We start from the raw sequence: 72,089 nt of genomic DNA on the forward strand, positions 1-72,089 counted from the left end.
AATTAAGTAAAATTTCAAGTTTTGAGTCACTAGAAGAATTACATTTGCCTCTAGGATATTTTTTTTCTTTTTGCTTTAGGATAAATTATCCAAATGGATCAGGCATAACACTGGGACTCCCCAAGGTAAGTATTATATATTAAAAATGAGTTAAATAAAAAAATAGACCCCTTAGCAGTGCAAATGTGAAACCGATGCCTACCCTTTGTCTCGGGACAGTATGAAGCCACCATTAAGGCAGCTGTTGCATTTGGAATCATAAATTGTTTCCTTAAACTGGAGCTGTGTTTAGAAGTGGCTTACTTTTTTTTTTTTTTCACTTGTTCTTATTGAATTCTTGCAGCAGTTGATGATGAGCAGAGAAGCAGAAAACCTTGGGCAGACCTGAAGAGGCTACGGTCCTGGTGTCAAAGTGTAGCACAGAGCTGGAGAGAGGGCCTTCATGTCAACTTTGGACAGAGCCTAGCACCTATCCCAAATAACTGGGGGTGGCATCTTTAGAACTATAGGAGAGAGCACTGGTGGCAGACACACAGGCCGTGTGATAAGGAATATCCTCAATAGTAACCATCAAAAGTTTCCTTTAGCTAGCTTTAAGGAGAGGAAGAACATAATGGATGCCACTGCTTCCACTGTGGCAAGAAGACTGGTTCATGAACACAAGTCCATGTGAGGCTTAGGAGCTCCCAGACACAATGGGGAGCACTTTACAGGCTAGCATGGGATCTGGCAGTTATACTTCTAGAGTCTTAAAATTTGGAGTATTACAATAGACATGACTTGGCATCCTGTTGCAGGAGCATACCTATTACAATCCTGTTTGGAAAACATTAATGATACTTTAAAAATCTCTAGTGGTAGAACACAATGCTGGTACCAATTTTTTATGCTTCTTTATAAGCACACGCTTTGCCGATGTAACTTTGCACTGTCCTCTCTCTAGATCAACCACCAGCCAGCCAACTCTTAGATATAGAGAAGGCTCAGCCAAAATCAGGAAAGTCAACTACTCAATCCCTAATGACCCTGGCACAGGATAAACACTTACTGTTGCATGCCACTGAGATTTAGAGGTTGTATGTTACGCAGCACTATTGTGGCAACTGATAACTTTTGTTCTTTAAAATGAGTAACACTGGCAATATCACATGGTATTTCTGAGTCTTGGTTTGTATTTTTTAATCTATAAAATAGGCATAACAAAACCTTCTGTACCAATGTGTTTTAAATATTAAATGCAGTAACTCAGCATGTAAGATATTATTTCTTAGAAATACTAGAGACTGCATACATAATTTTAAGATCTCATTATAGTATAGACACCTGTGTTTCTGTCCCAAGGATCACGTTCCAATAAATATTTCTGTGTCCAAAGCCTTGTGAAGATGGGTACATGTGGGCTGTCCTACAGTGTGCTCCAAGCTTCAGAGCTCCTTCTGATAGACAGTCTCCTACTGATAGAGAGTCTTTCAAAGGGAATTCTAGAGCAAACCAAGTGTTTGCAGCATTGACTGTGTAGATGGGTCAGGCAAAGAAGCCAGGAGGTAGAACATCATTCCAGGCTATTCAGTTGGATAGGACTTTATGGAAAAGGTGGGAAAGTAGAGGAATGGAAGTGGCATAAGCTTCAGAACTGAGGAGCACTGAGTCAAACCTGAGCTCCTGAATTTGTAGCAATGTGACTTTTGCAAGTAATCTAATCCCAATGAGCCTTGGTTTTCTCTCTGATAAATGGGAATGAAAATAAGCACCTTGTAGAATTGTTGAAAACACTAAAGAAAATACATGCATTTAAGTGTCTGGAACAGAGTAGGTACTCTTGCAACTGGATATCAGAAACTTGACCTTTTTACTGGGTCTTGGGGCCCAAGAACTTGGGGAGCAGGGAGCCACCTGACATCACCGCTGATTTCAGGTGTTGGGTAGTGAGAGGAAATTTGGATAAAGAAAGCAGCAAATGGGGCACCTGGGTGGCTCAGCTGGTTGAGCAACTGCCTTCAGCTCAGGTCATGATCCTGGAGCCCGGGGATTGAGTCCCACATCGGGCTCCTGGCTCGGCAGGGAGTCTGCTTCTCCCTCTGACTCTCCTCCCTTTCATGCTCTCTGTCTCTCATTCTCTCTCTCAAATAAATGAATAAAATCTTTTAAAAAAAAAAGAAAGAAAGCAGCAAAGACGTTCGTCTCTTTTATGCTTCAGTTTCAAAGCACTGGATTTTTTTTTCCTTTGCATTGCATTACACTATATTTAAGTACAAGGTGGCTCAGAACCAAAGCAGAATTTATTTTTAAATGTCCAGAACAATGAGATGATGACCGGTATTCTGTATATCAGCATTACATTGCCAAACACATGAAAACCTTACATTTAGTTATCAGCTTCACACGAACATCTGTCACGATGTTCCAGCCTGACCCTGCTTTAAGTGACTTCGTAGCATTGACTCTAAATTTTAAATATGATACTTTACATCTCCAGAATACTCCATAACTTAGAAAACACTTTCCCAGATATTATTTCATTTTTGAACTTCTCAGTAACCCTGTGGAGTAGCAATTCTTATCCTCAATTTGAAGATGAGGAAACCAGTTTTGAGTGGTTAAATGACATGTCCAAAGTCACAAAATTATTGGATGGGGAGCTAACTTGCAAAGTTGATAATGAAGTGAGGCATTCACTGAGACATTTTATATGCCAGATGCAATGCTAGGCTCTTTGAAGTCAAATTTTCTAATTACCACAAAACCTTCTGTGGTAGTCCAGCTGGGTACCTCCTCAACAGGTGCTAGCCTACCCTCCAGCCTTGCTTATGGAACTTACCTTTTTTTTTTCATATATAAGTTGAGATGTGCTTGAGGAAGGATGGCTCCAGTCCAGGCCCTAAAGGATAACCTATGGGTAGTCTAAACAAGACATGACAACCCCATTCTCCTTTGCAAGTGTGGAGATGGGCATGTGATCTAGTTTGGCCAAGGAGAAGAAAGAGAAGTTTGCTAGAGACTTCCGGAAAAGACCCTTCCTCCACTCTGCCCTAATAAAACGAGAGTGAGAGATGCACAAGGAGAATACCCAACCCCTTCTTTCCTGCTTTAGGTATTGTTATGTGATGTTCTGATGTTAACCACGATGAAAAAGCAAAGCAAAGCAAAACAAAAGACAAACTGACCCCAAACCCCGATATCTTTGAGTGGCTTGATTAACCAACCTGGAAACCCTACTTCTGGATTTAAGTGAAATAATTAAAGGATCGTATTATTGAAGTCAGGTTTAGTCACATGTTCTATCAGTTGCTTTTGAAATCATTCCAGATGATACATCTTCACAAATAGGTATCGTGGTCACTCTTTTGCAGATGACCAAGCTGAAGAATGGAGAGTTTAAGTAGTCCAAGTTCCCAAAGGTAGAAAATTTCAGATTTGGAATTTGAACTTTTGTGTGTCTGATGTGGAAATCTCTGATCTTCTAAGATATGCGACAGTGCTGCCTACCCTCCCCACCCCTCTATACCTCCCACTTCCCAACAGTCTGTACCATGCAAGAGCGGGTAGACAAGGAAGGGTCCAACATGTGTGTCCCTGGAACATTAGTGGATGCTTCCTGCAAAACCTAAAAGACAGTGGGCCAGGAAATAAAATTGCCTGCTTCACACTCTGGCCCATTATGGCCCTCTTTAAGTTGTGCATCTCACTACTGGAAAAAAGCAAACTTGGAGAGTTGAGAAGACAAGAGGGCTAGGAGGTAAAAGTTCTGATTTCAAGTTTTGGCTTTGCCATTTTGTAAGAGCATCACTTTGGGCAAATCCCTTGATCTTTCTGAGACTCCGTTTTTTCATCCATCAAATGAGAATAACAACCTCTGGCCTATTTCCTTCTGGGGTTATGGTGAAGATGACAAGAGAACAGGCAAGTGGAAATCTCTTACCACTGCAGAGGATAAAAAAAATTCTTATTACTAGAGAAGATGTCCTCGGGGCAGACACGGTCTCCTCATGATCTACCGTAGAGACTAAGGATACTAATGGTCCTTAACATGAGCATTACAATAATGTTATTGCTTTTGATGAATTTATAATTTGTAGGTTGTAAATTCAAACATTCTCCCCTCTGAATGCCATCCTGAAGGTTAATGAATGAAATACATGATTTTCAAATCCCAACAGTTGGTGTTAATTGGAAGCAAACACGCACCTTCAGGTTTGATCTCTCATAACAAGACAGTCAGATAACTTAACCTCAAAGTAATTCATTACTGCACCACTCACAGTTCTTGGAAGATGGTAGACATTTCAAAGGCTTTGGATGTGTGTGTATCCTCCCCTCACCCCCGCCTCCTTCTCTTCACAGGAACAGTAAACTAGCAGGAAGAAAGGGAGCAAGGAAAACTTAGGAGAACTTGATGGATGATTTTTAAATAATCTGAAAATAATAAATCCATGGGATTCAACTGGAAACAACCCAAGAGTCTAATGGCTGCTGGTACTTGCTACTTCTCCATGATATAATATTTTGCAACCTTCAAAAAGCAAGACCTGGAAGACTACTTGAAGGTACAGGACACTACCCACAGGGTCAGGGTAAGAGATAATGGTGAGATGGAATGTATAAGTTGCATGATTCCAAAGTAATAAAATGTGTGTCTCACATACGTACACACACACCCAGCTAGAAGGAACTATATAATTTGGCTTCCTGACAGAGAGAGGCCTTGGTTTTTTAACTAAAATGTTGGATTCACCTCCTTTTCCCCCAAAGTTATAGGATAAGGACATAATTTTCAATTTTTAAAATAGTCTCCATTGATTCTGTACAGAGCACTTTATATGTATTTACCCCCATTTAGTGCTTACAACAACCCTGTAAGGAAAGTACTATTATTCCCAGGTTACGGATGGGGAAATTGAGAACTGCAGAGAGAAGAGGGATTATCTTGACATTCCCAGCTGGTAAATGACACAGCCTGGAGTAGAAATGTGGTTAATTCTAGAACTAGTTCTCCAACCGATTAAAATTATGTCTTCTTGGCTAAGAAAATTAAGTAAGCCTCATGGGAGAATGCGGAGCATAAGAGGCTTTTCTTTGCTTTCTGGTTTTCTTATATGAAATGAAACTGAAATAAATGCCACTGGGCCAAGAGCACTTGACCTCCTAGATGTTTTCTAACTCCTGCCTCTTCCTCACTTCCTTGGAGCCACCTCTTTATTTTGAAACTCCCCATCTCTTACCAGATAATTCCTTACTAGTGGGCTCTCTGCTTTCAGCCTAGTCTTCCTTCAATCTCTCCTTCAGAGCGACCTTTGGAATTACACAAATCCCATCACTTCAAGGCTCTGCATGAAGCAGGGCCAGAGCTTGTCCTTCAGGTTGGTGCCTGCACACCCAGCACACAATGCACAACCTCCTTACCCCGCCCCGGCTCCTTCTCTGCCCCTCCTCCTGTTTTTTTCTCTTGCACCAAGGCTTTTCAAATGCAGGTCACAACTTTTACAAAATAATAAATTTAGTAGGTTATGATCAATGTCAAAAAAAAAAACCATGAACAGAAGAGAAACTATGAGAGTGCCTCACAGATAGTAAGGGTAAGCACAGTTTCGTTAAAAATTTGTCTTAATTTTATTTTTACATACAAAATCTGATTCTGGCTGTAACATTTATTTCTTACATAGATTGTTTTTCAAAAGCTTCATCACACTTCCTATAATTCTCCAAACATTCTAAGTTGTGTCTCCCTCTGGGTCTGTCCTTTGTTCTCTCTACCTCTGACTTATCCGTTGAGCTCAAGGGGTATAGTGTCTATGGACCATGATATTTTAGGGGCTAACAAAAATGTCTGAATTAAAAGAAAAAGTAAATTAGAAGAAGAAATGAATATAATTCAGCCTGGGTTATATTTGTCTTCATCCCAATGCAGTCATAAAATGTAATAGTGTGTGTGTGCGCGCATATGTGTGTGTGTGTTTAAATCAGACGAGACCAATGAAAGCAAAAGTGCAACAGTATCCAGGGACCATGAAAGTTATAATCCTACCCTGGCTCTCCCCTCTTCCTGGAAGACCCATGGTCCACATGGGAAGTCCTGCTTGTTCTTAAAAATCTTGCCCAAGCGTCTTCTTTCCTGACAGCCCGTTTCCAGCATTTTAATTAATGTATTTATTCATTTCTGTATCTACTTATCTCTTTCAATGACAGATTCAAACAGAGAGTAAAATAATCCTAGCCAAGAACTAAGAACATTTATTATGTGCCAAATACTGTGGTAAGTGCTTTACCGCACTTGTTCTATTTTAGCCTCACAGTATGGGGTAGACACTGTTATTATCATCATCCTCATTTTATATTTGAGAATAGGGAGACTAAGAGAGATTGAAGTATTCCTGTTTATAAGTGGTAGAGTGAGGACTTAAACCCAGGCCTGATGTCTCTGGAGCCTGGGGTGGCTCTGATGGGGTAAGGTAGAGAAAAGACTTCATGACTCCAGCTGAGGGATGCCAACTGGTGTAACACCTTTGGGATTTTTCATGTCTTACCCCTGCCCCTGGGTAGTGGAATGACCACGTAAGGCCAGCCCAGCCACTCTCCTCATCCTCCTCTTCCTTTTCAATCAACCTGTCCATAGAGAGCATGTTCTCTGGTCTGTCACCTACCATTCGAGAAGCCTGGAAGACTTCAGCACCTCTTTTGTATGTCTATCCTGAGATTCATCAAATTGTGTCTTCAACCTTTGTTCCGTTATAAACCTACCACTTCAGCTGGTCTCTCATTTGGTTCCACACATGGGCACAGTAGAGTGGTGATCATTATTTGGGCCCCTTAAAATATCAACACGCTCCCAAGCATAAGGCACAAAGACAACTCAGAGGAGGGTGTGATGAACGTCTTGAAGTGGACAGAGAAGCCTTTTTGGAGAAGCAGGATTCTGAGCTGAGTTTTTTTTTTTTTTTTTTAAAGATTTTTATTTATTTATTTGACAGAGAGAGACACAACGAGAGAGGGAACACAAGCAGGGGGAGTGGGAGAGGGAGAAGCAGGCTTCTTGCCGAGCAGGGAGCCCAATGCAGGGCTCAATCCCAGGACCCTGGGATCATGACCTGAGCCAAAGGCAGGCGCTTAATGACTGAGCCACCCAGGTGCCCCATGAGCTGAGATTTTTAATACCCATCTCTTTGTAGCAAAAAATAAGCACTTGTTTGGGAGGAAGAGACTTACAGTTCCACAGCCATTTTCAAGGCATCCTGATCTCCAGGTGTACAGTGACTAACTGAATAAAAACCATTCTTGATGGTAGTGAATCTACTCATTTAATGTGGTTACCTGCTAGCTCTTATTCAGTCGGCTACCCTTTTACATGCCTAATTTCGTTTAATCTTCACAGTATGTTTTTGAGGTAGTAAATATTCTTACCTCCTTTTTACAGATGAATAAGCTAAGACTCAGAGCTATGTAGCAGTAAATAATTTTAATGGAATTGAGGATTCAACCAAGTTTGTCAGTCTCCAGGGTCAATAATTTTACATTGTTCATATGGTCCTTTTCCACCTGTGTCTTGTACTTAGCTCCTTTATAGCTCCTTTCTCCAGCTGTTGTGATTATCTGTTTTTTTTTTCTGTCTCCCCGTTAGAATGCAAGCTCCACGAGGGCAGGAACTATGTTCTACTCCTTTTTCGCTTCAGTTTCTAGCATCGTCCATGTATTCAGTCAAATTTTTCTGGAGTTTTGCTACTTGCTAGGCTCAACGTGCAGTGTGGGACATGCTCTGATGACCAAGACAGACATCATCCCTGCCCTCTGGGTCTGGTTTATCAAGGGAAACAAAACTCACAAGTTGGGGGAATCAAGTAATTACAAACTAATGTAAGTGCTGTGAGATAAGGAACAAATAAGGGGATCGGGTGGTAGAGCATGAGCAAGGCAGGCCTAACTGTGGATTCTCAGCTGGGTCTTGAAGAATGACAGAGTCAAGTTCAGGGTCAAGCATTTCAAGAGGAGGGAAAAGAACGAGTGAAGCACTGGATCCTGGGGAGATTCTGGTATGCTCAGAGTTAGGAGATGAACAGGGCAAGTGGCAAATGAGACTTACATAGAACCTTGTGGCGGACTTTGGATTTTAGTTCAAGGGCAGTAGACAAGCACTAAAAAATGATCAACAAAACAATGAGCATGGGGATGAAGAAATGAAGATGGTATCAAAAGTCTTTTGAAAGTGAAATTGACAAAGCTTGCTGATGGTTGATTGAAAAGTAAGAGATGAGTCAAGGTTAACCTGAGAGAGGACTTGTATCTTGAACAGCTGGGTGGGTGGTGGTACCATTTACTGGGATAGGCAAGATGAGGGAGACAGGTTGGGGGAGAGAGTATTGGGGAAGATAGAATTAACTTATATTTGAGATGACTAATAGAAACCCCAGTGGAGATGTAAAAACTTGCCAAATGACCACGTCTTGTTTCTATTTGATTACGTTCTCATCATTTGCTGGTGGCCATGTTATACACATCAATGCAGAATGAAATAAGTGGAAACTTCAAAGTAACAAACATGCCTACCTTGAGCAGTAATAAAAAATCAGTCACATACGAAGTGCAAAAATGTTTTACTAGGGGTGTAATCTTTTTGCACAAGGTTGTTCCAGGCTATCATCACCAATGTGAAAAATTGAATTTTACAAATTCTCAAATTTATGCTCATATACAGTGGTAATTAGCAATTAAACAGGTGAGGAAAGCATGTCTGCCTTCTGCCTAATATGTATATGTATGTTTTTTATAGATAGAAGTGTATTGCCTTGGGATATATCTATTACCTGAATTAAGAATGGAATAATAGCTTTGACACGCCTGTCTGTCATTATTACTTCTTAAGATGTGAAGATCCATAAAGAAATTTAACTGGTTTGCTTTTTTTTTTTTCTTCTAAGCTTTAGTAAAGTAGATTTCCAATAGCACTTAGGGGTATCCCTTCCCTATCCTCCCATGAGCCAGGATATATCCCTATCAAATGTCAACTTGAGGCCATTTTAGGAAGATTTTCCCATACTGAAAAAAAGAAATTATTGCTTAAAATAAGAGCAAATGTCTCGTCCTCCACCCTTGCCCTACATTTATTTCGATTACAGATCTAGAAATCTTGTTAAGAATGGAGCTGAGAGTGAAAGATTAAGACATAAGGTTTGCATCGTCAGGACATTGCCCTTTACTTCCTAACACATACTCAATTTGGACAACAGTAACCAAGCAGCTTGCAAAAGGGCAATGCCACCTTCTAGCTTCTAGCAGGGAAGAAGACATATGCAAATGAACATTTACTCTCATGCTAAGCAAACATGGTCAGTTATTACAATGGGCCAATGGGGGAATAGTAAAAAAAAAAAAAATAACAATATGGAAAATAAACAGAATTTAAATGAGAAAAATACTAATCATAAAACTAAATCCTTGTTCTGGAAATGTCATTTGAGATCATGGAGGGTGACAAATGCCATGATATATTTCCAAATACATTATGACTGTTCCCATTAGAGGTCTGTGAAGGGCACTAAAGATGCTCTGTTGAAAAAAATTTTATAAGGAAAATACCTGCAATTTCTGTTGGTATGATATTGATATGTTTGGCCCAAAAGGTAGATTTATAAGATATATAACATAGCTCAGAGAGAAGTAGACATTTTTAGATCTGATTTTTTCCAAGAAATCTCTATATTACTCTCATAAAATATTGGTAGGAATGAGATAATTATTACCAAAATTAGCTTAGAAATGCTCTAAAGAAAAGAATTGTAAAGCCTTGCAGTCCTGTTCCCCATTCTTTGCTCTCACCTCTACTGAAATCTTGTAGATAAGTAAGGCTCCTGTGTTTCCCAAATGCTCTGATGGGACAGTCCTTAAGGCTATATTCCCAGTGCTCGGATCCTTGTGAGGACTGAAGACCCCTTGTGGCCTCTGTGAAGAAGTCACCATTACCTGAGTGATCTACTTAAACACAATAATCTAACCCTGATATTCCTTTACCTCAACTCCTTTAATTTCTCCCCAGTGCCCCAAGACAGAATTCACACTTCCTAGCAGAGTTTACAGAGCCCATCCACGGCCTTATCTTCTCTCTGCTTGTCCCTTACAATCCAAAGAGTTGTGCCCCTTAGATACTCTGTTGCCTGTCATATCTAGATGTTCCCTCAGTCTAGAATATGATTTCCTTTCAATACCCACACCCGGAAATGTATTCTTCACCTGGCTAACTTCTGCTTATCCTTCCTTCTAGGTTTAATCCAGGCATCACTTCTTCCAGAAAGCCTTTACCATTCCCATGACAGTGGCATGCACCCACAACACCCTACACTTACCCCAATCACTGCACTTCCATCAGGTTATTAAAATGATTTGTTTCCATGCCTGCCTTCATTACTAGACTGCAAGCTCCTTGAAAAAGGAAAGGTGTCTTATTCATCTTTTAGCACCATCAACTAGCATACTCCAGGTACAGAGGAATTCAATATATGTTTTTGTTTTGTTTTTCCATTGAACAAAATAATTCAATACTAATTTCATTCCACTTTGTCCCAAATCTCCTTGCTCATCACTTGCAGAGACATCCCCAACACCTGAAAATAAGATTGTGTCATTTCAGGGGCAAAATCAATAGGCCTCACTTAAGAAATGGGAAGTTGGGAATAAGAAAGGAGGATTGCTTTGATTAAGCACAGGGAACCCTAGAGAGTAAGGAATGCCAGCCAAGGTCTGCCACAAAGTGACAAAACATGTTAATTTCACGTAGGGGGCCTCCCAGAGTTTCTGGTGAGGGAGTGGGCATGGTCAGCTGGGAAAACACAAACATCTTGTAATCCTCCTAAAGTTTCCTGTTTCGATTTTGGCAGAACTGTCATTGACCACCTAGGAGAGATAATGTAAAATCTTTCGAGTGGAAATTCCTGGAAAGCCTAATTCAAATGCAGGGAGTATGAAAGGGACAGGCTTTGTTTGTGCATATATGTGTGCGCACTCTGTTTTCTCGAATAGCATTCTAAATTCTGGCTAATAATGAAAATAATAAGCCATGCTAGTTTATGGGTAAACTCATTAAAGATTTCTGCAGGCAAATTCACCAAAAATGCAGACAGTCTGTGCTTTTAGATCAAACACATTCCTGAGGACTTTGACTATAAAGCTGACCTAGCAAAGATACTTTTTTCTGTGTCTGAGCCACTGCCTTTGTCTTATTTGTTAAAGGAGGGTGTGGAAGTGAAAGCTCCTGGTAGAGAGAGAGCAGAGCCGGTTAAGCGTCACAAGGCAGAGTCCTTGCTTGAGATGCCTTTCATTTCAGGTGGCTTCATGAAACATTTATTGTGCACCTACCATGTGCCAAGGAGAGATCCCGGAGGTTCAAAACTGAGTATGACATTGCCTCAAAGACGTTCATCTTTCACTAAGGGCCTGTGTTCTGTGTAAATTTCTACTGTACTAAAAAGTAACCTTTAAAAGCTATTTTCTCAATGAAAGAAGTCTCTGTTCTGTGTCCCTTTAGCACCCTGTGCATCTGCCACTTATCTGCCCTATCCTGTCACTAAATGTTAGCGATTTTTGTTACAGCGTTTTTCATACTATTCTCATATTGTTGGTTTTTGTTTGTTCCTCCAGACTAGACTGGGAGATTCTTGGGCAAAAAGGAGCAGTTAGGTTAGAAGTGGTTAGGGACAAGAGCTCTGCCTCGGGACAGCGTGGGTTCAAATCCAAAGTCCTCATTTATCAGTGGAGGGACTTTAGGCAAGGCACTTAGAATCTCTGTGCCTCAGTTTCCTCACTTTCAAAATGGGATAACCAACATTACCTGCCTCAAATGGTTGTGATGAGGATACATGAATTGATATACAAAGGCTTAGAATAATACTTGGCAAGGAGTAAGCACTCAGTAATACTAAGTATTAAAATTTGTATGCATAAACACAACCAAAATACCCAGGCTCTGTGTTGTGACTGCCAGTACTCACTTTCAGCTGAAGCTCTGACCTGTGGTTGAGGCTTTATATCAGTAGAGGGTGATACCATTCACTCAGTTGTCTATGAGAGGAACTGGGGAATCACCCTTGAAAATACCCTCTCCCCTACCTCCCACAGCCAATCCAACATCCATCTCCTCCACCTAACACCGTGATATGTCTCTAGTGACGTCCCTTCATCCCCACCGCCCCACTTAGCTTAGGTCATCACTGTTCCTACTGACTATGCAGACATCTCCAAACTGCTCTCCTGCCTTCTACTCTTACACTGTCCCATTTATTTTTAATGCAGTGTTTGGAGCTAAAACATGTCAAATCGTTCTGATGTAAAATTTTTGTTGGGTTCTCCTTAGTGTGCAAACCCAAATCCTTAGTGTGGTGTGATCTTGTCCCTCCTTAGAGACTCCACCTCATCTTGGGTCACCCCTGAGCCTGTCTCCAGTTCCTTGAAAGTGCCAATCTCTCGCTGGGCTCAGGACCTTCCATCTCCTCTTCCCCCACCCTTCACATCTTGCGGGGCTCAGCTTACAAGTCTCTGCCCCAGAGGAGCTTTCCTGAGCACCCCCCCCAATCTAAATGCCACCCCCTGCCAATGTCCCATTCTTCTCTGCACAGCAGCTGGTGCTATTTGTACACACACATTTTTTTGAGCGATTATTTGTTCACTCTTCATCTCCCCAACAGTTTGTGAATTCCACAAGAACAGGCACTCTATTTTATTTATCACTTTATCCTCAAAGCTCAGCAAAGTTCCTGGTGCTCAGGAAATAATTAGCAAACAAATTAATGCCCAATAACTATTTATTTAATAAATGTGTGAATCACAGCAATGAATGAACTAGAAAAATCTGATGAACCCAGTGCTGTAATAAACACTAGGGCTCTGCTATGCTTTACTTATTTTCTTTCTTTCCTTTCCCCCCCCCAATATGATTTTACTGCTGAAGGAGCTTCATTATAAACCATCTAATACAGAGGGAGGGCCATTTTCATTCTGAGGAAATTAAATGTATCTTTAATCTCACTCCCTAGAAGTGCCTACAAAAAAACAACCCCACATCCTTTCTCGTAAAGGAGCTCTTGGCAGTGAGCACTGTACATCATGTCTGGTCTTGTTATGATATGTGTGCATGAATATATGTAGAATCATTTCCAGCCCTCCAGAAACCGTATTTCAAGGAGCTTGTATAAAAACACTCATATAATACTAATTCAGCTGGTAATTATACATGGCAGTGACCTGGGGTGAGAAGGACAAGAAGTGAATTAGATTTGCAGAGATGAGGACATGGAGACCCTGCACAAGACTGGGTGAAAAATGGAATTTACACATACATATGGAATTGAAGACCAATTAGAGACCCAGGGAAGGTTAGAAATGACAGGAATCTTCACAATCATCCAATTGAAAATAGGGTTTAAGAGATATGCTTCAGAATCAAACACCTCTGTTCAAATCATGGCTTTGCCACATGCAGCTTTGAGATCTTGGCCATACTAGGTAACTTTCCTTACTTGCAATTTGCTACCTAAAAGATAATACTTTTCTTTAAGGAATTTTGTATGAGTCTATAACAAGATAGATAGTACAATGTATATAGCACAGTGCTAGGCATATTTTGAGTCCTCAAAAAGGGACTCAACAAAGGTTATAATTATCTTTCATTATCTAAACACATTATTTTATGGATAGAAAATACAGGACTCAAAGAAGGAACAATTTGCCAAAGGCCACGTGGCAAAGTAGAGATAAAGCCAGGAATGTTATATATGACTCCCTGTTTGGTACTCCTACCTGCCCCCTACCCCCTTCCTCCTTCTCCATCCTTCTTTACATGCATACCATAGAAGAGACAGCAACAGGTGTAGGACAATGGAAAAGTCACACAAAGACCTCGCTGGTGTTGGCAATATGTAGAGCAGAAAATCTCATTTGAATCACCTCCTGTTACTAGCACTCCCTGCTAGGGCACCTATGCAACTGAAATAAATATAATAAAAACGCTTTTAATGCTGAAGTGGAGTTCAAAATAAAGAAAGAGAATTCTTCAGTTTCAAGACATGAAGTAGGAAGTGAACGCATAGTCGGAGAGGACTAATGATGTTGCTGCCTGGGGCCAGGACATGAGTAGCAATGGAAATCAGTTTCTATAATATTTTATCACAACTTGGAGACATGAGATGGTATCTTGGCCCTGCATGAGATAGACAGTTTTAATGAAGACTTTTGTATCAGTCTGGATCATCAAAGGATGAAAGACAAAAACAACACTCTTCCCCCGGCAGGGGAGATGACAAAGAGATTATATGCAAGTTCATGTTGGAGCTTGTATCTAAGTATTGGTTGGGGATGGAAAAAAAGAAAAAAAAAATTTTAATCTTGGATCTGTGCTTCATGCGGATTTAAGGTTTAAATTTAATAGAGGAGGCCAACTTTATATCATGAAACTCTGAGCTGAGAAATTCCTATTAGATGGTTCTAGTTTAGTGATACTCCTAAGCATCTGGCAGAAAGAAATGCAAAAACACTTGTGGAGGATGAATCTCAATCACTGAGAACCTTGATAACACGAAAATCTGATAAGCATGGTAATTTAAATAAGTCAGTTAACAAACAGGCAGTTTTGATAAAGAGCTAAGTAGAACTCGTAGACATGAAAAGAACTGTGAAATGGAACATTAGTGAAATAATGGTGGAAACAGAAATTAGACACGGATAAAGAGGGAATTAGTGAACAGAAATATATGGAAGGAAACGACCTGGAATGAAACACTGAGAGAAAAAAAAAAAAAGATGGAAAATAGAAAAGAGGTTAAGTGACATGGAAAATACAATAAGAAGAACCAAAATATGTCTAATAGTAGATTGGAAAGAAAAAAAATAGAATGTGAAAGTGTAGTTGATGTAATATTTGAAGAAATCACTACCAACAACTTGTAAAAATGAATGAAAAACAATCCCTCCAATTTAAAATCACAATGGAGTCAATGCAGAATAAATAAAGTAAACCTAGACATAGGACCATCATAGTAAAATGACAGAATACCAAAACAGAAGATAATTAAAATAGCATGGAGAAAAGACACATTACCTATGAAGAAATTATCCCTGTTCTGACATCAGATTTCTCATTAGCTGCAAAGAAGTCAGAGAACAATGGAATCTTATCTTCAATGCCTTAAAAAAAAAAAAGAAACTATAAAACTACTGTCCTAGAATTCTATATTCAGCTAAAGTATCATTCCAGAGTGAAGACAAAGAAAGATTTTTAGATACATAAAAACTGAAGGAATTTAACAGTTAGGAGACTTGCCTAAAAATACAATGGGATCTATTTCAGGAAGAGGAAAATAAAGTAATAAAGATAATAAAGGAATAAGATAAAAAAATAAATCCAAATAAATCATTAATAGTCACAACAAATATAAATAATCTAAACTTGCCTTCTAGATAGAGATTCATGTAAAACACAAGGACACAAAAAGTGTAAAATAAAGGAATGGAAAAATACATTTTTGGAAAAAAGACTAATCAAATAATGTTGGTATAGATATAATAACACTGAATAAAGTTGACTTCAGGGTAAAATGCATTATTAGGAATAAAAAAGGTCATTATATAATATATCAAAGAATAGTTTTTCAAGGAGCTGTATCAATTTTAAATTTGTATAATTTACCAAAGCGGTCTTAAAATATGAAAAGCAAAAACTGAAAGAAGTACAAAAAGAAACTGACAAGTCCACAGTTATATTTGATAGATTTTAGCATAATCATCTTGGTAATTAATAGATAAAACATTTTTTAAAATTACTAAAACTATGGTAGTGATAAACATTAATAAGTTGATTTAATAAACATACTAGAGAATGTATCTTTTTTTTTTTTGAGCAGGCATGCGATGTTTCAAAAAATCTGATCATGTATTAGGAAATAAAGCAAATCTCAGTACATACCAGTGAACCAATAACATTGAACATATTCTCTTACCACAATGCAAAAAAAAAAAGAAAAAGAAAAAGAAAAAAAGGGTCAAAAGCAAAGGACACTTAGAAAGTTTTGTCTTTGGTTGACAGTTCAAAAACACAATTCTAATTAATTAAAGAGTCAAAAAAGAGAATGGAAATGAGAATATATTTACAAATGGATAATTAAAATAATGCATTTTAAAACTTAAGGCAGATATGGCAGTTTTCAGAGGGAATTTATGGCCTTTACACACTTACATAAGAAATGAAAGACGAAAATTAGCTGAGCATCCAACTTCAGTGATTAGAGGGATGAAAAACAAAAACAAGATAATAAACAGATACAATAGATAGAATAATAAAATATATCAACAAAAATATACAGAACAGGAAAGAAAGAAAGGATTAAAATATTCAATGCTGCTTGGGAAGAGTAACAAAATAAAGAAACACTGATCAAGAAGAGACGATACAAAAAATAGATTAGGAATAAAAGGGAGATAAAATTATGGATGTATTAGAAATTTTAAACCATAAGATAATAAGATAATACTATTTGAAAATGCTTTATGACAATAAATTGGAAAAATTAGACGAAACAATTTCCTAGATAGTAAAACTCAATCAAAAAGTGATAGAAACCAGGGGTGCTTGGGTGGCTCAGTTGGTTAAGCATCTGCCTTCGGTTCAGGTCATGATCCCAGGGTCCTGGGCTCGAGCCCAACATCGGGCTCCCTGCTCCGCGGGGAGCCTGCTTCTCCCTCTCCTCCCTGCCTGTGCTCTCTCTTGCTGTCTTTGTCTCTCTCTCTCTCTCTCTCAAATAAATAAATAAAATCTTAAAAAAAAAGTGATAGAAACCAGACTAGACTAGTAATCATTAAATAAATAAGTAGGTTAAAATATGCAGATTTCCTTCTTTAGTCTCAGTTTGGTCATGCATTCTTCATATAGAGAATTTCAGGAATGCTACCATTCTGATTGTTTTGTCTTCACACACCTACCCATGTCTTTTTTTCCCCATTATATAAACAGAGCTCATCCTGTGCCAGACTCTCTTCTAGGAACATGTGATAAAAAATGAATCAGACATGGTTCCTACCCTGGGGCTCACAGTCTAGTAGAAGTTCAGATAAATGCCAATAACATAAGCAAGTTAAAGACACATAACATAATGGTGTGGGTCATTTTAGATACAGGGTAAGAATGGATATAACCATTCTTGATTTGCCAAAATTCAGCACAGTGTTGGAACACTTTATTTTTTATTCATTTATTTAGGATTTTAAAGTTTTTATTTGGAAATAATTTTCAGCTTACAAAAAAGCTCCAAGAATAGTACAAGAACTCCTGGGAGGATTATATTAAGTCCTAACCCTGTCAGTCTGGAAGCTTGAACCTAATTCTACATAAATGTAGACAATCAGAATTTTGCCCTCTGAATTTGTGGCCCCAGATGTCTTGTGCCAGGGTTGGGGAGGGGAAGGCAAATATTTCCTAATACTGGAAACTTTATAGTCCCATGCTATCTCTTGCATTTATACTTCTCCAGCTCTGGCTATCTAGTTCCTCCTGACTTTGAAAATTTCTTAAGCCCAAGATGTCTCAGAGAGTCTCTAAGAGGGCCCCATTGATTGTGAAGGATCCTTAAATGTAGTGGCACATGCAGTCAAATAAATAGGAAATGACATTTCTCTCATTGCACTGGTTTTTAAATACCTTTTCCAACAGGTCAGCTCTGGAATTAATGTGTTGCAAAAGTCCTACTCTAAGAAACATGTCGTCGGGGAGATTATTTGTTAAAGGAGCTGTGCCATCCCATCTGCATTGGTGCAAGGAGATGGATCAGTCAGAGAAGCACTCTACTGTTTTGTTCTCCCCATTATGGGACAACCCCCACCCCGGGGCCTCAAAATTAGGCAGGTCACCTGTCCTCCATTTTACTTCCACTTCCTTCGTGTATCCATTTTGGCTGTCTGTATTCAATCTTGAGATGGACTATAGAAAACCTCTGTATCTCACATGCTTTTTCTTATTGCAGGCATTCTAGGAGCTAGTAGCTGAAAAGAAATGCTGTTGTGGCAATTGTCGATTGTAGAGATTTTGCTATGAGGAATATTTTAGGATTCAGAGTAGAGAATTTTATATAATACCAGAGTAGAGAAAATATTTAGATTAAAGAAACATCTGGCTGGCTATAGGTCACAGGAATGAGATGAGACTGAATGGAAGCTCATTAGTAGGTTTAAACCCCCAAACTTTTTCCTATTCCTCATTTCCTTAATTACTTTATTCTTGATTTTCTTGATTGGCGATGTTGGGCCATTAGCACTCTATTATATGATTAATCTTCCTAGGAGATTTGGAATTTCTCTCTTCTTTCAAATTTCATGTGTGCAAGCCCCTTCTGCCAATGAAGAAAGGACTGGGCACCAACTCAGCTCTAGATAATAGCTCACAACTTCCTGTATTAATCTTTCTATAATCAACCTGATTCTCTCCTTTAAAATAATCGATATCAATGCTTTCACTGATTAGGAATTTGAAGGGATTTTTGATGTAGGAAATATGTTAGGGTTTGAAGCCGATGGCCAAGAAAGAATTCTTGAGACATCTTTGGTGCAAAAAGGTGATTTTATTAAAGCATGGGGACAGGATCCGTGGGCAGAAAGAGCTGCACCAGGGTCATGAGGAGTGACCCATTATATACTTTCAAGTTGGGAGGGGGTTAGGGATAGCGTAAGTCTCTAAGGAATTTTGGAAGCAAGGTTTCCAGGACCTTGAGGGAGCTAGCTATTGTTGGGAAAAGGTTATTTATTACCGTCTAATAAAACCTTAGTCATGAGACCCTTCAGATGTGTATCAGTGGGCCATATGCTTGGGGGATGATTACCAACACATATCTTGGGGGTTTAGAGATAAAGGAAATTTCCAAAGGAATTTTTACATGTTAAAGTAGACTTACAGGGGCGCCTGGGTGGCTCAGTCGTTAAGCGTCTGCCTTCGGCTCAGGTCATGATCCCAGGGTCCTGGGATCGAGCCCCGCATTGGGCTCCCTGCTCCGCGGGAAGCCTGCTTCTCCCTCTCCCACTCCCCCTGCTTGTGTTCCTGCTCTCGCTATCTCTCTCTCTGTCAAATAAATAAATAAAATCTTAAAAAAAAAAAAAGTAGACTTACAGGATCCTGGGGTGGGGGGAGGGGGCAGGCTAGGATTGCCTTTTGCCCTTAGCAAAGTGTCAACATCAAGGCAGTTGAGTCCTTAGAGGAATGTCACTCTGCCTGTTTCAAGGACTTGTCAATGGGTTGTAGATAGCAAGGAAATTTAATAATTTTTCTTCTGCCTTTGTTTCCCACATCAGTTTTCAACCATGACTACACATGAGGGCCACCCAGGGAGCTTTGAGAAATCCCAATGCCCAGGCCATACCCTAGGGCAATTAAATCAAAATTTCAGGGGTGGAACCAGTTACCAGTAATTCTTAAAACTTCCTGGCAATACTAGAATACCAATGTGCAGCTACAGTAAGTGTTTCACTCAGTGCTTCTTAACCTTGAATGTGCATACAGGTTACTAGGTGTCTTATTAAAATGCAGATTCTGATTCGGGTCATCCGAGGTGGGCCTGAGCTTGTGTAGCTCTACTGAACTCACAGGCGATGTTGACGCTGCTAGTGGACTTTAAGTAGAAAGTGCTTGTGGAAGCTAAGTCAGCCCTTGCCCTCCCCAATTCTCCGGAACAAAAGAAGTGTGCCGCCCATTTGAAGACTGGATCTGTTCAGTAGCTGAACTCTGTTCAGTAGCAGTGACGCCGCTCCACCATCTGGGAGCTTCATGTGACCCTAGGGTCCCAATAGGTCCCATAAACTTCTAGGGTAGAGCTGACAGGGAAAGTGACTTCCTTCATTCCTTAGAGTCTGGACAGGAGCATGCTCACCCTTCTCCATAATTCTCCCAAGATGCAGGATCAGGTCCCTGTAGGAGGAGAAGTTAAGAAAAGGGCATTTTTGACATTTTAGGGCAAGAAGACTAGCACCTTCTATGTTTACTGAAAAAGAAGCCCCGATGAGAGTGGGCCAGACTTGAGGACTCAGTAATTTCTTAAAATCAATGTTTCACAGAAGCAGGCACAGCTTTTTCTGGGGGAGCAACCAGAGAGGCCACGGGGGCAGGTCACATCCGAGCAGAATGAGAAAACTTTGGCTGAAGAGCAAGACCTCGGGTGAACTGGCTCAGCCTGCTCCCTGGGGAAGAGGTTGAGCCTTCCAGCCTCCCTTTCAGTGAACATTCTAATGAATAATAATAAAAATAAAATACTTCTTCACACTATTTACAGAAGTAAGCCGATTCTTTATTTAAAACAAAATGCCTAACAATTCACAAGAGATGGTTTTTATATCCTCGTTTAACCTGCTGCCTCATAGTGGACCTCGGGAAAAACAAATGAAGTTCATCTCTCACTACTTCCTAAATGCTTCCTGAAGTAGTTCATCAGAGGAGATGGCCACACAGCTCAGTAGGATATGCGATAATGAGCCCTGGTTCTAAAGCCAAACCAGATCTGGGTTTGGATTGTGGCTCTGGTCCTCTTTCTTGGTGTGACCTTGAGTGACTTCCTTCAACCTCTTTAATCCTTTGACCTGTCATCTGTAAAATGGGCTCTTGTGAGTATTAAAGATGACCTGTTCAAAATGCCAGGATCTTATCAAGGCTAACTTAGTGGTAGCTATTAGCATTTTAAAATTTTGCCTTGCTTCTTGACACTCTGTTTTTGGATTGCTTGTAATTAGTTCATCCCAGGTGTGAGAGGATAGTAAAGATAAACTAGTGGCTATGAGATTTTTGAAAGGTTCTGGGCTCTCTAAGGCTCAGACTCTTTTGGGATATGAAGTCTAAGAAGCAAAAATCTTTAACATCTAGAGAATGAAAGTCACATGGCCGTTCTTAGTCAATGGCTGTTCCTTCCTGTGTCCTCTTCCTTCCCTTCTGGGTGGGTTTCACACTGTGACCTGGTGCTGAGGCCAGCTTGCAGGCTCTGGCTGAGCATGGGTGGCAAAGGAGGGTCCAAGTAAGGGAGAGTACACAGTGGAGTATCCAAGGAAACCTGGGGCGAGCTAACTCCTTCTCTGTGTTTCCCCAGCACAGCAAGACATTGGTTCCCTCCTCTGCAGGCCCAGCATGCTGTGATAGCTGTTTTTCAAGCTACTCTAGGTTTTCTATAATGGGCTCCTCAGCAGATGAGTAGTACAATGTAATTATGTCCATGCATTTGCCATTTCCTTATTCTCAGGCTGTGTAGTCCATACTGGAGAACTGGTATGAAATGCAGTAGCCTTGGGTTTATCCTTCTTCCAAGGAGGGTGCTTTTGCAGCCTGAAAGTATCACAGTTAAGATTATACGGGTTTTGGTCATTCAACTAAAACTCTGAACAGTGGCTTCTTTTAAACCTGATGTATCATTAGTTTGCAGACTGAACCTAATTATATGTTTAAAAATGCTACTCTCTGAAAAGAAGTTAAAAACATTGTCCTTCACAAAATTTTAGCTTCAGAACTAATGTCTATTTTTATAGGACCTGAATTTAGCTTTAGTCCATCCCTAAAGAAAATTCTGTTTTGCTCAAAAAAGTAAAGGGTCAGAGAAGAAGGATGAGAAAGAGAAATTGGAGAAGGAGTCCTTTGTCTTTTGTGATGTTTAGCCATACACTGGATGACTGGAATTTTCCAGACAGAAAGATATCAGCTTTGATGAGGTATCTACTATGGGCCAGACACAATGAGAGGGAGTTACTTCTTATTTTTTATGTGCCAAGAATTATTCTAGACCATTTTATAATGTTTTCATTTGTTTTCACAATAACTCACTGAAGGTGGTATTGGTTACTCATCCACAGAAACAGAGGAGGGAATTGTCTGTTATGGAGTTTTAAGATATTCCTCAAGATTTACATCTAATAAGTGCTTGAGCTGGAAATCAAACCCAGATATGTCAGTCTGTTTACACTAAATAATACTGTGGTAAAAGATAGCCCCAAAATGTTAGTGCCTCGCACAACAAAAGCCTTTCTCCCTCACTGTCATGCCCACTGCATACTTCACATCCATATCATTCTGTGCCCCAGATTATTGAGGGACAGGCCTTGCTTCTCTTGTAGCAGAGAGAAGACAGGATGGAGCCACGCAATGCTCTACTTCCACACACACTTCTTAGACCAGAGCCAGTCACAGGCCTTAGTCTGCATCACATTGAGGAGTAAGGAGGAGGAGATGCTACTGGGGACAATAGAACAACTCACCACACCGAGTATAGCTCCAAGCACAGTGTTGTTCTTATCTGCCATGTCGTCTAGATGTTTTGTAAACTGGAGAATGTTATACAAAAAGTGTCATTTATATGATTGTTCACACAATTTGTGAAATCTTGTGTTCCAAATTTTGGTTTTGTCTTCAAAGACTATTTATGTCAAAATTTATATACAAAGAAAATTTTATTATGGAGATGAGTAAGTCACAGAGCCTATTTGGACCCTAATTTCAGAAAGCCTATTTATCTAAATATGTCCAAAGATACATTTACCTTTCTTGTGAAAATGATGATTAGTCACAATGACATAAGTTGCTTGGGCCAAAGAATCCCACTAAGTCTGGCCCTTTCCCCCAGTGATTCTAGCCGAAGCAAAGACGTCCACTCTACCCCCCTTACTTGCCCTGTCATCCTTCAAACTCAATAGTGACAATGTTCCAGCTGCCCTCTGACATATGACCTAGAGCTTCATGAAACCATGTGTACAGTATAGTAGAATCTGATTATGCATTTGGTATTCCAACTATATTAATTTATGCATGTAGAGAATGACTTGCTTTGGGGAGAGAAGGAGCAAATGAGGAATTTCCTGTGATAAAAAAAAAATTCAGTAAGTATAATAACATATTGTGCTAATTCAAGGGGATCAAAGCACTTCCAGCCAGAAACTTCTCAGGACAAGATATGGACTTTCTAGCTACATCATCACTACAGTACCACCCAGGAGAGCCCTTCTTCTAAAATATACATGCGTGCATACACACACACATACACACACATGCAAACACACCCTGAGAAAATGTGTTGAGCATCATTTCACTTCCAGTAAAAGGCACAGCTACTCACAGCTGTCTTAGAATAAAGATGGCTCCAGAACAATTTGACAAAAAACTAATGTTTACTGAGCTTTAAAATGTAGCATTTTTCTGGAGGCTTTGTATGTATGCTGAACACTGACTGGTTATTTTATGTTTTCATGCCTCAATTTCCCCACATGTATTAAAAATAATAACAACAATACTAAATTGCTTATCTTTCCTGAGTGGCAAGTTTCCCATCTTTAAAACAAGAATAATAAATAATATATTTTTTAAAAATAACACTAACATTTAATTCAATGGCCATTAAAAGGTGTAAAGATATAAAACGCAAAATGCCTAATGCAGTTCCTAGTACAGAGAAAGCACCTGTAATGGCCAATTTTATGTGACAGTTTGGCTAAGCCCACGTCCCCAGGTATTCAGTTGCATAACTGGGGACTAATCAGGGTGCTGCCATGAAGCTATTTTGTGGATGTGATTAACGTCTATGATCGGTTGATTTTAAGTAAGTTTTACTATCATAGATAATCTGGATGAGACCATTTCAATCAGCTGAAAGACCTTAAGAGCAAAGTTGAGACTTCCCTGCAGAAGAAATTCTGCCTATGGAAAGAGCTTTAGTTCCTACATCAGAGTTCTCAGTCCACCTTTCTTGATGGCTTATCTTACAGATTTGGGACTTGCCTAGCCAGCCCCCACTATTGGGCCAGCAAATTCCTTGCATTACCTCTCTTTCTCTTTTGGTAAATAGATTGAGGTACAGATGAATGAACAAAGGGATAAATAGGTTTCTTCGTGAGCAGTGAGTTCCCTGTCATGGGTGAATGTAAGGGGAGGCCAAATGGCCTGAAAAGACCATAGAGGGCATTCAATGGGCATGCTTGATTTGCTTTGAGGATCTTTAAGTTCCTTTCCAACTGAAGTTCTGGATATCTTTTTCTAACTGTTCCCATTAGCATTCCGGAAGTCGAATGAGGGGGGGGGGGGGTGGGGGGGTTGTCCAATAACTAAGAATAAATAGAAAATCATGGCCAAGAAATGTTAAGATTTTCCTAGAGAATCCAAATGATTTCTTATCTGGGGTATGTGAGGAATGCTAAGTACACACTTCTGTTCCCAGTAGTATGGTAGAGCAGAGACTCTCAAAGGTCCTACTTCAAAACTACAAGATGCTAGATAAAATAGTACATTTAAAGGTACTGCTGGGTTTTCAGGAATTAAAGAGAAAACTCTAAGACTCTACCAACACTTCCCTAAATTGAGGGAATCAAATATAAGGTGTAATTTCATCTGTACTAAAATCGAAATATTGTTTAGGGCCAGTGTCAGGTAGGATAACTACTAGGAACCCTTAAGGGGGATCATAGTTGTCTCAAACAGAAGCAAGTGCAAATCCTTGCTGGAATAAAGGATCCCAATAAAGGCCCCTGGGATTTTCACAGTGTAAGAGCAATCAAATATGGGCTCTCCATCAAAGGTCACCAAACACCTGGAGAAATAATGCCCTGTGAATTCTCTCTCTGCTGGGGAAGGTACCCAGAGTACAGCAGAGATGGGAGAAAATACAGAGAGAGGTAAAGAGATATGTAAGACATAATGAGTATATCTAATGTGTGCAAGTGGAGTTCCAGGAGGAAAGAAAGAAAATGGAGAAGAAACATTTGTAAAGAGGACTATGAATTTTCCAGAACCAATGAAAGATACAAATCCAGAGATACAGGAAGGACAAAATTTATCAAGCTGGAGAAATAAAAAGAAAGCCATACCTGCCATAATGTCAGGAAAACACATACCACCAAAGATCAACAGAAGGTCTCAAAGCAACCAAGGGGCAAAGAGACACGTGACCTGTGGAGAACTGATAGGCAGACTGATAGAAGAAACGATGGAAGCCAGAACAGCATAAATAGCAGCTTTGAAATGCTAGAGGAAATAAATCTCAAGCTAGACATATGTGCTCAGGAAAATGATCTTAGAATGGGGATAAAATAAATACACTTTCAGAGAAACAAAAGCTGAGTTCACTAAAAGCTGAGCAATAGTCCTTCACTAAAGGAATTTCTAAAGTTGAAATTCAGTAGGAAAGAAGATGATCTTACAGGGAAGGTGTGACATGTAAGAAGAAATGGAAACTAATTGGTAAATATGTAGACAAATCAACCAAAATAAGGTCTGTATAAAATAATAGTGAAGTGTTATTTAAGGGGTTATAAAGAACCCTACTAAAATAGTAGGCAATAATAACAAGTAAGATAGGGGCAGGCAATCAAAGTTAAAATATTATGCAGCTCTTGTCTTGCTTGGGGATTACAATATTAAGGTTACACTGCATTAAATTTGCATAATAAAAGGAAACTACTTAAGGAAATCTGCAGTTCCAAAGCAGTGGGGGGTAAAGGAAGTGGTAGAGGCAAGTAAATAAATAAATCAACAAATAAACTCCCTCTATCAAAAAACAAAAAGAAAGGAAAAGGAGATTTGAAAAGCAGGACAAATAGAAAGCAAAAGACATGGTAAAACAAGTTCAATCTCCAATGAACCTGAACAAGGTAAAAGATGGGAGTTACTACATTTCTGGTTATAGGTTGTTTTTAAGGGATAAACATTAAACTTTAGAATGCAAAGATGGCTGAAAATAAAAGGATAAACATACATCTGATGAATATAACCAAGAAAAATATAGGACGAGTGTACTACTTAAGGGAGAAAATATTATCAAGAACGCAGAAGGTTACATAATGGCAGAATATACAACCATCCTAAACTTGCATTCATATAATATATAATGTTTTACATATATCTCAATAAATTTAAATATATAAGGTAAAATTTGGTAGAAACAGATTGAGAAATGGACAATTCCACCATCATTATGAAAGAATTCAATATACCTCTCTCAAAAATTGATAAGTCAAACAGAAACCCTACTAAAAATAGAAAAATTTAGAATACCTAAACAATTTAAAAATTTGATGTAAAAAAACATATATAAATTCCTCTATCAAGTCAATTGGTAAATATACATACCTGTCAGAAACCCATGAAGTATTTACAAACCTGACCATGTACTAATCTATATCAAACAAATCTCATATTAAAAAAAACTGTTATCAAAATCAGTGGCATTCCTATACACCAACAACAAGACAGAAGAAAGAGAAATTAAGGAGTCGATCCCATTTACAATTGCACCCAAAACCATAAGATACCTAGGAATAAATCTAACCAAAGAGACAAAGGATCTGTACTCAGAAAACTATAAAATACTCATGAAAGAAATTGAGGAAGACACAAAGAAATGGAAAAACGTTCCATGTTCATGGACTGGAAGAACAAATATTGTGAAGATGTCAATGCTACCTAGAGCAATCTACACATTCAATGCCATCCCCATCAAAATACCATCCACTTTTTTCAAAGAAATGGAACAAATCATCCTAAAATTTGTATGGAACCAGAAAAGACCCCGCATAGCCAGAGGAATGTTGAAAAAGAAAAGCAAAGCCGGCGGCATCACAATTCCGGACTTCCAGCTCTATTACAAAGCTGTCATCATCAAGACAGCATGGTACTGGCACAAAAACAGACACATAGATCAATGGAACAGAATAGAGAGCCCAGAAATGGACCCTCAACTCTATAGTCAACTAATCTTTGACAAAGCAGGGAAGAATGTCCAATGGAAAAACGACAGTCTCTTCAACAAATGGTGTTGGGAAAATTGGACAGCCACATGCAGAAGAATGAAACTGGACCATTTCCTTACACCACACACAAAAATAGACTCCAAATGGTTGAAAGACCTAAATGTGAGACAGGAGTCCATCAAAATCCTAAAGGAGAACAGAAGTAGCAACCTCTTCGACCTCAGCCGCAGCAATTTCTTCCTAGAAACATCGCCAAAGGCAAGGGAAGCAAGAGCAAAAATGAACTATTGGGACTTCATCAAGATAAAAAACTTTTGCACAGCAAAAGAAACAGTCAACAAAACCAAAAGACAATCGACAGAATGGGAGAAGATATTTGCAAATGACATATCAGAGAAAGAGCTAGTATCCAAAATCTATAAAGAACTCATCAAACTCAACACCCAAAGAACAAAGAATCCAATCAAGAAATGGGCAGAAGACATGAACAGACATTTTTCCAAAGAAGACATCCAAATGGCCAACAGACACATGAAAAAGTGCTCAATATCGCTCGGCATCAGGGAAATCCAAATCAAAACCTCAATGAGGTACCACCTCACACCAGTCAGAATGGCTAAAATTAACAAGTCAGGAAATGACAGATGTTGGCGGGGATGTGGAGAAAGGGGAATCCTCCTATACTGTTGGTGGGAATGCACGCTGGTGCATCCACTCTGGAAAACCGTATGGAGGTTCCTCAAAAAGTTGAAAATAGAGCTACCATATGATCCAGCAATTGCACTACTGTGTATTTACCACAAAGATACAAATGTAGGGATCCGAAGGGGTACATGCACCCCAATGTTTATAGCAGCAATGTCCACAATAGCCAAACTGTGGAAAGAGCCAAGATGTCCATTGACAGATGATTGGATAAAGAAGAGGTGGTATATATATACAATGGAATATTATGCAGCCATCAAAAGGAATGAGATCTTGCCATTTACAACGACGTGGATAGAACTGGAGGGTGTTATGTTGAGCGAAATAAGTCAGTCAGAGAAAGACATGTATCATATGACCTCACTGATACGAGGAATTCTTAATCTCAGGAAACAAACTGAGGGTTGCTGGAGTGGGGGGTGGGGTGGGAGGGATGGGGTGGCTGAGTGATAGACACTGGGGAGGATATGTGCTATGGTGAGCACTGTGAATTGTGCAAGACTGTTGAATCTCAGATCTGTACCTCTGAAACAAATAATGCAATATATGTTAAGAAAAAAAAAAAGAAGATAGCAGGAGGGGAAGAATGAAGGTGGGGAAATCGGAGGGGTAGACGAACCATGAGAGACGATGGACTCTGAAAAACAAACTGAGGGTTCTAGAGGGGAGGGGGTGGGAGGATGGGTTAGCCTGGTGATGGGTATTAAAGAGGGCACGTTCTGCATGGAGCACTGGGTGTTATGCACAAACAATGAATCATGGAACACTACATCAAAAACTAATGATGTAATGTATGGTGATTAACATAACAATAAAAAATTTAAAAAAACACAACTGTTATCATACTATGTTGTCTGATCTCAATACAATTAAATTACCAGTCAATAAGGAAGTATATAAACATAAAATCCCCACACATTGGAAATTAAAAACATAATATTTCTAAAGACTTATTTATTTATTTATTTGAGAGAGAGAACCCATGGCAGGAGCGACAAGGGGTGAGGGAGAGAGAATTTTAAGACCTCTTGCTGAGCACTGAGCCAGACATGGGGCTCAATCCTACAACCCTGAAATCATGACCTGAGATAAAACCAAGAGTTGGTTGCTCAAACTACTGGGCCACCCAGGTGCCCCCAAAATAGAATACTTCTAAATACCTCACAGGACAAAGAAGATACAGTGAAAATTAAATATACATATATATTTATATATGATATATAACATATATATTAAAAGCTAACTAATAATTAAAATCCAACATATAAAATTGTACAGGTTGCAGTTAAAGTTGTACTATAGGGAAAGTTTTAGCCTTAAATATGTATATTAGAAAAGAAGGCTTAAAATGAATAAGCTGGATAATTTAGAAGTTAGAAAAAGTATGACAGAATAACTCAGAACGTAGGACGTTAGAGATAAGAAATGTAAGACCTATGATTACAGAAAGAGAAAATCAGAAACAGTACTTGAAAAGATCAACAAAATAATTGGAATGGTCAGACTTGACCAAGAAAATTAGATAGTAAGCAACACTTCAAATACTATGAATAAAAACTAAGATATTCTTACAGATAAAGCAGTGCAGGGTCCTGACAACTTTATCATAATAGCTATGCTAACTCAGGGAGCAGACCTAGTTATTCCTATTTTGCAAATAAGACAGATAAGGTTAATCACGCACCAGTCACCTTGTGGACTTTGTGACTTGCTCCAGGGCAAACAAAATAATGGGAGAGCTAAGTTCCAAACCCAGTTTTAAATTTCAATATTTTGCCTATAAATAACAATCAACCCCGCCAAACTATCTAGTCAAAACATATAGGACGTAACTAAAAGAAGTTGTAAGGAGGTTTGTGAAATTACTCTTGGAAATATATGAGCTAACCTAGAGCAAGAGAAAGCATGAAAAGACCAAAGAAATGCAAGTGAGATCTGGCTCGCTTCATCTCATTTCAATAACCTGCAGAATTTCAAAGTCAAAAGACCTTTCTAGTTATTCCTTGTTGCGTCCTCAGACACAGTCATCTACAAAACCACTCTCCTAACATTTTCATTCCAGCTTTTTTGCAGCCCACCTGGATGATGTTGGGTATTTGAAGTTCTTTAATTCAACAGCTAGGTAAACAAGGTCTCCTCTGGAGGTGGACGCAGCAGATAACTTAGTAGCATGCTCCATCCATGACTCCGACACATTCCTAGTGGTTACAATGGCAGAAAGTACATTTGTCTTTAGCACTTATGTGAATATGCTGAAGGGAATAATAGAAATGGTTTGGGGGATATTTGATAACCTGGTCCTGGCTGGGAATTAATCATCAAGGGATTCGTGTGAGAGAAGCTGGGCAGATACTGTAGAGAAAGATCTAAACAACATTATAGTCTTTTCTAATGGTCTGGATGGGAATTTCCAGGAGTTCAAGATACGCTGGTGAAGTCAATCCCTGTCCCTCTTGGTTACTTCTTTAAGCATGCTTGCCTTGAATGGTGATGACAAGAGAAGTGAGGAAATGTGTGCTGAGCAGCTCCTCTGTGCAAGCACGTCACACTTGCATATGGTAACAAACGCTATTGAATTGACCCCATTTTATGGTTAGGGAAATGGTAGCTGGTGGTTGAGTACCTTGCTCAAGGACTCCCAGAGAAAAGTCAGAGTCATGATTTGATGCTGTCTTGAAAGGCCCTGCTCAGAAAACTACTGTCCACAACATCACGGAACACATCTAAAATTGATGCTTCACCCCCTCCTCTTTCACATCCATTTCTTCCCCCAAACTCCCAAACTTGACACTGATCAAGGAAACGCCTAAACCTGATCAAATTCCTAGCCATCAAGGGTTTAAACCTCATTTTTTTCTCTATGTTCAGGTCCCAAATTCTTTGTATTCTATCTCCTAAATGTTTTCATACTTTCCATTTCCCTTTCATTGCCACTGTCACAATCCAGAGGAATATAACCTTTATTTGGGATTATACGGGTCCTGTCCCGACAACCTTCCCATTAACTTTAAATATCCTCAGGAAAGTCCTCCTAGAACCATCTTTCCCACTGAAATGGTGATTCTGTGTCATGCTGGGGACAGATGAGAATCACCTTGGATGGACTGTACATGCAGGTGTGGGTGGTGCTGGGGGTGGTGGTGATATACGCTCACAAATTAACTGAGCCTTTCGCTCAACCCACTATTGAGATTCCCTAATGGGGTCCTTCTCCCTCTGCTCTCACTATGACAATTATTGCTGTAAGAAGTGTGTGATGCTGATAGAGCTTATGTTCTTTGGCTGTGTTATATGAATGAGGTTTAGAACTACTGCCCTAAACGATGAACTTCTTGAAGGAACATCTATCTCTGAGGTCTAATGCCTACCAAAGGACTTCATGTTCAATAGACAAGCAATAAGTATTTGCTTAAAAAATGAGCAAACTATTAACTCCTTCAAGGGAGGGACTATCTCTTTTATCAAGTATACTTAGCCCATAGTTGGTGCTAAATACATATTTGCTGAAATGGTAAATAAATGAATGAATTAACAGTATCACTTTTACTAACACATTCAGTTAAGTTTGGCAATGTTTTTGGTTGATTGCTCCTTTCTCTTTTACTGTTTACAAGTGGAATGACTGAACCCTTTACTGTTGACATTCAACCTAGCATTCTAAGATATATAAGAACTTTTAAAGACATTAATGGGACCTATATTCCATTCTACATTCCAAAAAAGCTAACTCATAATACATTTACTCATATTAAGGTTAATTAAAATAACAAATTGCTTTGCTTTCAGCTGGCATATATCAAATTAGTGCATTAGTAAACTTTTGCTGCCACATCATAAATTCTGATTGGCTGATATATATTTCTGATTAATAAAAATAATGACACACATTAGTTTTTGCTAAATAAATGCAGGTTATTTGATACAAGACATCTTTCAAAGCATGGTCTCTGTAGAAAGAAACACATTAAAGGGCATCCGTGCCTCCCCACTCCTCGTAAGGCAGTGCGCAGGACAAACAAGCGAGAGGTCTCTGCTACCTCAAGCAGACTGATAGATATAATCATCCTCACATCTGAAAACTGGCTTTTACTATTTTCCCTTAGATTTTGCAAACAGAATTGTAACATTTCTCATTTAAACCTCTGGGAGACAAGTTTTCTTTACTTCCTCCACCTCTGAGAGCTAATGGTGCCCAGACAGTTTAGGTGACTTTACAGGAGTCACAGACCACAGAGCCAGCCCTGGAATTCCTCCCTCTCAGTCCCAAACCAACCACTTAATTCACCAGGGTATTCTTTCTTTCTCATGTACAGAAGAAGCTAAAGCTAATGTTGCCTATTCAATTATCTATTCAGTAAATGCTTATTGTGCACATACTATGTGCCATTTGGGCTAAGAGAACTCCAGTTGGGAGACAAGCGGGGGGTCTTGAAGATGACCCCAAAGAATCCTGATGGGAGACTTTTACCCACATGCAACTCCCTGGGTCACACCCTTACCCACCTTCCAAAAACTCAATGGCTCTCCATTACATGGTAGAGTTCAAATAGTTCTGGTCTGTTGTTTTAGGCATTCCATGACTGGGCCCATCTGCCCTTTCTTTCACCATTTCTTTGTGCTCCTTCATGCTCTAGTCACAAAGGGCTTGTGACTTTTTCTCAACACACCATCTACACGTTCATCCAGGTCTCTGTTCATGCTGTTCTCCCAGTTAGGCTCAACATTCAACCTCCAACTATTGAAACTTACCCATTTTTAACGTGGTATTTTTTCTGCTTTTAAGTCCGTAAAGCTGTTCATTTTTGTCTTCCCTATACACGAGGCACTTCTGAGCCTGTCTCTCCCACTAGACTAAGTTCCCTGAAGCAGGGGCAAGCCTCACTCATCTGTCTGCCTCCACGAAGTTCCATCTTAACATTGATAACCTCCATAAATGCCCAATGTCGACCCTGACTCTGTGCCAGCCTTGCTACCAAGCACAATAAATACTTTATTTAATCCTAATAGCAGCCCACTGGGCATGTGCTACAGTGCAGAGACCCAGTATATTGTTAGGAGCCCTCCTTCTGGGACTCCAGACTTCAATATGTACCCTCCTCCACAAAGGAAATGGAGAGAAAAGCCTACAGACATGGGGCTGTCCTCCTACATCTAAGTTGTGTTGAAGTCTTACTCATGAGAAGGTAGGAAGGGTGTAGGAGGGTCTTTGATGTGTTGGGAAAGGCAGTCTCCTGCATGAGGTCTTTCAACTCTCACTCAGTGGCATAAGAATGGCTCTTGGGCCTACAACACACCTAACCAAGAGATGAATAGCCTATGCAGCCTGTGCTGGGCTTCTCGTCTTGCGTGGGAATATCTTTCCCTATTTCAAATTCAATGTGTCCTCCTTTGTTTTGCTCACGTGCACATGCATGTGCCCTTGGCCCTCAGACATGCCTCCAGCTTCTGTATTTTGGACCCCATGGGGGCGGAACTGAGGTCCCCTGGAGTAAGCAGTGGAGTGTGTGCAGCCACATGTACGGCGCTGGCTGAGGACCGGATCTGCTGGCCATGGGGCACCGCCACAGTGCAAGAGGTTGGACTTTATGCACTCTTTCTCTCATCTGCTGGAAGTAAACATTGCAGCCTGGTGTGCACGTGTTGCCTGTTCTCAGCGATCTTAACTCTTGCCCTAGTCTTTTTCCTGGGTGCCACTTATCTGACTTTTAACCATGGCTGTGCTAGTTGTTGACCCAGTGGACAGTGAAGCAGGACACTTTCAGGAGAGAGAGAGAAACGGGGCTCAAAAAGAGGTAGAGACTTGGGCAAGACAGCTTCAAAGCAAGATAGCGAATACAAAGGATGGTATGCAAGAACGTGGCCCACACTCAGACAGATGAGCCTTGGGGTTCTCAGAGAAGAATAAAAGGAGGACGGTTATGTTTCCTCCCATCTATTCTCTCTCTGTGATTATGATGGACTCTGAATATGTCTTCGATAGGATAGAATTCTGAGGGTACCTGTGATTGTCAGAGATTACAAGGTGGATTCATGATTTCTGATGGGCTTCTGAATGCATCTGCCTCATTCCCTTCTCCCCATAACCAAAGCATTCCAGGAAGAGAGCCTAGCACTGCTGCAGAGCAGGCGTAGCGAGCATCTTGGAAGAATCCAACAATACCAGGCTTCCCGCAAGGCTGCTGTGTACCTGCTGTGATAGTGGACTGCCATCTTTGAGATGTGACATTATGTCATTGACAGGATGGGAATTATTCATGCCCAATGTCAGATTTGGAAACTGAGGTGCATATTAGAGGACTGATGACTTGCCCCTGGTTACAGCACTCACCACAGGGGGCTGGGGTGCTGTATGCTAGATTTCCCGCTGAATGTCTGGGGCTTTGGGAGCACACTCTCCAAATTCTGGTCATGAACAGAGGAAACATGTTCAGTGTGCACTGCATAGTTCAGGTTTACAGCTAATGAACAAACACTGTTATTTTTCCTCTACTGCGTTTCATTCTGGAGCTAGCACACTACCAATATCTACTTTATTGGTGTAGAGTAAATTATTCAGTTCTTAATTACCATATTATGAATGTTTAATTTTGTCCTGATATTGTCAAAGAGAAAACGTGCCCTCACATCAGTGGGCTCTGTTCCCAAAATGTGGTTCCACTTTCATTTCTGCAGCAAGAGCAACCATTTGCACAGAGGCCCTGAGACACACACAGTCTTCACCTAAGGATTCCCCAAAGCCACACACTTCCCTCCTTATCTAAGAGCTAGTGATTAAAGCAGGCAACTGTTAACTTCTGACCTATAAAGGACAGCACCATTCTTAAAATAATTTCCAGGGAAACAGGAAAACATTTCAAGAAAAAAAGAACTTTGTTTTTTATTTTTTTATTTTTTGGAATATATATAATAGAGTTAAATTTTGTCTTAATTAAGGCGGCAGGGTGAATGGGAGGTTTTTTGCAAAGCAGATAGATCTCTACTATTTATTACCAATGCTCATGTGTATCTGCATCATTTTTATAAATCCTCAGTCCCTGCAGGGCCGCCATCCACCCAATGAGAACTTTTCAGGATCGTTCTCACCCAACTTTTTCTTCACATTTGAACAATGATGAGGTTCTTTTTTTTTTTTTAAGGTTTTATTTATTTATTAGAGAGAGAGAAGCAGACTCCCCACTGGGCAGGGAGCCCAATGCGGGGCTCAATCCCAGGACCCTGAGGTCATGACCTGAACTGAAGGCAGACGGCTTAACCAACTGAGTCACCCAGGTGGCCCATGATGAGGTTCCTTCTAATCCATCTTGGAAAACTCTGGGCTCTGTCTCCTCCTCATCCCCAATGCCACTTCCCTCACTCTTGCTCCCATCACTTACCACCCAGCCTGTTGCATTAGCTTCACAGCTTTTCCATGGAAAAGTCCATAATGATGGAGAAAAAATATACCCCAGGGGCTGGGGTTTAGTCCAAGCTGGGTGCAGGTGCCATGTTTCTTTGTGGTCTCTTATTTTATCTTAAAAATTGTGAAGAATTTTGCATCCCAGTAATTACATGGCTTTTAATATAAAAATCATGTTTTACCACCACCTGCTAAAGTCTTTGAGTAAACTGCCACTCTTGGAAGATGCTCCAAATCTATCCCTGGGCTTTGTGGCCCCTCTGAAAGACCACCTCATAGTCTCACTCTTGGAGGTATATTAGTTTAAAAGTTCTACAAAACTAATCATATGTGATAGAACCTCAAGGTCACAGTGATTTATTGACCCTCTACCAAATGCCTGACACTGAGATCCTTTGCTTAAAGGATCTCATTTGTTGTCTAACCACTCCTGGTTATTCTTATTTTATAGATGAGGGAATTGAGGTTTAAATGGACCATGAACTCTGCACAGAAAAAGGACAGGAGGGAAATACAGCAAATAGCGAACAGTGGTTTTGGGTGATTTTAATTTTTTTAATATATTTTTTCTCTTTCCAACCTTTCCACAATGACCATGAACCATTCTTCCTAACAGAACTAATATAGACTATATGAAAAGGTTAAATGAGATAATCCATCTGAGATTCCTTAGCGCAGTGCTTGGTACATCAATTTTATTTTCATTCTTTATTCATTTTCTTAGCCATCAGAGCATGCAGCACCCACAGTCCTAATAAAGAACCAATAAACCCAGGTTCCAGTCAATTGGATTAACAATACAACTACAGATGATTATAATGTTATTTCTTCCCAATAATAAATAGACAACTATAAATTACATGCACATGGGATAGCTGGGTTATAATATCTCTTATTAAACTGAGTTTAAGACTTTGGTTATCCAGTCAAGGCATAATAATATCTCACATTTATTAAGGTCTTACTATGCAAAAGATCCTATGCTTTGTACTTTAAAGGCACCTCATCTTTTAGTTATATCAACAACTTTATGAGATAGGCAAGACTATTATCCCACAGTCATAGAAAAGGAAATAACACAGCCCAGATAGCTGAACAATATGGGGAAGCACCAAGATTCACAAATGATTGGGTGTGATTCAACATTTCTTCTCTGAAATCCCCATGCTATGCTGTCAGTCTATGCCTTATTGCCATTTCCACACATGCATTTCTTTTTTTTTTTTTTTTTTTTTTTTAAAGATTTTATTTATTTATTTGAGAGAGAGAATGAGAGAGAGAGCACATGAGAGGGGGGAGGGTCAGAAGGAGAAGCAGACTCCCTGCCGAGCAGGGAGCCCGATGCGGGACTCGATCCCGGGACTCCAGGACCCTGACCTGAGCCGAAGGCAGTCGCTTAACCAACTGAGCCACCCAGGCGCCCTCACACATGCATTTCTAATTTTAAACAAGCCCCACACTGTTGAGTGCCTGCTATAGATCAGACACTCCGCTCCATCTTGTTTTATCTATATCATAAAGTTTACCTCCTTGGATCCTTTCACATGTGCAAAAACAGGTTAAACAATTTGTCAAGGAGTCCCACAGCAAGGGGCAGAGTTGGGATTTAAAACCAGGTCTGACCCAAGACACATCTCATTTTGCTGCCTCTGTGTTTGCGCAGGGCCATAAAGTCCACGATGCTCAACACACACACACCAGATTTTTAAGCACACTTGCAACAGAATGCCAGGGCAAGTAGAAGTACCAGACTTGCCGTTAGCAAAATTCAGCTTCGACTCTGCGTGCAGAGGCCTTCGGAGCCTGTGGAAGAAGCGCTGGGCCTGCTCTGAAGCAGTTCATTTGTCTGCCCTCTCTGCAGTTCCTGTCCACTGCGGAGGTTTATGGCCGCCCCGGCCAGCTTGGGGGCCGCTGCCCACCGAGCATGTCTGTTTCACTACAGCAGACAAATGGACTGTGCAGAAGAGAACACGCTGATACTCTGCTCTACTATTGATATGCAACACATCCCTGACCTAGAAAATGGTCCTGAATCCCAGCTAAAATTTATAGACCCCGGTTCCGCTGGGCTGAAAGAGAAGATAAATAGGCCGGCAGGAAGTTATTTGTTGGGGACTTGATCGCTGGATGCGGATGCTCACGGCCCTGTCCAAGCTCATGAGCCCAGGCAGGGGCTGTTCTGCCTCCCAAGAAGCTGGTGGAGCCACGTCAGCGAGGATGCTGGTTGAGGAGATTGGGCGGCAGTTAGAGGGGCGGGACAAGCTTCTAGGTGAGGGACAAGGCTTTTGTCTGCCCGTCCAGTGCCCTTCCTGTAGGGCTCTCCTCAGAGCAGCAGTGGAGACTCACACCCATTCAGTCTTCCTGGGGCCACCTGGGGTGAGGTGGGTGTGGAAGAGTGTGATTTGGGATTTCTCTGCCCTACGCCGGCTGTATGTAGGGCAACCCTGAGTTCACAGAGTTGCAGGTGCCCTCAGTCCTATGACTGGGGTTCTGTTGCATATCCTCGCTTTCACCTTAGCTCTCTTGCTGGGAAGAGCCTACTCTGGGTGCAGGCACACCCCACTTGACTCAGTCAGCACTTTCTTCTGGCAAGGACCCCCAGACAAGTGCTCTGCTCCAAGCCAGAATGACTAGTTAAGAGAGTACCACTCACCTGTCTACAGGTACACTGCTTGTTCAAGCTTCCCAGCACCACATCCTACCCAAAATTCTTAACCCTATGTCAGATCTGGATGTTTTTAATCAAGTCCTGATTTGCTGCGTCCCTTTGGATACTCTGTCATATTGCTAGTAGCCTATCTCTTTAATCTTTTTTTTTTTCCTATTCCCTTTCTGTCTTCCTCTATTTTCCACCACATTTTTCCATGGAGGACTAAGTCTGCCTTGAAGTTGAGCCTACAGAGTGATAAAAATCTCCCAGGTAGACCCTTTAAGACATTATGAGAAGCACATACTTCTGTGACGTTTGGGTTTGGATATGTGTATTCACACTTGCAGCCAACAATTACTGCATGAGCTCCTATTACCTATTTTACTCTGTGTTAGGCAAAATAGAGTTACAAAAGAAATACATAAAATTGATCCTTTTTTCCAGGAAAGAAAAGTACTACTCATGTTGGATCAGTTCCATAGCAATGCTAATAAGTAAAGGTAAGGTATCTATATATCATAGAAAAAATCTTGGGTCAAGAGTAATAAGACTGGAGTTCAAGACCTGATTTCTCCATTATTAGATATATGATTTTCTGCAAATTAGTTATCCTCTATACGCCTCAGTTTCATCATCTATAAATATGAGTGGAATATGCCTTTCTCTCATTGAGTTGTTATGAGGATCAAAGGAGGTAATATTTTTTGTAATTGCAATAATTATTGTAAAAAGGGCTATGCAAACTATGAATTCTATACAAATGTAATTTATGCATATTATCCTTTGCCTAATAGCTGACAACCAAAGTAGAATTCTGAACAATACGTGCCAAAAGTGTTCTTGCAATGAGGAAAACAGAATTAGATAGATTCACTCATTCAGTCAATAAATATTTACAATAAATATTTACTGAATACCTACTAGGCATTCAATGCTAGGTACCAAGTCTCTTCTGTCAAGGAATTTATAATGGAGAAAACAGAATATACCAGTAGGAGATAAATTCTACTGGAGGCAGGCAGGGTAACACCAGTGGGGAGAAGCGGTGGTGGTCATGGGAAGTCTCTTAATTGGATTACATGTAAGCAGAAATAGGAATGATATGTAGGAGCAAGCCATATGGATAATCAGTGAAAGGCCATTTTAGGCTGAGCAAGGAGTAAATCAAAAGTCCTGAGTGAAAGGGAGCTTGCATATTAAGGTACAACACATGGATCAGAACTGTTGGGGAGTGGGAGGAAGTGATCTCAGAAAGGTAGTGTGGAGCTGAGGGACAGAGGGCTGGCTCATGTAAGACCTCGCACGTGACACTAAGCACTTTGGGTTTTATTCTGAGTTGGAGCGATGTTGAAATTCCAAAAGAATGTTTAGATATGAATTGCATTTTTAAAGGACCATCTGACTGAGTTTGTAGAAAGGTTTCAGGGGACGAAGGCCAGAAACAGATGATTCTGGTTTGACCTAGGATTGTGAAAAGTGGTTAGATTCTGGGTATTTGCTGATGACTGGGCATGGGGTGTGGGAGAGAAAGGTAAGACCAATATGACTCCAGTGATTGTGGCCTGAGACACTGACAAGGGGGAGGACTGGGAGCAGAGCAGTTCTGATGGGGATGCAGGTGGAACTGAGAAGTACAATCTGGAGTAGTGGCAATCTAAGAAGATTTTATGCTTTCCCAGTAGGAATATTACACAAACAGTAGGATTTAGGAGTCTAGAGTTCAGGGAAGAGGCCCAGGCTGGAGATTTAAATTTGAGAGTCATCAGCTGGAGACGACATTTAAAACCAAGGGATTCCACAAGCCCACCTAAGGAGGGAGTGCAAAGAAGGGGTTCTGTGCCTGAGCACAAGTCATAAAGGTCCAGGAAGTGTGGAATCCAGCAAAAGAGAGGGCTGATAAAAGGCCACACAGAAGAAGAAAGGCTGAAGCCCAGCTTCCTTAACTATAAAGCCCTAACGTGTCTGCACGAACACTTAGACAGTAGCTACCTCCCGTGAGCCAGGAGCTTTGCATGCATTCCCTAATCCTCACAAAAATGGCATTGTCTACCTGCCCCCCCACCCTGCCACCCATGCCACAGTGTGGGGAAGCCAGGCTTAGAGAAATTAAGTGACGTGACTCAACCAAAGTTACACACTGGGAAATAGAAGACATTGGGTTTAAAATCCAGTCTGTGTGGCTGGGTAAAATTTGAAGCATGAATTGTGGAGTGGCCAGGGGCTGTGTACTTGGTACTGTGACAGGAATGCCTCAGGCATTGCACTAGCCATGTAAGCATACTGGACCTCACTTCATCCTCATCACATGCCGCTGACGTCAAAATGATGAGCTCTGTTTTTTGAGTTGAGGAAACAGAGATGCAGAAAGCTTAAGTAACTTGCCTCTGGTCTCACATCACAGCTAGTGGCGCCCAGGATGGGCAGGCAGGCTGCTGTGCCCACAAACTCCACTTGCTCTTTATTTACTCTTCATGCTGAAGTAAACAGACAAAAAAGGCCTGAATATGCTCTTTCATTGGTCCTGCTAAGAAGTAAGAAATGCAAGATGGGCCCTCCAACCTGTCTGGGGGAAAGCAGCCCACAGCGTTTCTTCCTGCCCTTTGTTCACTCAAGTCCCCAGTTCTTCCAGAAACTGGTCTGCACTGAACTGGGGCCCTGCACGGACTCAGGCAAGGCCGAGATGCCTCATCTACGAGGACCCCTGAGTCACTGATTTGGTAATTGGCACATGCACTCACAAACACATTTCATGTCAACTGAGTTATCTGGCACTCATGACCCAAATTAGACATTCAAGGCATCTGGTTGCCATTGAAGGGATGGGACATAAGACCTAGAGGGTCTGGTATAGGTGGGAAGCAAAGGAAAATGACTTTGTGAGTTTTATCTGTGGGCCCTGCTACTATGTTCCAGGCACTAGGAGAACTAAGAATGTGTGTGTGTGTGTGTGTAGTGTGTGTGTACACACCAGAGTAGCAGTGAGAATAAAGGATCGCATTCTCCATTTTATAGATGAAGAAACTAAAATCAAGAAACTCAGGTGAAGTACATTTCTCAAGTACATACAACTAGTAAATGGCAGAGTCGGGCCAGTTCAGTGCAGACTAGAACTAATAAACCTTTACAGTAGTGCTTCTCGAACTCGAATGTACACAGGAAGCACCTGGGGATCCTGTTCAAATGCAGACTCTGACGCCACTGGGCCTGGGGAGCAGCCTAGTTCTCTGCATTTCCAACCAGCTTCCAGGTGCTGCGAATCTGCAGATCATACTTTGAGTAGCAAGAGTAGCAAGGCCTTAGGAATCACGGGGCACCATTCATTCACTCATTCATTCATTCATTCATTCATTCAAATATCACCTGTAATATTTACCTAATATTACATTGAGCATGACTCATTTTCTTTTACTTAAAGTCCTATCAGTGCAATAAATGGAAAAGCGGTATCATTAAAGATAAAGATAAATACAATAACAAGAGAATATCTTACTCCACAGATACTGTTGCTTAAAGTTTCTGAGCTTAACATCTATTGTCTCTTTATTTAAAACAATATATACATGTAACAAAATGGGGGTACCCGCAAAATAGAAAGGTATCTGAGACATAAAAGCACCAAAGTGGGCCTTAAAAAGAGAATTTAAATTAAGTAAAGCGATTTTAACATCTAAAATTACCTGCACTTCCCCTCCTTCCCCTGAGCACTCATCTCTTTCCAAGGAAATCCTGATCTTACCCATGACTTCCAGGAAGGGCTGTCCTCGCTCAAGGGCACACAGCCCGTAACTGGCAGGACCAAACTGTGACATGGCTCTATCAACCCCATGCACTTACTTCAACATGCCACATGCTTTAGCCATACCGTCCCCATTCTCCCCCATTTTATTTTTTTCATGAAGCTTAACTGGGCATTCAGCAAATCAAAACAAGTGAATCACACTCCTTATTTAGTTGCCAAGTGATGGAGGAGGCAACACTCCACACTCTTCATCCCCAAAAAGATATCTCCTTACCTATTAAGAATTTCTAACTTTCTAGGTAAAGATTGGATTGAGCCCTTTCCAATTTGTTTATTTATTCTGCCATCTTAGAGGTTTTGTTCCCTTTCTATGCTAGGCCTTGTGTGATGGTCTCTTCCTGAAGTGCTGCCTTGCTTGCATTTTAGGTTCTTTCACACACTTGACGTTTTTCTTTTCCTGTAAACATTCCTCATCAAGATTCCTCAGCCAGAGGCTGCAAACAACCACATTCTCTGGATGGAAGGCAGTATGAGCAAGTGGGGAATGATGAGTAGGGAGTTCTTCCAGAAGTATGTGTGTTTGTGAGAGAGAGAGAGAGAGAGACCAATCTCAGGGGTCACCAGCCTTTCTGATCCTTTCCCTCACTCCAAATTGGGACTAAGTGCCCTCTGGGCTTGTCTAAGCCATTGGCAATTTATGAGGATGTAATCATCCCTTATATCACATTCTCATATTATCTGTTGTTTGTTGAGTACTTACTATATACCAGCACTTAGTCACTTTGCCTGCAAAATTTATCCAGCAAGAATCCAGGAAGGTATTACCTCCACCATGCAGATAAGGAAACTGAGGCTCCTGAAAAGTTATGACATGTGAAGGTAAGACAGTAAAAACTCAATAGATACTAGAAGACCATACACACATGGTAGATGAAGCATTCCTTTTCTTACTTCACAATCCAATTCATACTTACTCAGTAAATATTGCATATGAATCTTGGGCTATTAAGATTTTATATCCTGAGTGCAAGATAAACCAGGCATATACCTGCACTCAAGAAGTGTACAGTCTAGTCAGAGACCTAGGAAATCTATGGGACTTCATGCAGTTAAATATACAGCACCATACTACTATATAACAGAAGTACAACCTTGATTCTGGTTTCTGACTTGCTTGGTCCTACTAGTTGTGAGACTTTCAGCAGGTTTGAGTAAGATTCTTAACTCTCAGATCCAAGTTTTCTTGTCAAGTAATAAAGATAATAAACCTCCTTTTGTGAGGTTATTGTGGATATTACTTGTGTAGACATAATGTGATATAATATATAAAAAAATGTGAGTTGTGGAGACAAATAGAACTATATTTGAATCATGAACCCATCGGTAAGTTTGACTCTCTGACTCTGGGCAAGTTTCATCATTCTTTTAGAGCCTCATATGACACATCAGGTAATTCGTATTTGCCAGGTGGTTGAAAAATGAGAGAGAGAAAATCTCTCTCCCCCCTCATGGGGGAGGTAACAGAGGAGGACCTTGAGGGCCCCTTGTGTAGGCTTGGGATGAGTAGAGATAAGCAGGAGGGCACATAAAAGAATGGTATAAACAAAGAGTTAGAGGTGGTGAATTACAAGGGATACCTGAAGGGAATCATTGTCAAAATGGGGGTGTAGAGAGTCAAAGAGCAGTGAGCCCCATGGCTTTCTTGAGAAGACCATTGTTCTTGGTAAAGGTAGAAGAAAATCTTGACATATGGGTACCTTAAGAACCACCAGAGGTGGGGCACTTGGGTGGCTCAGTCAATTGGGTGTCTGACTATTGATGTCAGCTCAGATCAAGTCTCAGGGTTGTGAGATTGAGCCCCACATCAGGCTCTGTGCTAAGTGTGGAGCCTGCTTGAGATTCTCTCCCTCTCCCCTGGCTCATGCTGTCTGCCAGTCAATCAATCAATCAATCAAATCTTTAAAAAGTTAAAAAAAAAGAAGAATAAGAACCTCAAGAGGTTGCCCATTTCTACTGAGATAAATCCCAACTTAACCTGGCATGTGAGTTTTTCATGTCCTGATTCCCAACTGTGAGACACCAAAAATGATAAGCTCCTGCTTCCCAGGATGAGATATACATAAAAAATATTCCCATGCCAGGAAACAGCCCCAGGAAGATAAATGGGCTTCAAACACCTAGAATTTAATGCCGTGTTGAGAGCAAGGACCTTGGCATCAGTGAGCACTGAGTCCTAATACTGGCTCTGACAGTTTTGTTCTTTCTGACCTTGCATAAGTCACTGAACTTCAAAACTTAATCTCCCAATATGAATAATTCTTCCTATATGGTAATAAAATAGGATTTACCTATGGGGTGGTTTTGAAGACTAAATGAAATAATGCATAAAAGGTACTTGGCATAATTCCTGACAATAAAGAAAGGGCTAAATAAATGGTAACTACTTGTATTTTTAATAAAGCAAGTTGCTCATTTTACCAAATCAAAGAAACAAGAAGGATCTTCCTTCTAAGACTATTTACAATGGCATCAGCAGAAATAAGGGGGTGCATTTCACTGGCCCCTGCGGTAGCCTCTGGGTTTGCCTCAACCCAGTGATTCTGGCCTCTAGAAGGCATCGAAGAGGGGTGCCTGGGTGGCTCAGTCAGTTAAGCGTCTGCCTTCAGCTTAGATCATGATCCCGGAGCCCTGGGATCGAGTCTGGTGTCAGGTTCCCTGCTCAGCGGGGAGCCTGCTTCTTCCTCTCGTCTGCTCATGCTTGCTCTCACTCTCTATCAAATAAATAAAATCAGAAGAAAAGAAGGAGGAGGAGAAAGGAGGAGGAGGAGGGGAGGAGGAGGAAGAGGAAGAGGAGGAGGAGGAGGAGGAGGAAGAGGAGGAGGAAGAGGAAGAAGGAAGAAGAGGAAGAAGAGGAAGGAGGAAGAAGAGGAAGGAGGAGGAAGAAGGAGGAAGGAGGAAGAAAGAGGAAGAAGGAGGAGTCATTATTAGCAGGGAGATGTCTACCTACCTATATATCTGTATCTATGTATATGTTTAGATATATAGAGAGAGAGAGAAAGGGAGAAATAACAAACAAAAGTGAGTTTCAAGCTTGGTATGATTTTTTTTCATTCATGTGCTTATTTATCCATTCAGCAAAAATGACTCAGTACTTACTTTGTGCCAAGTTCAAGGCTGAGCACTGGAAAGAAAGGAATAAATAGACCTTGGCCTCTGTCTTTACAAATATCATAGTCTACTGTGAAGACAGATAGTTCCTAAACTGTGTGATGAGACCTATGGAAGGGAAAGCCTGGGGCCTGGACGCACTGATGAAGATCACCCACCTGGCCTAGAGGGAGAGAGGCAGGGCCTACAGGAGGTGGCTGATGAAGGGTCATGTATTCATTGCTCACTTTGACAACACGTGTACTAAAAGTGAAACTATACAGAGCTGAGCTGATTAGGATATGAAAAGAATTTCTAGAGATAGACTATACAGAATAATGTAGACAGATATTAAGCTTGGATTCTAGTCCTGGCTCTACCATCCCTTATGTAAGTGGCCTAAAACAAGTTAATTTCCTCCTGTACAGTGAACTTTCTAATTAGAAAGTTAAAGAGTTTTCCTATATTGTTTATAAGCCCCTTTCATCTCTGCAATTTTGTGGCTTGCTAGAAGGTGTTCAGCTTGAGGTCAGGATCATATCTTATTTATGTTGTTTATTTATGTCAATTATTCCCAGGGCCTAGCACGGGTCTTGGCACTTGTAACAATCCATGAGTATTTGTGGAGTGTAGTAAAATTTTAAATTAGATCCCTTTAGTTGAGTCAATGAGTAAAATGGATGAGACTTTTAAAAATAATATCCTTAGGGGGCGCCTGGGTGGCTCAGTCGTTAAGCGTCTGCCTCCGGCTCAGGTCATGATCCCAGGGTCCTGGGATCGAGCCCCACGTCGGGCTCCCTGCTCCGCAGGAAGCCTACTTCTCCCTCTCCCACTCCCCCTGCTTGTGTTCCCTCTCTCGCTATCTCGCTCTCTGTCAAAAAATAAATAAAAATTTACTTTAAAAAAAAAAATAATATCCTTAGGGCAGAATTTAAAAGCATGTCTTTACACATGAAAAGATGCTCAGCATCACTCATCAGGGAAATACAAATCAAAACTATGACAAGCTATCCCCTCACACCTGTCAGAACGACTATAATCAACAATGCAAGAAAGAACAGGTGTTGGCAAGGATGTGGAGAAAGGGGAATCCAACTGCATTGTTGGTGGGAATGCAAACTGGTGCAGCCACTCTGGAAAATAATATGGAGGTTCCTCAAAAAGTTAAATAAAGAACTGACCTACAATCCAGCAATTGCACTATTAGTATTTACCCAAAGAATTTAAAAATACTAATTCAAAGGGATACATACACCCCAATATTTATAGCAGCATTATCTACAATAGCCAAATTATGGAAACATTCCAAGTGTCCGTCAATAGACGGATGGATAAAGAAGATGTGGTGTATATATATAGAGGAATACTACTCAGCCATCAAAAAGAATGAAATCTTGCCATTTGCAGTGACATGGATGGAGCTAGAGAATATAATGCTAAGTGAAATAAGTCAGTCAGAGACCAATATCATATGATTTCACTCATATGTGAAATTTAAAAAACAAAACAAATGAGCACAGGGAAAGAAAAAGAGAAAGGCAAACCAAGAAACAGACTCTTAACTATAGAGAACAAACTGATGGCTACCAGAGGGGAGGTGGGTGGGGGGATGGGTGAAATAGGTGATGGGGATTAAAGAGTGCACTTGTGTTGAGCACAAGGTGATGTACGGAATTGTCGAATTACTATATTGTACACCTTAAACTAATAATACACTGTTTATTAACTAACTGGAATTTAAATAAAAACTTAAAAAAAACTTTTTTTTTTTTTTTTAGAAAGCATGTCTGAGTTACTGTGTGGAGGGGAGGATGGAGACATCAAATGATAGAACCCAGACAGGGATTTGTTGGACATTCTGGCCTCCCAGGGCAAAAGCAATCAGAGATGCCAACTTTTTTTTTTAAAGAATCTATCTATCTATCTATCTATCTATCTATCTATCTATCTATCTATCTATCTACCTACCTACCTACCTATCTATCTATCTGAGAGAGTGTGTGTGTATGTGTGTGTGTGAGCAGGGGGAGAGGAGAGAATCTCTAGTAGACTCTGAGCTGAGTGCAGATCCTGATGCAGGGCTCGATCCCAGGACCCTGAGATCATGACCTGAGCCATCAAGAGTTGGCTACTAAACCAAATGAACCACACAGGCGCCCCGAGACACCAACTTCTACTGTCATGAAAGCATCTGGGGCTAGTCCTCAAGGGAAGACAGTTACTACTTCAGAACCTCCACTGTAGATTATGGGTCTAGGGCTCTAGGCTAATATTGCTGGTGCTGCTCCCACCAGCACCACGAGTACTGCAAAGAGTTCCATTTATGGAGTCCTGACTGTATGCCAGTCATTGTGATATGTCCTTTGCAGGCTTTATTTCACTTCATCCTTACAATAACACCTATGAGGGTAGATAGTATTATAATTGCTGTATTACAAATGAGAAAACTGAAATTCAGAATATTTAATTTACCAAGGTCAATGGTAAATGCAGTAAGTGGCAGAATCAGGACCCAAATGAGGTCTGCATGGTTTTGATCCTATTTATAACCAGTATGCTGGTCTCCATGGCAGCATAACTTGGAATTTCTCAGATGATTTGGGATTAGCTGGGACAGGGTGAGGCTGTTAACTGCATCATCACTGTCTGTACCATAAGGTGTGATACTATTTCCTATAAAATCAAAGGAATTGCATTTCACAACCCCAGAGGGCAGCAGGCACCTCATAGCTATCAGAGATATACATATTCTCTTCAATCATTTTTTTGGGGGAATACTTAGAAGGGCACCATCTTTAATTTGCTCCAGTTAACCATACTGGCCAACAGAGGAACTAAGTGTACACTGTTTATGTTTTCCCTGTGTTAGGTATTTGTACTTAAGACAACCCACGAGTACATGCTAATCTAGGAAGTCTTATGGCAGAAAACTGTACTGTACCCTGATTCCTTTCTCACCCTGGCCACAGCCAATTGGCTACTGCTGACTGGCTGACCCAATGAGAGCCACAGTCTGGAAGCTGTAGTGAAAATCGGTGGCAACCTGCACTGGCCAGTTACTGGATGACTCATCTATGTTTCCTCTATTAGTGCATTTGGACTCTGAGACAGAGAGGGAAGGAGGGAGGAGGTGAGAGAACAATATAGAGAGAGATGGATTTTTTTACCCATGGTGGCAGAATCAGTTAGTTCAGAGACATAAATGGGTCAAGTCACCACGTTTGTGGTCATAGTTGCTTTTGCTGTGATGGGAAAATGGACTGGCTCAGGTCTCTGAGGGAAGTCTCTACCTCTTTGCATTGAATATTTGGGGATTCATGCCTTTAGGAGTTCTATTTTCCTACATGGCTTTTTTCTCCCAATTTTTAGTCTAACCCTTGAAATTGAGAGCTCAAAGGCATCCTGATGTCTCAGGCATAATCTGGCCCAGCCCTTGAGAGCTACAGCCGGCCACATGGTGTTTGAGACAAATGTCTGAACAAATAATCATTATTAGCCTGATTTTGTCCTCTCCACTTAGATCTCTACTGAAGACCCAGAGAGGTAGAGAATTGACTTTTCCAGGATTCTGTTTCCTGGACAAATGAGGCATCCTATCACCATTAATTTACTGATGATGCAGCTGAGGCACAGAGAGGTTAGTTCACTTATCCAGATCACATTTGAAATCAAGTCATCTGCCTCCTGATCCTTTTGCTCCTTCAGCATCAGCATGCAGCCTCCTGCTCCAGGTTGGTGTGTGCTTGCTGATCTTAGCCCCTCACAAGGCACTAAGAAACGAATCTATGCCTCCTTGTTCCTTGAGTCAGAGTCTCCATTTCCACTAAGACTATCACTCTATGGTGGCCTGAATGGGTCAAATTTCCTTCCTGCCTTAGACCGCCCTGCCACAGTCAAAGCGCCTGATCTCCTATAGCAGGGTGGGGAACCACAGAAGAACCTGAGATGTCCTGACTGGGCTCCCATCTTATAAAGGGAAGGCCAAAGTAGGGCAGCCTGTCTCCAACAATTTACTAACAGTTGTCATGAAATAATGATATAACTAATGCTATAGATTCTTTTTGGTTTATAATCACTTTCATCCATATCATCTCAGAGATCAATTCACCCAGACAGTCCATAAATATCTATTTTGAGTCAGGTCCCATATCATTCGCTAAGAATACAAGTATAATGAGGCTGAGAAAAAATTTATTCTCTTCACAGCAGGCAAATGATTTTCCTAGATTTTCCACTATGCTGGGTTTTGCTTTGATTAGTCTACCTATGGCAGAAGGGTCCTGGGGAGATTAGATATCTCCTGTTCCCAAGGTTCCCAAGGTTTCAGGGAAGTTGATGAAGCTGCTCTGTGTGAAGCAACACCAGGATTGATTTGTTGAGGGAAGAGGGGAAGGCATACAGGAGAAGCTTGGGAAAGCGGGAGTCAGTGAGAGCGATGCGCTGTAGGCTAAGCTGAGGCCTCGCCCCATGTCTCTGCAAATCTGAAATGAAATTGCCAAATTCACACAACCGCTGGAGTGGATACATTTTACTTGTGGAAGCTGGCGTGGGAGGTTGATGAGTAGCAACGCAGGGATAGCGCCGACAGAGCAAGACTTAGGGGAAGGGAGACATGCCCAGATTTGGTTTTCAAAGTAAAAGGAAAGCCTAGACCAGGCCTTAAGGTAGCTCATGAGCCAGGAGACCCACAGATGTCTAGGCATTTTGATAATGCGGCGATTAATCCCTAGAAGAGAGGTGAATGTATCATGCACAGCCCCTCGGAAGGGCCATTTAATGCTGCTTGGTGAACAGTGACATTCAAGGTCACTAAGGATGACTGCAAAGTCCCTGGGTAGACAACGGGGAGGGCATTCTAGGGAGACAAATTATCATGCACAAAATCATCAAGACCCGAGAGCGCCAAGACTCTGGGAGGAGAGTAGGGCACCGGGCAGGGTGGAGAGAGAGTGGCTGAAGAGGTGAATGGGGGCCAGATCTCAGGAAGGGGACTTACAGCTGGGTGAGGAGTTTTACAGATGATAATTTCGGAACTTCTAGGCACAAGGACTTCTTTTGCTCTGAGAATGAGACGAAGCTGATAATTTGGGCTGAAGAAATCCAAAGTCCAGCCAAAGGAGTGTGGCTTTGAGATGAAATGGAACCAAATGCCTGCTGGCGGTGTGGGGGAGTGAACAGAAGTCCCCTGCTACCCTCATCTGGGCACTTAGTGCGGAGAGCTCGGGGGTGCTGCTAAACACACTACAATACAAGGGCAGCCACGCTAACAAAGTATCTCCCACCTTAAAATGTCAACAGTGCCATTGCTGAGGAACCCTGCTCTAGACAAATACCTGTAAGTCTACTCTAAGTGATGGCTTCTTGTCCAGCTTGCTAAATGATGAGCTCCCTGTGCCTAGCGCAGAGCTGGACCCGCAGTGAGATCTACAAACGTCTGTGGAATAAGCGAACATGTGAATGAATGGGTAAAATATGCAGTTTAGGTTGACTGTATCATATAATTCTAGCCATTATTCATTCATACATGGATTATTTTTTTTCATCTGCAAAAGTGAACCAGGCATCACGGTCCCCAGGCTCATAGTCCAGCGAGGAGATGGCAGAGAATGACGTCATGAGCCAAGGCAGAAAGAAGAAAGATATAAAACAGGGCACCCAATGGACAAAGGAAACACAGCTCTCAGGCCGCTAGGAGGTGTACCTTTGCAAATAGGGCAGTGGCTTGAGAGCTAGAGGGTACACTTAGATTTTCACTTTGAATTTTTCGGACATGTGAACTCAATTAACATTTGGAATAGGTTCAGAGATTTAGTGATAATAAGAAGCATCTCCCTCCCCACTTCCCTGCTGCTCTAGTCCAAAGACTGGTTTCCCTAGATCCTCCTTATCATGGATATCCAAGTTTGGAACCGGAGTAAACAGACAAAAACTACCAACTTGCAGGCTAATTAATTAAAGGCCTAGATAAATTACAATGTTATTTATTGCTCAATTATAGTAATTATTTCATCCATGTTTTTAGCACAATTATCTCCCCTCTGTCTGCATGGTTGCTGATTCCTCCTTTAACTACGCTCTTCTGGCATGTTGGTGTTTTTCTTTGCCTCTGAATATCCTTTGGGGGAAATGGAGAGGATATTAAAATCACAAATAAACAAACACAGACCCACAGAACACTAAGGCTGAAGTGCTTCAGTGGCTAATTTCATTTTACATGTGAGTAAACTGAGTCCTGAGAGACAAAATGGCTTGCCCAAGGGACAGAGAAGGTCATCAGATGACCTAGGATGGGGTCTGGGGCTTTTGGGATATAGCTTATATTGAGAGCCCATGGCAAGTAATATTATGAAGTATGCATTTTATTTTTGCACATAATAAGTGTCTAGTAAACAAAAATTGATGAAAGAATCCCAAGAAACCTATATCTTCATTCCCTATAGAAGAACTTTAAGCTCTGACTCTCTGATGGTTATTTTTCTGTCCCGTGTTTGGCTGGCTCCCTTCCAGATCCATGGAACATTGATGGAAGAGAATCACAGACGAGTGGAGCTTTCCTTCTCTTCTCCTATTCAGAATCAATTGTCATGTCTACATTTAGAGAAATGACAGGTGGCATGTGGCAGTTCCCTCCAGGTTTCTTTTCCTAAAGAGGTGGAATGGCACAGAAGAAAACAGGGCTCCGGGGATGGAGACCTGAGGTTTTATCTGGGCTCCTACTGCACCTGACCTTGAGCATGTTCTAAATTCTGTGCCTCGATTTCCTTACTTAAAAAACAAACAAACAAACAAACAAAAAACACCCACGTGGATAGCCACCTTGTATGGTTGTTGGGACGGAATGTGAATAGTCCTGGCAAAATGCAGGCCACAGCACCTTCACAGATGAGGGCCCCATGCACAGTAGTTAGAAAAGCCTCTCAGTGACCTTATGAGAATGTGGCACACGCAACATTCTTTGTTTCTAGAGGAAAAGAGTAAATGTGATTTCCAACTAGTCCAGCTGAGAAAACAGGGTAAAGACTGTTTATTCAAAGAATGTGAGGCCAATATTGAAAAGCTACAGTGAATTGGGACCTCTAGTCTTACCATTAGTAAAATCATCATCATGTTATAATTACTTCTGCTGGGGTGGTGCTCATCTTTGCAAGAACTCAATTAATCCTCTCAACAAGTCCTCTGAAGTCGTCCTCTGAGGCAGTGTCCTCTCTTTGACAAATGCAGAAACTAAAATTCCTGAAGCTGAGGTGTACAGCTCAGGGTCACAGAGTGGGGTAAGGGGTAGAAGAATCAGCTCTTGTGGCAATTCTCGGGTGTAGTTCCAAGAAGACACTCCAGGTCTCCCCAGTTCAGCGCCATCCCCTCATCCATGCCATAAGCTGGCTTTTTTAAGATAGCTCCACAGAGAAGGGATAAATTCTTTACTTCCCAACAAGAAATACGATTCTTTGTCTGCCACTCAAAGAACCCACAGACTCACATCTGCATGGTAGGGCAAGAAATCAGAAGTGGGCTCTGAGGGCCAGAGGTGGGCTGGTGTCCCACGCCCCACCCCGCAGCGCAATGAGAGCTCAGCTCTGCCCCTGTGAGTAGTGTCTCTTTGTAAAAACAGGTGAGGGGTTGAGAATTTCATTTAGAATAGAAATGAGGGGGGGAAATAACACCTTCCTACCTTTCTTTTTATTGCTAGTTGGACCTCTTTGATTGCTCTTATATTTTGTATGAATGGATGAATGAGTGGGAATACACACACTCACACCTACACACTGTTCTGGGGACTGAGTCCTATAGGACCGACATTAAAATTTTGTAAATTATGGAAATATAAGAAGCAGCAGGAAATAATTACCCATCAGCCCAATACCCTATGACCTAGATCAGGTTTATGCTCTGATAAAAAGGAAGAGAACTAGTACTTACTGTCTTTCTTAGCTTCAACATCTGTGCTATCTCCTTAATCCCTATAGCAGCCCTGGGAGGTAGAGAACCATCTTCATTCTCATAGGTGTGAAAATTGAGGTGCAAGGAGACATGTCAAGTTCTTAAGGTGACACAGTTAATCAAGGGCAAGGCTGGGATTTGCACTCTGACTCCAGCACTCATAATGCTAGCCATACTATTCCATTGCCCACCCCCAGCTTTGAAGCAGGAGAAACCTGGATTCAAATTCCCACCCTTTCCTATCAGATGTGTGAACTTGGGCAAATTACTTCATTTCTCTTAGCCTTGGCTACTTTCTCGGTTAATTAAGGACAGAATTGCCTCAAAATAATTTCGTAATAGATGTGGGTTTTGTTTTGTTTTGTTTTTCAAAGGTTGACAAAGTATTCAATGTAAGTGACAGTGTTTGGGAGGGGAGTAAGTATGGTTTTGTGGTTAATAATGTGGTAGTGGGAGCAAGGGAATCTGTCTGGGCCAGGCAAGTGACAAGACAAGGCAGATGGAATAGCATGGGAGCAATGCGCCCCAACCGGTCCCCATCGAATCAGATCCTCCTTGGGGCAAGCAAAGAGACAGGAAGCCCCTGGAAATGTGAAACATGAGGCAGCAAATTAGGACAGCCTGAAACACAGGCACCGCAGTGTGGCCTGTGGATCAAAGTGAACACATCTGCAAATAAACATGTGGGATAAAGTGGGCCCATAGTCCCAGTCACTCTGATTACAGTGCTGTGTGCACAGTCACTGCTCTTAATTACCATGTGCTGTTCTTTTCATACTCTGGAAATGGACTGAATGGACCACAAAATGTATTTCAAAAGACAGGCTATCTGTGCTGAGAAAAGAGACCTCCTTTATCTTTGTATAAAGAGGCCTGCATTTCACAAATGGGGTAAGAGCGGAATGATTCTCCTCGGGTGGAATTCTGATTAGAAAATAAACAGGAATTGTTTGTTTTGAGTGTGTACAAGAAAGATGGGAGAGTCAGTGAGAAGGAACATCCAACTTGGCTGATTCTTTTGCTTCCTCGAAGAATCCTGAAGGGGCATCCCACACTCGAAACTCTGTATTTGTGGAAGGCAACAGTTCTTTGTCTAGATTTCTTTTTGAAGGGAGATTAAGGGGGGCAAGTATCTGATATTCTGTGAAATGTCTGCAGTACAATGGGCAGCCTTTCCCTAAGGGTGTCCCGTGTCCAGTGAGACATTCTGAGAGAAGAGGGTTTTATGATCATAAAGATTTGGAAAAAAATATATTATTCCACTTAAAGACTCATAATGCACTGGTACCTTTAGACCTTTGGGAGGTCTTACAACAACAAGAACTATTCTTTCCCAATGATCTGCTTTCTAAATATATTTGATTCAAACATATTTTCGGGGGGGGGGTGCAAATCACACACTTCAGACAAATGTATCAGAGTCCCAAGAATCAGGAAGCCTGAAGTTTAACCTTTAAATTGCTGTGTGATACCAGACAAGGGATTCTTGGTCTCAGTTTACTTATCCAGCAAATGGGGATAATAACCCTTCTGGTTCAATTTACCACAGAGGGTTGTGATGTGTATAAAATGCTATCAGTGAACACATCATTGCTTTCAAAAGTTAGAAATAATGTATTAGTGCAACATGTTTTACTTATTTGTAATTATACGATAAGGAAGATTTAAGCAACATATAAAGAAGTGGGACCATGTCAAAATAAAAAGCTTCTGCACAAAACAAATGAAATGAAAAGGCAACTTACTGAATGGGAGAGAATATCTGCACATCTGCTAAGAGGCTAAAGTCCAAAATGTATAAAGAACTCATACAACTCAATCACAAGGAAAAGAAAAAAATCCGATCAAAAGATGGGCAGGGGATCTAAATAGACATTTTCACAAAGAACACAGGCAGATGGCCAAGAGGTACATGGAAAGGTGCTCAACAACACCAGTCCTCAAGAAAATGCAAATCAAAACCATAATGAGCTAGCAGCTCACACCTGTCAGAATGGCTATCACCAAAAAGATAAATAGCAAGCGTTGGCAAGGATGTAGAGAAGAGGGACGCTCATGCACTGCTGGTGGGAATGTCAAGTGGTGCAGCCACTCTGGAAAACACTAAGGAGGTTCCTCAAAAAACTAAAAAATAGAACAACCATATGATGCAGCAATTCCACTTCTTTTAATGAAAACATTAAAAGATTCATGTACTCTCATGTTCATTGCAGCATTATTTATTTATTTATTTATTTTTAAGATTTTATTTATTTATTTGACACAGAGAGAGAAAGCACAAGTAGGCAGAGAGGCAGGCAGAGAGAGAGGGAGAAGCAGGCTCTCCACTGAGCAGGGAGCCGGACGTGGGGCTCGATCCCAGGACCCAGGGATCATGACCTGAGCCAAAGGCAGCCGCTTAACCGACTGAGCCACCCAGGAGACCCATTGCAGCATTATTTATAATAGCCAAGACATGGAAGCAACCTAAATGTCCACTGATGGATGAATGGATACAGAAATTGCGGTGTGTGTACAATGGAGTATTATTCAACTATAAAAAAACAATGAAATTTTGCCATTTGTGACAACATGGATGGACCTTAAGGACTTTGAGCTATGGGAAATAAGTCAGATAGAGGAAGACAAATACTGTATGATCTCACTTATATGTAGAATCTCAAACAAAAACAAAAACATGACTCATAGTTACAAAAAACAGATAAGTTGTTACCAAAGGTGGAATCTGGGGTGAGGTGGGCAAAATGGGTGAAGGGTATCAGAAGGTCCTTACTTCCAGTTATAAAATAAGTCATAGGATGTAAAGTACAGCATGATAACTATAAATAATACTATGTTACATATTTGAAAATTGCTAAGAGAGTATATCTTAAAAGTTCTCACAAGAAAAAATATTCTGTAACTGTGTGTGGTGACAGACAGTAACTAGACTTACTGTGGTGATCATTTCTCAATATACACAAATATTGAACCATTATGTTGTACACTTGAAACTAATTTAATGTACATGTCAATTATACCTCAATAATAATAATTAAAAAGAAAGCTTTTATTTTACTCACATATGAGAAGGTGATTCTTTTTATTATCACAGCAGAGCCTAAATGACCCAGGCCAATATTGTGATGTTATTGTACTAATCCCTTACAGCTCTATTGTCTTCATCTATAAAATGCAGATGGTTATTAATTCATTACAAGGTTACTATAAAATAACATGCAGAAAAGCCAAGTTTTAACTGCAGTACATTCACAAAAAAATAGATTCATTTCACCTCCTAGTGACTTTCTAGGATTTAATATTACGTATTGCCTATAATGAGTTTATCTAAAATTATACCCTGAGATTTTAGTAATATAACAGTAAAAATAGTAAATATTATTATATCGTATTTTCTAGGTGATATGCTTTTCAGGTTGGTATGATTTTTGTCTGCTCAGAGCATTCAAGTAACTTGACCAAGGTATTGTTATGTAAAGGGAACAGCTGAACTAGAATCCAGACTCATTCGACTCAAACACATGATCTTAACCTACTAGACCACTCTACCTGGCTATACTTGAAAAGAAACTGCAATTTATTTCCCAATGTGAACATTGCTTACTTCTCCTTTGTTCAGTAGGATGAGGCCTTGACCAGAATGTTGGAGTTGCCCAGGAGGCAAGAAGCCATACTGAGTACCTATTCTCCTTTATGAATATTTATGATTCAGGGAGAAGTGACTCTGCTGGCCATTCTAAGCCCTCGTCATAAATCCTCATGCAGAGGCTGTTCTGGCCACAGACAGTAGCAGATTGGATCGGACGAGGAAAAACCGAGCTTGGGAAAGGTTCTTTGAAGCTGCATAATCAGATTATGATAATTTCATCAAAACCCATTTCAAAAAGCTAACATTTATCATTAGTTTGTGTACCTCCTAATTATTTCATGAGAGTTATTCCATGCAGGAATGATAAAAAAATTCTAGCTTGAGAGAGCCTTTTTAATGCAGTGTTTACACAGCAAGATATATCGCATTGGCATATGGGTCACATTTGCATTTGGGGCTTTTTTGAGACAGTTTTCTGAAAATGTCAAAGGAAGTGACATATTTTCAAAGATTGATATTGGTAATGAACATTAATTTCTCTCGGCCATTTTCTAAAATCTTTTGCCCCCAAATGGTAAGCAAGTACTTGCCAAGACCAAAAAAAAAAAAAAAAAAAAAAATTACTCAAAGCACACAAAGTTCAAAATACTTTCCTTAGGAGGATTCCTGATACCAGGATCCCTAAAGACTGAATCATCAAGAAGGGAAGACATTTGTCTGCCTCTGCACTCCCCACTGTCCAAATTCCCCTCCTGCGTCCTCTGTGTGGTGGGGGCCCCACCTCTCACCCGGGGTCTCAAGCCACAACACTGAGAGTTCTTCTGGACCCCACTCCTCCTTAACCAGCAAAAGCCAGTCCATTGCTGAGTCCTATGGTAACTGCTTTTCAAATCCATCTACTTAGCTCTCTTCTTACCCCCACCACATCGGTTGAAGTTGCCCTCCTGTTTCCTCTGAACCAGGAGGATGATTTTCACATTTTAAATGGTTAAAAAAAGATCAAAAGAAAAGTAATATTTCATATGTGAAAATTATATGAAATTCAGATTGCACTGTCTATAAATAAAATGTTACTGGAACACAGCCACATTCATTCATTTGTGTTCTGTCTGTGGTTGATTTTGTGCTGCGGCAGCAGAGTTGATAGTTGGAAAGAGAATGTGTGGCCTGCTAAGTCTAAACATTTACTATGTGGCCCTTTGCAGATACAGTTTGACACGCCCTTTCCAGAACCCTTGCTGAAGCCTTCTCACTGTGGTTAACTCCCTCTAGGGGTAGACCTTCCGATATATGCTCCCACTACACTTACAGTGACCCACCTTCCCTTCACCTCTGACACTGTGGACCCCTTGTTTAAGACCCTTCAATAACTCCCAGTCCCTAGTGCAAACAGACTAAGATTAAAGGCACTTTACATTCTCGTGTCTGCTGGCTCCTATGTCTCACCCAATAGAGTCACCATCTCCCTTTGATACTCCACATGCTCCAAATGTGCTATTTCTTATTTCCTCATCTGCCTGAACTGCTCCCCTCGTGTTACCCCTTTCCAAATTCACCTCATGCCTACTTAGAGTGAGCTCATGTGAGACCTCCACCAGGAAGTCTTCCCTGATTCTCCATCTTGACTGAGTGCTCCAAGCACAGTACTTCCTTTCCTCCCTTTTCCCTTTCATCTCTCTTCTTTCTCTTACTGGAGCATATACCCTAGTATGTTGTAACTATGGACATGTACCCATGCCCTTGACGACTCATGCTTTATAGTCTCCCACTCCAAGCCCTAAACTGAATATCTGGATTAGTAGAGGTACTTGGTGAATATTCATTAAATGAGTGATGTTGTACTTCATTGGTGAACTTCTGGTCATCTTTCAAGATTTCATTCAACTGTTTCATCAGCATATGGACCTTCTCTGATCATTCCCTTTGGCCCATCCCATGAACAGTCACACACACCTCTAGGAGTGGACTGGAAGGAATATGGGATAGTCTGCAGGGTAAGTAATACATTTCGCCAATAAAATAGTCTGCACACAGAGACGGTTTCTCAGATTTTCAGTAAATACTGCATTTTCTCTAAATTTTAATTATACCAGTTTCTTCCTCTAAACCACTTCTATTAAGCTAATTAGATAAAAGTTGAGTGCCAAAAATAAAATCGATTCCTAATTTTATACTATTAAATTAATCAGCCGACAAAATTTAGTTTTTCTCTAGCTTAGTATCTGAGAAATTTTAAAATAAAGTTTCAGAGCTCAGGTAATAGTCGAAAATGATCTCTGGGACCATCCGTTCTCATGTTCAAGTTCTGTAACTACCCCCCCCCAAACAATCTCTAGTCTCCCTCCTTTTCCCCACCCACCTCTCTGCCATGTTTACTTTTTCTGTCTCGCCCTCCTACCCAGATTCATTTCTGATAAGTTAAACGTTTCCTTTCAGCTCTTGTACTCTGTATAATAGATTTTTGCCAAAACCTCAAGTTGCAGCGATAATACGGTAAATCAATTGGATGGCTATTTTACAAACCAGGGGGTACAGAGAAATCACCGGTTCAGGGACTAGTGGCAGCTACAGCCCAGCTATACTAGAGTTTAGCCCCGGGCCTTTTTCTCAGTTAAATGTTTGAGTGTCTAATTGATCTAGTCCAGGCAGAAATAGTTTATTTGCTTTCTGGTTTTCAATCCAGAAAAGTTCATGAAATCCAAATCTCTGCTCCTGGGAACCCAGCACTCCTCTAATTACCCAGAAAAGTGAAAAGCTGGAAGTGTTTGGGGGCTCCCTTGAACAAGAACGTGTGTGCCACCCTTAATGTGTGGGAATCTGTCCTAATTATCCAAATGAAGAATGCAGCTGCATGCAAAAAGATGTTCAACATAGCTTTATATATACTAATAAAACACTGGAAGCCACCTAAATTGCTCCTTAAACAAATTGTGATGGATCTATAACTTTTTTTTTAGATTTTATTTATTTATTTGACAGAGACACAGTGAGAGAGGGAACACAAGCAGGGGGAGTGGGAGAGGGAGAAGCAGGCTTCCCGCCAAGCAGGGAGCCCGATGTGGGGCTTGATCCCAGGACCCTGGGACCACGACCCGAGCCGAAGGCAGAAGCCCAACAACTGAGGCACCCAGGCACCCCAGATCTATAACTTTAATATCATGCAGCCACCAATCTTTATACTGACCAGGCTTCTACATGAAAAAATACTTAGGATGTAAGAAGAGCTGGTGTCTTATGTAAATAACTATACATGTGTGAAAATACTTTGCCAAACTGACCTGCTTTTTTCTTAGGATGGCTGGTTTATGGATTTTTGTTTTTGTTTTTGTTTTATGGTCCAAACTTCCTGTGATACTACTCTATTATGATTAAAAATTTTTAAGTTATTAAAAATAACTTTTTAGGGACACCTGGGTGGCTCAGTCGTTAAATGTCTGCCTTCGGCTCAGGTCATGATCCCAGGGTCCTGGGATCGAGCCCCACATCGGGCTCCTTGCTCAGTGGGAAGCCTGCTTCTCCCTCTCCCACTCCCCCTGCTTGTGTTCCCTCTCTCGCTGTCTCTCTCTCTGTCAAAAAATAAATAAAATCTTTAAAAAAAATAACTTTTTAAAGCTAATATTGAGTGCTTAAATTTACTTGGCCTAGAGAACGGAAGGAAATGATAGCGAAAGGGTAGAGATTTAAAAAAAACAACGATATTTGGGAAGGAAAACTCAAAGGACTATACCAAAATTATATGGAGGTTAAGTTATGGGAAATAAAAACAAAACACATTCATACGGAATCCCAAGATTGGAAAGGACTTAAAGGTAACCTAATCCTACACCCCCTTCCGTTTTCTATTTGGAAACCTTGTCGAGTTCTGTGTTTGGTGATTAAAGGTAATGCCATCACAGTGACAAGAGTCAGAAAAACAGTGACCTTGGCAGAGGCTAATGATGGGTCAAGGTACGCGGAGGCTTCTGGGTGTCTACATGTTCTACATCCTGAGCTCGGGGATGCTGCCTCTATAAATTTACTGAGCTGTAAACTTACAATCTGTGTATTTTTCTGCATATATGTAATACTTCAGTGAAATTTGTTTATCTTAAAGTTAAGTGTGCCATAATGTGTAACTCTTTTGGAGAAAAGGATGAATAAGAATTGGGTTTGCAGGGCACCTGGGTGGCTCAGTTGGTTAAGTGTCTGCCTTAGGCTCAGGTCATGATCTCAGGGTCCTGGGATCGAGCCCCACCTCGGCCTCCCTGCTTGGCGTGGAGTCTGCTTCTCCCTCTGCCCCCCTCCCCTCCACCTCTGGCTCGAGCACGCTCTTTCTTTCTTTCTCTGTCTCAAATAAATAAATAAATAAAACATTTTTTTAAAAAAGAACTGAGTTTGTAAGCAAATTGGATGTTCAAACATGCTAAGAGAATCAACAGAGAAGTGTTTTCTTATATACATGAAGTTACATTTACTATTTAACTTAATTTACATATATTATTTAATTTTTTGTATTATATATGTGATAGATGATAATGATTTATATAACTATATAAATAATCTTAAAATCAGTAACATCGCTAGTTCTACCTTAAATGTCTCTAATAGGAAAACTGGGAAGTTGTAATTGTGGGTAAAGCGAATCATGGTCAACTATTTCATTACGGGATTATGGGAAATCTGGTGAAGGACATCCTTTTATCCATTTGTAAAGCCTAAGATGCATCTGATCAAAATGGAAAGAAACTCTCAGAAGAAAGAAACCAAAGGAGTTCTGAGGTCAAATTGGGTTGAAGTCACAAAGCTATGCACACACCAAAATTACCAGGTTTAGGAAGAGCTAGTAAACATACATGGAAACATGAAAAAGAAAACCGGGGGCCGGGGGCACCTGGGAGGCTCAATCGGTTAAGCATCCGACTCTTGATTTAGGCTCAGGTCATGATCTCAGGGTTGTGAGATTGAGCCCCTCCTCGGGCTCTGCAGTGGGCACGAAGTCTGCTTGAGATTCTCTCTCCCTCTCCCTTTGCCCACCCCCAACTTGCACGCACACTTGCTCCCACTCTAAAAAAGAAAAAGAAAAGTGGTATAAAATTTAGCAGTCAGAAGAAAGGTACCTAAAGGTTTGCATTTTTTTTTCATTTCTATTCATTTGCTATTCATAAATAATGTTTAATAATGGAAATTATTTCTATTTAGGTATTTCAGTAAATTGTAATACATTAATGCTCAATTCGAGGAACACAATTTTAAAGTTTATTTTGGAGAGCTATACCTATTTTTTTAAACCATGGGACCAATATATAACAATATCTTGCAATAATAATTGCTGAAGTACCATCAATGAAGTCGGTAGCTTCTTAAAGGCCAGGGTTATGAGCCCAAGTCTATAAACTAAGCTTTAATCATAAGGGTGCATGCTATCTATCTATACAGGACACACAGGCATATATGCAAACTTTTATAGGTAAATATATTTTTTCCATTAAATTATTCAACATAAACATCTATGAAATGGTTGCCATGGGCCAGATGTTCTACAAGGCATTCATCTTCAGAGGTGAAAAGAAAGAGTCCATATCTTGAAGGAACTCAGTTTTCTGGAAAACCAAAAATGGAAATTTTTCCATTCTACGTAGAATTTTTCCTGAGAAAAATCAAGGGAGGCCTTACTGAGGTAACATTTTGTACAGAGACTTGAAAGATGAGTAAGAGTTTGCCGTGTGGACAAGAGGGGCACTAGACCTGTCACATACCAGGTGTTTGAGAATGTGAGCAGAGGAAATGACACAGGCAAAGACACAGATGCCTAAGAGAATGTGGGTTATTTGGGGAAGGACTAGTGGTTTAATTTTAAAAATACATGCAGTAAAAGTTGGAAGATGGGGAAATGGCAGAAGGAAAGGGAAGAGCGTGCATCAGACTGCCAATGGCCTTAGTGATCTGAAAGGAAGTTTAGAAATGAATTGGCAATGAGACACCCCTGAAGCTTTTTCTATAAGGGGAGGACACTATTAGATGTATTTGTCATAAATATTCTGCTAGCTCTGATATAGAGATGTTGGAGAATGTGAAACCAAAAAATATGAAAACAATGGACCAGAGGGAGAGGGCGTGGAAAGTGGATATAAAGAGGAGAGTATGGATAAGACATGTTAGTATTTAGACAAGGTAATTTGGGCAAATGGAAACCTCTAGGAATGCTTCTAGGTTTCTGGCTTACAGTATAGATTAAGTAATACAGGAGGACAGCAGCTTTGGTGGAAGAGGGAAATGATGAATTCAGTCTGAGGAAGAAGTTGAGTTTAAGGTTCACATAGAGCATCCAGGCTGAAACATCAAGTGAACAACTGGAAACACATGTCTATAATCTAAGGTACTGAGAGAGATTTATGAGTTATCAGTCCACAAGCAGTAGTCTAAGCCATGGTGTATGTGAACTTGCCTAGGAAGGCACTATAGGAAGAAAGGAGAGTAGAGAATGGAGCTGTTAAGGAAACCAGTATCCGAAAAGTCAGAGAGAAGCAGGAGCCTGTGAAGGAAAAAGAGTGTTAGGAAGAAAGCTGGTGTCATGGAATTTAAGACCAGAGAGGATGTCAGGAAGGAAGACACTGTCAAGAATGTCACATACCTTAGGGCTGTCACATAAGAGGAGGACTGTTAAAGCATTCATTAGTTTTAGCAACAAGAGAATATTCTGGATTTCTACAGTTAGTGGATTCTATCCATTCATGGCCTGGAAGGGCTACAGTCTAGATTGATACCATCCAGTTGGGAGTGGTATTGGGATACTGGCTTATTACACATTTATCTCTAGGAGAATATAAGCCCCTTGAAGGCATGGTCTGTACCAGTCATCTTGTCCCCAGAACCTGGAACTAGATATGTGCTCAATAAATGCTTAGTGACCTGAACTCCGTGGAACGCCACCTACGTCTAGGGTATTAGTAGGTAATGTCTGAACCCACTGATAGCCATGCAGTCCTGCAACAGTGAGCAATGCAAAATAACAGCAGTTACTCTGCTTTTCTATTTTGCATGGCTGCATTCTTTAAAAGGAGGAAACATGCCTTGGGGAAGATTACAAAATATAGATCATTTTTCCCCTCCAATTCAAAGACTTGCTCCATATTGAGCAAATGTTTATTTAGGCAGTTGCTGAGGGGAAAGAAAGATTACCATGAGTACAGTAGAACTCATTTAGACTAATACCTGTAAAAGGGGCTGATCTGCTCTGTGAACAGATGTTTCATGAGCTGAATGAAATTAGTGTGACGACAGAATTATAATGAAGCTCTGCATGCAGGAATAAACCTGTTAAAAGAATACCGTATCCTCTTAAGAGAACTGTGTGTGCTGGGAAGATCTTGTCAGGATTTAGAACACAAGGCCCACTCAACTTATGCCAGAATGGACTCACCAACACCAAGGATAGAGAGCTGTGAATTTGGAGGCAACACTAGGCTGGCAAGAGAAAGTTTTAATAGTAGATGAAGTTTGTCAGCTACCATTGACTAACTGCAGAGCACTTGCCAGGTTTCCTGCAAGTCGCATGACAGACACTGCCATCTTGAATCCACAGGATCCTTGCACATTTAGGTATTCTTATTTTACAGATGAGAAAGCTGAGGTTCAGAGAGGTTAAATTGCCCTGGGTTATAGAGCTAGTAGGAAGTGAACCTAGATAGGGAGCCAGTTCTATATGGCTACTAAGTCAAACTGCGTGCACGGTAACTAGCTTCGTCTCCCTCAAGCAAAAAGGGATTTGCTGAGCACATAAACACAGTGCAAGGTAGGAAGATGAGGAGATGGGATGGGGAACCCTGTGTCTCAGACCCAGGACCCAATATATAACTCACCCAAAATCCCAGTGTAAGGCTTCAACACTGAAGAATACTTCAGTGTCAGAAATGGTCTAGAACTGTCTCAACACATGAGACAAGCCTTGTCCATTATGAAACATTAGTCACAGTTCTATTGGTTTCTCGGCAGTGTAAACATTGCCAATTTCTTCTTGTAGTCATAAATAAAAACAAAGTCCAATTTCGTGAAGAGATTTACGATTACCAAAGCCAACAAATCCATGCCCCTACACCATTTTGACCATTTTCACCCATGCATGAGCAACCACTGAGAGTGGATAATGGCATCAGGATATTTACATTTTGAATGTAAATATTGGAGCTATTACCACAGGCTACACGGGTACTTTCTAAGCATCCAAATGGATGTCATTTAACTATCACAACAACTTGATGAAATAACTACTATTATTATTCCCATTTTATGGATGAGGAAAGATTCTCAGTGAGTTGAGTCAAATTTCTTCTCCTACAGAACTTACAGTACAGGATGAGGAAAATTCTATATAGTTAATATATCTCATTGGTGAAAAACAGCTTAATGCCTTCCATACCTGAGGCAGGGCCAGCCTTTTTTCTTTTCTCCTCAATTTTTTTTTTTTTCCCAAGGCGCAGTCTAATTCGGGCTTCCAGACAAACCTTCCAAAATCCAGCCTCCCGGCACTATGTGATGACATGATGTTCTACTTTGCTGATTGTGTTTCCTCTTGATTGTGTTTCCTCTTTGCCTTTCCCCTGCCACGTGTGGAGATTCTTAGAGCAGAGTGCTTGCCTTTCTTACTCTCTCATTTAATCCCCCTTCTTAGAACTAAAGAAACTGAAGCTCAGAGCAGTTCATTAACTTGCCTGAGGTTGCTGAGCTACTTACGACTCAGGATTTGAACCCACTGACAATTCTAAATTCGATTCCCTTTCCATCAGTCTGTATGGTGTGTGGGTAAGGCCACTAGGTGGGTTGGGACAGGCTGTGGATAATGATGAGCCCCAGGTAGATGGTCTGACTCATCTCCTGGAAACAATGGAAACCCCCTTTTGTTCTACAGCAGGAAGTGGTCAGGTCTTTCTCGTGGTAGAGCAGTTTTGGCTACAATATGGCGAGCGGGCTGGACGCAGAGGTATCAGCAGTCACAGGGTGCAGTAGCTGCCTCCATGAGTAAAGATGCAGATCAGAGCTGAGGAAGCAGCCAGAAAAAGCCACAGGGCAAAAGACATTGAATAGCTGCACATTAGCTGCAATGACATTAGCAAATGAAGACATGAAGCCGCTAAAGTGAGAGTTGGAAATACCCCATGTGAAACACCCAGCACGGTGCCTGCCATTACGTTTGGCCAAAGCCACTGCTGTTGCTGGGTCTGCTGTTGTTAAAACAGGCCATGGTCTTTTCTAGCCCCAAGGCTTTTCTTTCTTCCCTTCACCAGGCTTTACTTTTATGGTCTCTCAACCTCATTCTAGACCACATCTTGGAATCACTAAATCACAGAGTCCTCAGAGTTAAGAGGAAACTCACAGGTCACAGAGCCCACCCTCCCTTCCTCTACAACACCCGTTTTACTGACAGGGAAACGGAGGCTCCACATGGTGGCGAGTTGGAATTGCTATGTGCTAGACTCCAAGGCTGCCTCTGGTGAGCACCGCGAGCAAGCGGCATCCTGGATTCCCACCCACCACTCTGGACAGAATGCTCTTCCTCTGGATCCCCGCATCTTGTTGTTTGTTCCCTTAACTTAGCACTTTCTTTGCTCTTTTGATACCATTTGTGATTCTGTCTCCCCACTTGGCTGTGACCTCTCCAGGGAAAGTCCACCAAAAAGGATTCCCAAACCTCCTGCATTTATCTTTCATGCCATGCTCTATACATTTTTTTACTTTTATTATTTTAAAAATATCTATCTTTCCTGTTAGGCTGTCAAGTTTTAGAAAGCAGGGCAAAATAGCTACCTTTTCATCATCTATTTCTAATGGTTAATGCAATACCTAGCACACGGTGTCAGTTAATAAATATTTGATGAGTTAATGTATTAATCTCTTGACTCCCTGTGTGAGAATATAGTGACTAGCACATAGTAGGTGCTCAACATATATTTGCTTCATGGATATATATTAATTATTTATGTAATTTTAAAAATTTGGATTTCAACACCAAGGGCTTAAACATAACCCAAAATATAATAATCCTAAATGGAGGACACATTTTCCTGAGAAAAAGAAATGCAGTTATTTTTAAATGGCCTCAAGTCTAATAGTTAATGTTCAAGCATGACTTATTTACCATCTAAAATGTTTTTCTCTTTGAGAAATACGTGATGTGACACACATCACATTAACTCACTTAAATGTATGATCTAAATGACTTTGTAATTTGAATAAAAATTTATTTGATTTATGGTTTACCAAGGCTCAGATATAATTATTTTCTCACTTATATTCACATAATTTACACATGTCCACATGTATAGATATGAAGCAAAAATATACAAGAAACCTACAGAAATGTATTTTTTATTAGTGTTGCTCTTATTACTATCATTACTTTATCATCTCGCATCTTATTCCTCCTCCCTTGCATGGCATGGGATATGTTTTAAGTAAAGATTCAGCATGTCTTTTGATATGATGTCATACATTATACCTAGTTTTATTTTTCAGAATAATAAAAAGGAAAGAACATGCAATTTGGAGTTTGGAAGACCCAAGTTTAAGACTCAGCAGACCTTCTATTTTTTTTTAATCTATTAAACACATACACACCCACAAATAATAATACCTATCCAGCCAGTTAGGACCAGCAATAGAATCTGCAGGGTTCAGTTCAAAGTGAAAATGGAGGTGGAGGGAGGCTCTGTTAGAAAATTATTAAGAATTTGTGATGGAGACAACAGAACGTGGTTCTTCTAAGTGTGGGCCCTGCGTGATCACTCAGGTCGCATGGTCTATGGACAGCTTTGAAGCCACTTCTGAGAATTAACGGAGATTATGTAACGTGCCTCACACAATGTCTGACTCATCATAGATATTTAACAAATTTTAGTTTCTCTGGGTCAGTTTTCACGTTGCCCTCACAAAGCCCACCAAGTGTAATGCACCGGATTTTTTGTGCCAGAAACGAGCTCTCTAGACCGTGGGAATAGAAGTTCCAAATCTAATCCATTTAACTCCTTCTTCAGGGACAAAAGGGAAGAAAAAGATTGAGAGAGAAACAAGAACAAAAGCATCCAAGGCTAGAAGAACCGAGATGTGTCCCAAACGGCAGGTTGTCCCATGTGGCCCTGTTCCCATTTGAAAGCTCACATTTTGAAACCATGTGCTCCTTGGAATTCCAGATGGCCAAATTAAGGAACCAAACCATCAAACAGAAGGTTCTGGTCTCAACTATGATCATTTTAGGCACTTCAGGGAGGGAGTGCAGAACAGCCAGTTTCCTAATGAAAGTAGAAGAAAAACCCAGAACTGATTTGTCCCAGATGGCCTTAGAAATGGGCTTCTCTGGCTTTTGTGGCTCCTTTCCTCACCTCCAAATGTGGCTGTGACATTAAAGGAGATGCTTGGTTTGTGGAAAGCTGTTATCACAGAGTACTACAAAACCTTCCCCTCGTGGAATGTATATGACATCTGGAATTAAAGAGGTATTCTCTTTTAATCACTGTTCAATCTTCCACAGGGATAAATGAGTACACTGGTAGCTTCCAGCTGCCCAAACTGATTTAGTTAAATAATGTAATCTATTTGTACACAAATGTGGAATAAATGTCACTGAAGTTCCTTAGCGTGCAGTTATAATGAGTTATCCCTTTCTTGAGGTGATTAGGAATGTTCAGTTTATTTCAAATGCATATCAAGCTTCATGATTGCCAATGAGCCAGAGACAACCTAAATTAGCCTCCCACAGCTGCTGACCTCTGCACCCACTGCAAAACCATTCCTTTGGGGGATCAAAGCCTCCTCTAATGGTAAGTTTGGAGCTGATTTCTTTCCCCCACTCCCTTTAAAATGTAATGTTCCTATTCAGCCTCCACAGACCCAGGTCTCCTCAGACCTAATCAGGAAATACAATCAGAATTTTCAGATGAACAGGGCCTTAGCACTCATTTAGGTTTTTTTTTTTTTAAATGGGGACTCTAAGGTCCAGAGAAGTTAAGTGCTTTGTCGAAGCCCACACAGTCATTTGGTGTTACACTTTAAACTAAAACACTGGATTTCTACTAACCAGATCCTTGTTTTTTTCTCACACACACCCTTAGCTTTCAACTGCTTATGATAACAAATTATGGGGCAACCATTTGTTATGAGGGGAATTTGGCTTCTCTAGGAAGGGTGTCCATGGGGCCCCTGGGTGGCTCGGTCAGTTGAGTGTCTGACTCTTGATTTCGGCTCAGGTCATGATCACAGGGTCATGAGATGGGGCCCCGCATCGGGCTCCACACTGGACATGGAGTCTGCTTGAGATTCTCTCTTTCCCTTTCCCTCTGCCCTGCTCATGCTCGCTTGCTCTCGAATGAATGAAATCTTAAAAAAAATAAGGGTAGGGTGTCCAGCTGCCAACTGGCACCAGGCAAAATGTCCTCTGTATGATCTTGACCAAGTTACATCACAAATGGGAGGCTCAGTTACCCTACAAGAAAAATGAGAATTTGACCTTCTTTCTAGGGATTGTCTATTCTAGTATGAACATTTTACTAGCTTTTACTTCTTTGAATATTTGCGACTCCTTTAGTTGATGGCTTCATTTCCTGTTCTCAAATACATCTTCCCACAGATTCTTGCTGGTTTGCTAAATTGCTAAATTAAAACAAAAAAAAAGCATTAAAAAGATGAAAGTAAATGAAGAATGATTTCACATATTGTCTTCTCTAAAGAGATGAAACATTCAAGAAGGAAGACACAGCAGAAACTATCAAGTCAACAAAATGAGATTGTGCTTTTTGCTGATGAGTATCTGTCTTCCTGTCTTGGTCAGATAACTGTGGAAGAGGTAGTTCTATCACCTTGTGCAAAACTGATGCCTCTGCGGCTACTTGTGGCTTTCAAGAGAAAAAGTAATCATTGTGTGCTATTTGAATGTCTTCATAAATATAATTTATGGCTTTGATACTGATCAGTCCTGCACGGTCTTAGAAGATCAATAGTGCCATGTTCATTAGTCCTGAATTGAATAGCTCTCACACTTGGGCCAGAGGATGGTAACTGTTTTTAATGATTTTTTTGCCAGCTGGCATCAAAAGTGGATTCTATGTCACCGGTAATTTCCTTAGCTATCTAGGGGCTTTTCATTCCCTCATCCAACCATGAAGGTCAGAGAGGTTCTCTACAAAGATGACTATAGCTGCATTCTTGAACTCTTAGGATAAAGAATATAACTATCTAGAAGCTGCTGGGTAATAGCTGCTTTTATTCAAGCCCTATGGTGATGGGGTGATTGTGCATTTTCCCCATCATGCCATTTTTGAAAGAAAACGGATAGAGACTTGGGGTCTAATTCCAAAAGTCTTATTTGCTAACTGGTTTTGAGTCTGGGGAAGTTACCCAATGTGGAAGATTGTTATTTTGATGACCCCTAATAAACACTCCACTAGTGGTCAGTACAGATCCCAGCCATGCGGCTGAAGCCGCTGTCAACCTTTAAGCTAGCCAGTACCCTGTCTGACCACAACATGAAGTAGGCGAGTGCTGGCTGAACCAACTGAATTGTAAAAAGTAATGAATTATGTTATTTTAAGCCAAAATGTTTAGGGTATGTGTGTGTGGTTTTTTTTATAAAGCACTAAAGAAACAGCCTCTCGAATATCTCTCTGACCTCCACTTTGCCTATCTAGATGACATGCTGGTTTAGAGAACCTATAAACCACATCAAATACTTATGTCATTCAAGGCCTTGCTCAGATATACCTCAATTAATTATTTCTAGCTTCCTCTTCTCTGACTGACCCCAGAAATGACACTTTGGTCATTTTGACCATTTGGAATTCTCTGACATTTGGCCACTTGCAATTGTTTCAACATCTGAACTGCTTGTAATACCTCACATACTTCATGACTTTCACAACTTTGTTCTTCCTTTTCTCTTCCCATTTCTCTTGTGAATACCTTTCCGTGTCAGGTAAAATGCTACCTCCTCTGTGAAGCCATTCCCACTCACCCCTGCCCACCTCTCACCTACACCCTCAGTCAAGTAACTGCCTATGGGCTCCTAGAAGTATTCTATTAAGACAGACATCCAGATAGTTGGAAACAAACTGCAAATTCCTTCAAGGGCCAGATAAAAAATCATCTCCTTGATCATCAGTGATCTTTTTGGTTTAATCTAGAGTTTTTTAAAAAATGTATGCTTATTCGCTTTAAAAAAATCAGATGACGTGATATACTACACATATGTACAAGAAAACATTTATTAAATGTTCAGTATGGACCAGGTGTCACATTAAATATTTTACTCAGATTATTTCTTTGAATCTTTATAACAACCCCTATTAGGCAATCACTATTAACATGTCCATTTTACAGATAAGGAAACTGAGTCTCAGGGGGTCCTCACAAATTGCCAGATGATGAGGACTTGGTCAGGATTTGAACCCAGGTTGCTGGGTTTCACTGCTGCTCAGAGTCCTTTTCCCTTTAATTTTGTGTCCCCGGATGGGCTCAGAGTACCTTGCACAGAGCAAGCAGTTAATAAATATTTGTTGAATAAACAAATGAGTGTGTGAGGAAATGCATAATTCACTTCAAATACATAAATAGTATTTCAAGTGGCAAAGAAGGTAAGGCAAAAATCGCATACACTTCACAAAACCACTGCTCCAACAGAAATAGAGCTGCAAGGAGTCTCTGCCTACTGCCTCTAGGCACAGCACCTTGCTTGTTTTTCCATTTCTGAGAACAGGCTCCTGAGGCACAATACTCCCATTCACCCTTGGCTTGACTAGGTGTTCAGTAGTCTCTGATGGGAATAAATGGGTTGACACCATTCTCAGTGTGTCATTACACTTCCTTACTGTATATTTACCAAGAGTCTCATTGCAAATATGTGAGTGAAGAAGCCCAAAAGGGAATAAATTCACATTGACTGAGGGACCGTGTGCTAGGCATGGGACCGTGTTATCTTATTTGTTAGGATCAGATATTCTATAGAAAGACAAAATATCCCAAATAGCCAAATCAAACTTGAGAAAGAACAAATGTGGAGGTGCCACAGTTTCTGATTTCAAACTATATTGCAAAGCTATAGTCATCAAAATAGCATGGTATTGACATAAAACAGACACATAGGTCATTGGAACACAACAGAGAGTCCAGAAGTAAACCCAGACATTTATGGCCAATTAATTTGACTGGGGAGCCAAGACTACACAATGGGGAAATGATGGTCTCTTCAATAAATGGTGCTGGGAAAATGGACAGCCATGTGCAAAAGAATGAAACAGGAGCACTATTTTACACCATACACAAAAACTATGTCACAATGGATTAAATACTTGAACATAGGACATGAAAACATAAAACTCCTAAAAGAAAATGTAGATGGTAAACTCTTCGACATTGGTCTTGGCAATGATTTTTCAGATTTGACACCAAAAGCAAAATAACCAAGTGAGACTATGTCAAATTAAAAAGCTTCTGCACAGGAAAGAAATCTATCAACAAAATGAGAAGGCAATGTACAGAATGGGAGAAAACATTTGCAAATCATATATCCGATAACAGATTAATATCCAAGATATATTTAAAAAAACTCTACAACTCAATAGCAAAGCAAAACAAAAACAAAAAAACTGATCTGATTTAAAAATTGACAGATAACCTGAACAGTTTTCCAAAGAAGACATGCAGAAGGACAACAGGTACATGAAAAGATGTTCAACATCACTAATCTTTGGGGAAATGTAAATCAAAACTACAATGAGATATCACCTCACACCTGTCAGAATGGCTATCATCAAAAAGACAAGAAATAACAAGGGTTGGTGAGGACGTGGAGAAAGGAAGTGCTTGTGCCCTGTTGGTGGAAATGTAAATTTGTGCAGCCTCTGGGGAAAACAGTGTAGAGTTTCTTCAGAAAAATTAAAAATGATCCAGCAATTCAACTTCTGGGAATTTATCCAAAAGAAACAAAAACACTGGGTGCCTGGGTGGCTCAGATGGTTAAGCGTCTGCCTTCGGCTCAGGTCATGATCCCACAGTCCTGGGATCGAGTCCCGCATCAGGCTCCCTGGTCAGTGGGGAGCCTGCTTCCCTCCCTCTGCCTCTCTCTCTCTGTCTCTCATGAATAAATAAAATCTTAAAAAAAAAAAATAAAAACACTAACTCAGAAAGATACCTGCATCCCCGTTTCATTGTGGCTTTATTCACAATACCTAAGACTAAACATCCATCAGTGATT

This window comes from Neomonachus schauinslandi, chromosome 11 (genome assembly GCF_002201575.2).
Source record: "Neomonachus schauinslandi chromosome 11, ASM220157v2, whole genome shotgun sequence".
NCBI classification, from domain to species: domain Eukaryota; kingdom Metazoa; phylum Chordata; class Mammalia; order Carnivora; family Phocidae; genus Neomonachus; species Neomonachus schauinslandi.